At 36.1% G+C, this 60,999-nt stretch overlaps 6 protein-coding genes and 1 pseudogene across 8 annotated transcripts; 2 read left to right on the plus strand and 5 right to left on the minus strand.

Annotated features, from left to right (window-relative positions):
• The first annotated feature begins 14,346 nt into the window (after positions 1-14,346).
• Positions 14,347-16,031, plus strand: LOC148199414 (uncharacterized). The gene is made up of 3 exons (XM_088112652.1): positions 14,347-14,976; positions 15,111-15,830; positions 15,939-16,031. The coding sequence occupies exons 1-3, from the start codon at positions 14,347-14,349 to the stop codon at positions 16,029-16,031; spliced, it is 1,443 nt and encodes a 480-aa protein (XP_087968778.1).
• A 1,103-nt stretch (positions 16,032-17,134) lies between these two features.
• LOC148199415 (uncharacterized) lies at positions 17,135-20,165 on the minus strand. Its single transcript, XM_088112653.1, has 5 exons — positions 19,920-20,165; positions 19,729-19,822; positions 19,163-19,518; positions 17,796-17,900; positions 17,135-17,709 (listed from the first exon to the last, which is right to left on the minus strand). Exons 1-5 carry the CDS (start codon positions 20,163-20,165, stop codon positions 17,185-17,187), a joined length of 1,326 nt encoding a protein of 441 aa, XP_087968779.1. The 3' UTR covers positions 17,135-17,184.
• Positions 20,166-20,360: 195 nt separating this feature from the next.
• On the minus strand, positions 20,361-24,111 carry LOC148199416 (uncharacterized). The gene is made up of 3 exons (XM_088111655.1): positions 21,397-24,111; positions 21,240-21,324; positions 20,361-21,164 (listed from the first exon to the last, which is right to left on the minus strand). Exons 1-3 carry the CDS (start codon positions 24,009-24,011, stop codon positions 20,361-20,363), a joined length of 3,504 nt encoding a protein of 1,167 aa, XP_087967781.1. The 5' UTR covers positions 24,012-24,111.
• A 9,107-nt stretch (positions 24,112-33,218) lies between these two features.
• On the minus strand, positions 33,219-34,067 carry LOC148199417 (uncharacterized). Its single transcript, XM_088112655.1, has one exon. The coding sequence runs from the start codon at positions 34,050-34,052 to the stop codon at positions 33,219-33,221; it is 834 nt and encodes a 277-aa protein (XP_087968781.1). The 5' UTR covers positions 34,053-34,067.
• A 99-nt stretch (positions 34,068-34,166) lies between these two features.
• LOC124833331 (cuscuta receptor 1-like) lies at positions 34,167-48,096 on the minus strand (annotated as a pseudogene).
• A 2,460-nt stretch (positions 48,097-50,556) lies between these two features.
• On the minus strand, positions 50,557-53,612 carry LOC148199418 (beta-galactosidase 3-like). 3 transcript variants are annotated; one of them, XM_088112202.1, is made up of 6 exons: positions 52,716-53,612; positions 52,162-52,605; positions 51,672-51,850; positions 51,321-51,478; positions 51,137-51,246; positions 50,557-51,035 (listed from the first exon to the last, which is right to left on the minus strand). In XM_088112202.1, exons 2-6 carry the CDS (start codon positions 52,351-52,353, stop codon positions 51,015-51,017), a joined length of 660 nt encoding a protein of 219 aa, XP_087968328.1. In that variant the 5' UTR covers positions 52,354-52,605; positions 52,716-53,612; the 3' UTR covers positions 50,557-51,014. The 3 variants fall into 3 exon arrangements, with proteins under 3 accessions (XP_087968328.1, XP_087968330.1, XP_087968329.1); XM_088112204.1 differs by having other exon boundaries at positions 51,321-51,418; positions 51,684-51,850; positions 52,162-53,612; XM_088112203.1 differs by having other exon boundaries at positions 51,321-51,418; positions 52,162-53,610.
• Positions 53,613-56,235: 2,623 nt separating this feature from the next.
• On the plus strand, positions 56,236-60,723 carry LOC148199419 (receptor-like protein EIX2). Its single transcript, XM_088111667.1, has 2 exons — positions 56,236-59,700; positions 60,103-60,723. Exon 1 carries the CDS (start codon positions 56,323-56,325, stop codon positions 59,695-59,697), a length of 3,375 nt encoding a protein of 1,124 aa, XP_087967793.1. The 5' UTR covers positions 56,236-56,322; the 3' UTR covers positions 59,698-59,700; positions 60,103-60,723.
• The last annotated feature ends 276 nt before the right edge of the window (positions 60,724-60,999 follow it).

The raw sequence follows: 60,999 nt of genomic DNA on the forward strand, positions 1-60,999 counted from the left end.
CCCGTTACCACACATTGATACTCTGGTTGATAATACGGCCAAATTTTCGTTATTTTCGTTCATGGATGGATTCTCGGGATATAATCAAATTAAAATGGCACCGGAAGATATGGAGAAAACGACCTTTATCACGTTGTGGGGAACATTCTGTTATAAGGTGATGTCTTTCGGACTCAAGAATGCTGGGGCAACATACCAAAGGGCAATGGTGACACTTTTTCATGATATGATGCATAAGGAAATTGAAGTTTATGTGGATGACATGATTGCAAAGTCTGAATCAGAAGAGGAGCATATTTTCAATCTAAGGAAATTATTTGAGAGGCTGAGAAAGTACAAACTCAGGTTAAATCCTGCCAAATGCACGTTTGGAGTAAAGTCTGGAAAATTGTTGGGCTTTATTGTCAGCCAAAGAGGGATAGAAGTTGATCCGGACAAAGTAAGAGCGATAACGGAAATGCCTGCGCCCAGAACAGAAAAGGAGGTTCGAGGTTTTTTGGGAAGATTGAACTACATTGCTAGGTTCATCTCCCAATTAACTGCTACTTGTGAACCAATGTTCAAGTTACTACGGAAAAATCAGGCCGTAGTCTGGAATGAAGATTGTCAAGTTGCTTTTGAAAAGGTCAAACAATACCTGCAAGACCCTCCTGTATTGCGTCCACCTATGCCAGGAAGGCCGCTCATTTTGTATTGGACCGTATTGGATAATTCAATGGGTTGTGTATTGGGTCAGCATGATGAAGACGGGAAAAGAGAGCATGCTATATATTACTTGAGCAAAAGATTCACAGATTGCGAACAACGATATTCGTCGTTAGAGCGAACTTGTTGTGCATTGGCGTGGGCTACCCATCGTCTAAGGCAATACATGTTGAGCCACTCTACTTGATTGATATCCAAGATGGATCCTATCAAGTATATTTTTGAAAAGCCTGCTCTCACTGGAAGGATAGCTCGATGGCAGATGCTATTGTCAGAGTATGACATTGTATATGTTACTCAGAAATCTATCAAGGGTAGCGCTTTAGCGGAATATTTAGCCCATCAACCCATTAGTGATTATCAGCCGATGCAACCTGAATTTCCTGATGAAGATATCATGGTTTTATTTGCTGAGAACAAAGAGGACAAAGATGAAAAAGCATGGACGATATTATTCGATGGGGCTTCGAATGTAATGGGGCATGGAATAGGGGCAGTGCTTATCTCTCCTAAGAATCAATACATTCCCATGACGGCAAGGTTGTGTTTTAATTGCACAAATAATATCGCAGAATATGAAGCTTGTGCTATGGGTATTCGAGCAGCAATGGAGTCTAAAGCAAAAATTCTGGATGTATATGGAGATTCAGCTTTGGTCATCCATCAATTGAAGGGAGAATGGGAGACTAGGGATACTAAATTAATTCCATACCAAGCTTACATCAGGGGATTAATTGAGTATTTCGATTCCATCACGTTTAATCATATACCGCGAGAAGATAATCAATTAGCAGACGCATTGGCTACCTTGTCATCGATGTTTGAAGTTGATCAAGATGCAGAATTGCCAATGATTGAAATGAAGAGTCATGCGAAGCCAGCGTATTGTCATTTTATCGAAGAGGAGGTAGATGGTAAACCTTGGTACTTTGATATCAAGCATTATCTTAGGACCCGAGAATATCCAGAGAAGGCATCAGAAAACGATAAAAGGGCATTAAGGAGGTTGGTTGGCAGTTTCATTTTGAGTGGGGATATTCTATATAAGAGGAATCATGATATGGTTCTCCTTAGATGCGTAGATGCAAAAGAAGCCGAGCTGATACTAAAAGAAGTACACGAGGGTACATTTGGCACGCACATGAATGGGCACTCAATGGCCAGGAAGATACTGAGAGCGGGGTATTTTTGGTTGACTATGGAAAATGATTGTTGTACACATGTGAGAAAGTGTGAGAAATGCCAGGTATACGCAAGTAATATCAATGTTCCACCCACGACTTTGAACGTGTTGTCTGCACCATGGCCCTTTTCGATGTGGGGAATAGATGTCATAGGAGCTATAGAGCCAAAGGCGTCAAATGGACACCGTTTCATATTAGTTGCAATCGATTACTTCACCAAATGGGTTGAGGCCGCTTCTTATGCTAATGTGACTAGAAAGGTGGTGACCAAGTTCATAAAAAGGGAGTTGATTTGCAGATACGGGCTCCCTAACAGGATCATCACTGATAATGCCACTAACTTGAACAACCAGATGATGACAGAGTTATGTGAGGAGTTCAAAATTCATCATCTTAATTCTTCTCCTTATCGTCCAAAGATGAATGGGGCAGTAGAGGCTGCTAACAAAAATATCAAGAAGATTGTGCAGAAGATGGTGGTCACATATAAGGATTGGCATGAAATGCTTCCTTTTGCTTTACATGGTTATCGCACTTCGGTACGAACATCGACTGGGGCAACGCCTTTCTCGCTTGTATATGGAATGGAGGCAGTACTTCCGTTTGAAGTGGAAATTTCGTCCTTACGAGTTTTAATGGAAACCCAGTTAGAAGAGGCTGAGTGGGTTCAAGCTCGTTTCGACCAGCTCAATCTCATCGATGAAAAAAGACTAACAGCAGTATGCCATGGACAATTGTACCAAAGAAGAATGAAGAAGGCATTTGACAAAAAGGTACACCCAAGAGAATTTCATGAAGGTGAGCTGGTGTTGAAGAAGATTCTACCCATACAGAAGGATCATAGAGGCAAATGGACTCCAAATTATGAAGGGCCATTTGTAGTGAAGAAAGCATTTTCTGGTGGGGCACTAATTCTCACGAGAATGGACGGAGAGGAGTTACCATTGCCAGTTAATTCTGATGCAGTAAAAAAGTTTTACGCATGATGATTCCGTGATAGTGGTTGCTATTAAGGGGATGTTGATATTATCTTTAACGCTTATTGTACTTTGTGTTTTATTCAATAAATAAATTTCACGTGAGTTCATTCATATTTTGGTTGTTTGCATTCCATCTGAAATATTGCATGTCACGCTGAGCTGTTAAGTAGTTAAGGGGAAATGAAAACGAAAATAAGTAAATGCGTGTTGATAAAAGCATCACAGGTATATCAGGTTGGCAAGCTCGGTCCTGGAGGATGTCGAAAAGGAAAAACGAAAAAAGAAAAAAAAAAAAAAGAAAAAAAAAAGGTTACATGTTGAGTTTGTTGTTAATAAAGTTGTCAAGGACATAGTATTTTCGAAAAAAAGTTTTGAAAAATACCGTTGGTGAGTACTTCCCTGATTCAAGGTTTTGGGAGTAACCGGTGTTCTTTTCTTGATAAAGCATCTGCATTCACATTACTTGAACCCTAATTTTTTCGTTTCCCTTAAGATGAAGGATTTCGCCATACGCCTAATATTGGGGCAGTTTTCATTATGTTACATATCACCGATGATCCGTTGATCAGGGAGATATATATATATATATATAAAAAAAAAAGAGAGAAAACAAAGGAAACAAAGCAAAGGAAAAATGAAGTGGATGTGTCAAACACTACATAGTTTTGTTTCAGGTTTAAATTCAAGAGAAAGCCAGACAAACAAGATTCAGAGTGACGTGTGGCCATTTTTCGTTATCCAATCGTCAAAAGCAGTTCATCCAATTGCACCCCTTTTGAGCCAAAATTCATAATTGTTTTCATCACCCTAGACAAGAATCATTAGCATATCGACGTCAACTTAAAAAGATACATCATAAGCATCCAAAGTTGAGGAAGAAATCTCTAAAAGGAAAAAAGAAAAACAAAACAAAAATGAAAAGGAAAGTATCATAAAGGACCACAGCAGGGCAACAAAAAGAATGATCCAAAAGGAAGGAAAAAAAAACAACAATAAAGGATGCCTGAAGTTCAAATCTCTAAAGACAGTTGATTGGGCACCTTGCAAATGATTCTTGTTTAAAAACTTTAACCGTTAAACACTTATTTGGGCCTTCATTATCCTTTCTTTCAAAACCTTTTGACCTTTAACCACGGTACAAGCTAATAAAAGTCCACGCTGACTGAAAACTGTTTGTCCTAATCTTTCTCACGAATTTAACTTGGAAACAGAATGATGTGGTAAACGACGCATTCAGTTAAAAAAAAAAAAAAGGGGTCTCCCTGTCAATCGAAGATCATCCAATTTGGGGGGAATCCTTCATACACAAATCTTTTCACTTTTCCAAAGCATACTTATTGTGCAAAATTGGAGCAATATGGGAACCCAACATGTTAATAGCACTTTCCCCCAAATAAGGGACACGCATACGTTAATATTTGCTCACAGAAAATCATTATTCATCTGCTTTTCATAACCATTCTTCCACATCCTACAGGGTTCAAGTTAATTTGGATTGCAAAAAGCGATAAAAAGAATTTTAACTCAGGGTTACGCTTTCTTCCTGCTCATCAAAGGGTTTTATACATATCAACGTTGTTTTTAAGGAATGTGTTTTGAACGTACATCGTGTTTGATGACAATATTAACAATGGATTCCAAGCATAGAACTTTCAAAAAAAATAAAAAATAAAAAATAAAAAAAATAAAAAAATTGATGATGATGAAAAGCGAGAGTAAAAGAAAAGAACAAAATGAAAGTCTCATGTGTCTATGCATTCATGCACCATCATGACATAACATCATCTCAGAGGAAGCGAGGAGAATTGTTTGCAAAATCTTCATGTTTAACTCGGCATTTATCAACTTTTCAAAGCTACAAATCCAGGTTTTAGTTTTCTGTTATCGGCCCTCTGCATGGCAATGGTCGGATTTAAATTTATGTTCTGCGAGTTTGGCCCTCTGTGAGGCAATGGTCAAATCCAGGTTTTAGCTTTTGTTACTGATACTTTACTTGACATTGGTCGTTTGGCATCGTGACTTGAATCATTTTGTTCGTTTTTTTTCATGATTGAAACCCAGACAAAATTAGTGTTTTTATCTTTACTTAGCTTTACTTAAATAATACGAAAAGATTAAATTTTCATATTATTTAGTAATATCTAAGTAAAGAGGGGCAGCTGTCAACACTCAATTTTGTCCGGGTTGTAAAAAATTCTATTTTTATTGGTTATTTATTATTTTCCTTTTATTTTATTTTACCTTTTTGTTTTATTCTATTTTTATGCTTTTAATTCAATTTCTATTTTATTTCTTATTTTCAATTTGTTTTAATAGAGTTAATTAATCAAAATAATTAAAAAAAAATTAAAAAAATTGAAAAATAATATTAAAAATAATTGAAAAATAAAATAAAATTGAGATAAAAAATAAAAAAAATAGAAAACGTGGAAAAGGGGATATGTGGGACGTGTCTGAAGGAGGGAGACAAGGTGGTTAAGGGAGGATTTTCTAAGATTTTTTTGAAAGAAAAAAAGGGGAGGAGACCAGGTGGTTAGCAAGGGATTTTTCCAAGATTTTGGGCAGAGAGGGGAGGTTGGATCAGAGAGAGAAAAAGAGGAAAAGGGGGGCACACGAGGGACGTTCATCTTGAGCGATCATCCAGTCACAGAAGGGTATCCACCATTGGCACCGGAAAAGAAAGACAAAGGCCAGAGGAGGAAGGAGAGGAAGTCACCGGATACTCGCAGCTAGCAGCAGCCTTAGAGCTCCGAGAGGTAAGCCTCTTGCTCCCCTGTGTGATCATGTATGTTTACTGTATAACTGCCTTTTATGTTTATGCCATTTTGCTTATGCTATGGTGAGGCTGCCACATTCCCCATTTTAGAATCTTATAGCATTCGTTTATCCTCTTCCTCTAAGCATCCATCTTCATCCTTTCTTGACACTGAACCTCCAACTCCTTTCATCCATATTCACCCACTGCCACAAGACATATTAACACCCACGGCCAGTACTAACACCTCACGGTCACCACCTATCTTCACTGACTACACCATTAACTAAAAAAATCAAAATCTGTCTTCATTGCTCTGGCAACAAACAACACCAAAACAGATTCAAATCACCAAATGAGAAAACCTAAACACAGAGATAAGAGAAATTGGTAGAACAATCATCTGCCACGCCGGCAACGGTGGTTGGGAGTTCCGCCGGCGTGAGTTAGGGTCGAGCAAAGGGGGGTGCCGGTGACAGCGTTTCTATCCCAGGCGTAAAAGGGAGACCCGTGAGGATACCTGTGAGCAGCGAAGGCGTTTCCAACATTAGCGTTTGCCGCCGGTGATGTCTCTGGTCCAGCTATAGGGCGCGGCGGTGTGGCATCGGAGGCAGCGGTGGCCGCGAACGGAGTGTAGCGTCGGTGTGTAACGCGGAGGAAGACCCTCCCTGAGAATCGCTGTTTTTTTTGAAAAGAGAAAGGTGGAGACGGTAGCGTCGTGGCTGGTGGTGGTTCTGGTGGCGCGAGTTGCCGCCGGCGAGGCCAAGGCGTGTTCTGGTTGAGGTGACGGTGGCCGGTTATGGCAGAGACGACGGTGAGTTCGTGGTGCAGAGTAGAAGACCTTGGGTCTCTATAGAAGGCGCGAGCTGGAGAGTGAGGAATGGGGATGAACCTCCTGAACCCCTAGGAAATTCTAGGTTAGAAATCATTCCACTGGGCTAGGCCCAGAAATGAGCGCACGTCCGGGAACCTTAGGCCCTTTTGGAACGCTCGTTATTTAGTCTCGTATTCAAACGTTCGTTCGGACATTTCTTGGACGGACTATTTGTTAGCCATCTCTCCAACGAACGTCCGTTCGTCATTTCCGATAACGAACGTTCGTCATTAGGCTACACTGTTTAAACGTTCGTTCATTAACGAACGTTCGTCCTTGAGCTTCATTGTCCAAACGTCCGCTTGTCATTTCAACAACGAGCGTTCGTTATTAGGCTTCCTTGTCTAAACGTCCGTTCGTCATTCCAATAACGAACGTTCGTCATTAGGTTTCCCTGTCTAAACGTCCGTTTGTCATTTCAATAACGAACGTTCGTTCTTTAGCTTACATTTTTGAATGTTCGTTCGTCGTGTCAATAATGAACGTTCGTCCTTAAGCTTACATTTTTGAACGACCGTTCGTCGTGTCAATAACGAACGTTCGTTCTTTAGCTTACATTTTTGAACGTCCGTTCGTCAATAACGAACGTTCGTCCTTAAGCTTACCTGTCTAAACGTCCGTTCGTCATTCCAATATCGAACGTTCGTCATTAGGTTTCCCTGTCTAAACGTCCGTTCGTCATTTCAATAACGAACGTTCGTCCTTAAGCTTCCATTTTCGAACGTCCGTTCGTTATTTCAATAACGAACGTTCGTCATTAGGTCACTGTTTAAACGTCCGTTCAATAACGAGTGTTCGTCATTAGGCTTCCATTTATGAATGTCCATTCGTCATCTCCCCAATGAACGCTCGTCTCTCAGCCTCAATTTCTCAACGTCCGTTCGTCATGTCTTCAACGAGCGTTCGTCATTAAGCTTCCTGACCAAACGTTCGTTCATTATCTCCCCAACGAACGCTCGTCTCTCAACCTCAATTTCTCAACGTCCGTTCGTCATGTCTTCAATGAGCGTTCGTCATTCAGCCTTCGTTCCCAACGTCCGTGCATTATCTCTCTCGACGAACGCTCGTCATTCATCCCACATTTTTAAACGTCCGTTCGTTAGCTCTCTCGACGAACACTCGTCATTTAGTGTCCTTTACCAGTGAACGTTCGTCCTATCCCCAACGAACGCTCGTTCGGCCACTTTGATTTCTTTTGCTTATTTATTTTATTTTATTTTTATATTTTTTTTTATATATATTTATTATTCTCTTATCTTATTTTGTTCTATCTAATTATTTTAGACATGTACTTATCCTAAAATATATAATATTTATAGGTTAAATAAAAGAATTTACAAGAATATTTTTAAAGGTTTAAGCACACGTGTGACCGCTCGCGTCGTCCTTGTTCTAAAAACCTCTTCTTCTTTTTTATAAAAATTATTACAAAAATATTTAAAGGTTTAAGCGCACGTGTGACCGCTTGCGTCGTCCTTGTGCTAAAAACCTTTTTCTTCTTCCTTAAATAAATTTACATAAAAAATACGTTTTGAAGGTTAAGTACACGTGTGACCGCTCGCGTCGTCCTTGTGCTAAAAACCTCTTCTTCTTTCTTATAAAAAAATTATTACAAAAATATTTAAAGGTTTAAGCGCACGTGTGACCGCTCGCGTCGTCCTTGTGCTAAAAACCTTTTTCTTCTTTTCTTAAATAAAATTTCAAAAATACGTTTAAAGGTTGAACACTTGTGTGATCGTTCGCATCGTTCTAGTGTTCAATACTTTTCTCTCTTATTTACGTAATATTAAACGAGGGTATGAGTGCTCGTGCGATCGTCCGCATCAGCCTAGCGCTCAATACTCTCAAGTTTTCCTAAATAAGTAAATAACGGTATGAGTGCTCGTGTGATCGTCCGCATCGTCCTAGTGCTTAATATCGTTATTTCTCTTTTTAAAAATAATTAAACATATTTAAATATCGTTTTAAAGGTATGAGTACTCGTGCGACCGTTCGCGTTGGCCTAGTACTCATTACCTTCTTTTTCTCGAAAATATTAAAAACATAAAATCTTCAAAAATTAAGAACATCTGGTTTTTTTTTCAAACAACAAACAGTCTTTTAAACTAGAACTACGTAACCCTGATTTCTCATTTTGAATGAGAATACGTAGGAGCAAGGTCAATCCTTGTCGGGCCCAAAAAACTAAAAAATATGTTTTGTTTATTTAGAATTTTATTTTAGGGGATAATTAAACATTTTGAAAACCACATCATATTCGTGCATTTAGTTAAAGGTACTGCCTTAGGGCAGGCGTTGTGGGGTGCTAACACCTTCCCCACGCGTAACCGACTCCTGAACCCAATCTTTGGTTTTCGTGGACCGTGCTTTATCATTTTATGGTTTTTCCGTAGTTTTCCAAAATAAACTATGGTGGCGACTCCAAATCTCTTTTCGAAACCCGTTTCTTATTTGGATCGTCGTCCCGTCGCGATTCCGGTTGCGACATTTAGTTATTATTTTTGTGCTAAGAAAGAAGAGAAAAATGTTCTAAAATATATGTGAATAAAACAAGTGATCGTTTTTAGTAAAGTAAAAAATAAAAAAGGAAAATGTAATAGTCAACAAAGTCTAAGTCTTTTAGGAATAGGAGACTTGTGCTTCTCCCCATTTTCAGGCTATGCAAGCACGAATTAAGCTTTATGCATCATACCACAGCATGCTTAACATACTGCAACAACATGCACAGTAATGCTTACAGTGTACAAGCCAAAAAGTTCCTATACAATAATAATTACATCAAAGGAGAAATTGTGTCTGAATAAGGATGGCTTTGACCAACAAGGAATGACACAAAAGAGGAAAGACAAATTGAAATCCCAAGTTAGAGGCTTTTGGCTCCCCCTGAATTTGTCCAAGCTTGTTTTTGGAAAAAGGAAGAATCATTTGGAACCCCTTAATCACCATCGAGTCTTTTTTTTTCTTTTCATTACAAACCTCATTACAGGAGCCAAAAAGAAAAAAAAAACTCGGGAGAACTCTCTTCACCTTCGGTATCAGCTACCAACCATTCGCGGTCACCACAACTCTCTTGCACCCACAACAACGCCTACAACAGGAAAGCAAAAACACAAAGTCACGTTGAGAGAGCAGGGAAAGAAAGAAATGTTGGCTACAGGAGAAACATTTTTGAATCAGGGGGGAGAGCCATTTTGAATGACATCATCACGATTCATTTTCTTGCTTCCACCTATCGCGCACCTCATTACCACAGCCTAACCCCAAACTCTTAGAGGCCCCTCACTTCCTACACCATCATCATTAACCTTTTACGGTCTTTCACCTACAACAAAAGAAACAATACAAGACCATAGAGAAGAAGCAAGGAGCATTGACCGGCGATTACAAGCATAGCACAAAAGCGAAAGCAGTACATAGAGGTAAGTCTTACAACTCCAGCTTATTGCCATTGTTCTTTGTTCGCTCTTATATGTATGAGTCTTTGTTTCATTATAAGAGCTAGCATTTTTGTTCCTGCTTGCTAGTCCAGATTGTTGTTGTTGTGTATCCGAATCCATGTTTCTCCATGATATTATACTTTTATTTTGACTCGGCTGCTTGGGTACCGTAATGTCCTCATAACCCTATCATGATTAGCCACTGTCCCTATGGGCTTGACCTTTCATTCTTCCTTCTAACACCGACACACAACCCTAAACCCCTAAACATTGTCTTGGCAAGCCTTTGTGGTTGTATTCTCTGATAACTAAACTATGGGACCCCTAGAGGTGGTAGGCGCGATGGCGGTTTCATGAGTGGCTACGACGGTGACGGTTTTAGGGGTAGAGGTGGATTTGGTCGTGGCGGTGGAAGATGTCGACACGATGACTGGTGGTGACCTTGGTCGTGACCTATGGCGCTGGTGGTGCCCTGGTTCGAGGCAGTCGGGATTGCTCAAGCAGCAATTGACGGAGGAGCAAGAGAGCTTCTCTAACGCGAGAAGAAGAGAAGGAAAGGAGGGCCTGGCATTGTGGCCGGTGATGATCCCGGCGGTGAGCAACGGTGCTTGCGACACCTTGGGCCGCGACTCTCAGCGGTCGGTTTCGACAGAGGTGGCGGCGCGTGTGCGTGAGTGGGCGGAGGAGACAAATCCCTCCTTTGGTTGCCTCGTTCGGAACAGACACTCTAGGTCTCTAGGTTTTCTGAATGACACTAGTACAGTAAGGGGAAATTGCATCGGTTAATTTTGCTTATAGGCATCGGTTCTGAAATCGAGGCATATACGGACGAGGTAAAAAGAGGTAGGCTTTATGCCTCGGTTCTGAACCAGGTTAAAACGAGATAGGATTATGCCTCGGTTCCTTGATAACCGAGGCAATAGCGTTTTTTTTTTCAATATGCATTTGGATGGTCCAACGTGATTCAATCCCTTTCACAGTCCAGCCTTGTCATCCATCAACAACATCAGCACTAATCAAAATCAGACTTTTACTGTTGGGGACATGGGGATGCACAACATGAATGTTCCATGTCTTGTAGGCCAAAACCAACATTTGCAAACTATTCAGACTCAAGTGTATAATGATAGTTTCTTTGATGGAAGGATTTGTTTGGACAAGGATGTCTTTGGCAACAACATGTATGTGTGTTTTGTAGAAAGCAAAAACCAGCAACAGGTGCAAAATGTTGGTGGTACCAGTGGCCACAGTTTGAATGCTGAAGTGTCCAATGTTGTCCATGGCAATTTGTCAACATCGATAACATTGGATTCCCCCTTTGCATGGTATTCAAACAATTCCCAAGCTGAATTTTTGGACTCTCCTCTGTTGACAACACCAGAACAGGATCTCCTTTGGCCATAGAGTTAAGGAAAAAAAAGTTAAAAAATAGTAAATTACTTGTCTTAACTTTCAATGTAAATATCCATTTGTGGAGTTAAATAACAAAGCTTTTGTAAGAATCGCTCCCAAAATAACACAAAAAAAAATAACAGAGCTTTTGTAAGAATCACCATGCGCCTCTGCCAATCCATTCCACACAGCCTACTCCACTGGCGCAACCATCAACAACCCTCACCGGATCCCCAAAAAGAAATTCCCCACACTAAAAACCCTAACTTTCTCAATCGTTGTGTCCCGCCGCTCCTCCAGCACACTTTTGTCGTGCTCTCGTCGCCTCTGCCTCTGAGACGCCTACTCCGTCGATTTCGCATCCTCTTCCCTACAACCAGAATATAACCAAAAAGAGAAGAGGGAAGAAGAAGAATGCCAATCGCACCGCCACGAGCCACCACGAGCGCCGCTGTGAGCCACCACGAACGCCGCCTGTCGCGCCATCTCAACACCGTCGCTGTAGATCATCCTTGCTCCAACGTGGTCGTCTGCGGTGAAGAGAAATGGAAGAAGGAGAGGAATTCTCCCTGGCTTGTGCGGGATGAGGATAAAGAGAGAAAAGTATTTTTAGGGTTGGATGTGCGAGAAGGAGAGAAATTCTCCTGGTGGACGCGACCCATGGGCTGGTCTATGAAGAAATGAGAAGTCCAGTGTTATGGAATTCAAAATGCTTTTTTAGGGTGTTAAGCCTCGGTTAGAAGATTAACTGAGGTCATATGATGTGTATATGTCTCGGGTCCCCAATAAACCGAGGTAGTAGATCAAGATTAAAAAAGTTGTCAGGGCAAAAGTTAAATCAGCAGGAATTTTGCACGATATTATGCATCGATTGAATATTTAACCGAGATCATATAATGTATATGCCTCGGTTCTCCTTGAATCGAGGCAGAAAAGTTTGACTAAATTACAAAATTGCCACCGCGTATTGATATGCTTCGGTTGCTCCTAAACCGAAGCATATTGTGCGATTTTAAATCCTCTTTTTTTACTAGTGTGGTGGAATGAGGGGAAGAATGTGAGAACCCCTAAAGTTTCTGGAGGGGGCTTACGTTTCTAGGCTAGCCTTTTTTTTAAAAAAATAATAAATAAAGAGAGAAAAATTCTCTTCTGATCCGCACACCCCATTTCTCATCTTGGTACCCTCATTCCGTTTGGGCTTAAACCCATATCTATTCATATGAAAAATACATAAAATTACAAAATAAAAATAACAAAAGTATGTTTCAAAAGGCTAAACACTCGTGTGATCGCTCGCGTCGTCCTAGTGTTTATACCTTTTATCTTTCTCTTTAAAATAATAAAAATTAAATAATAATATGAGTAGTTGTGCGATTGTCTGCATTAGCCTAATACTTAATATCCTCAATCTTAAAAGATTTTAAGTAATGGTATGAGTGCTTGTGCAATCGTCTGCATCAGCCTACCACTCAATACTCTCAAGTCTTCCTAAAAAATTAAATAACGGTATGAGTACTCGTGTGATCGTTTGCATCGTCCTAGTGCTCAATACCTTTTCTTTCTTTTAAAAATAAAATAATTAAAAAATATATATTAAATACTCTTTCAAAGGTACAAGCACTCGTGTGATCGTTTGTCCTAGTGCTTAATACCTTTCTTTCTCTTTTTAAAAATAATCAAAAATATATTTAAATATCGGTTTAAAGATTGAGCGCTCGTGTGATCGTCCGCATCGTCCTAGTGCTCAACACCCTTCTTTCTTCTTAAAAATAATTAAAAAAATAAATATTTAAATATCATTATAAAGGTATGAATATTCGTGTGACCGTCTGCATCGACCTAGTACTCATTACCTTTTTTTTCTCAAAAATACAAAAAAAAAATCTAAAATCTTTAAAAACTAAAAACATGCACATTTTCAAACTAAGAAACAATCTTCTAGTGAGAACTACATGATCCTTGATTCTCCATCAAGAATGGAGATATGTAGGAGCAACTTATAATTGACTAAATCATCTTATTAGTATTTAAGATTAAACAAAGGTGACATTAGTATAATACTAATACAAATGTTATTAAGTCCTAAATCCTACACTCAAAAATACAATTTAGACTTAAATTTGTTCTCAAACGTTACAACTTAATGACAACATAGCGTCACAATTCAATGTAATTTCTTGTTGATTTGATTTTAAGTTTCTTTATGGATCAAGTGTGGTGATGCCTCCTCCATTTTATTTGATGTACTACAACCTGTTTGATAAAATTTCAAATTAGTTGTTTACTTTTACTCTATGAATATAGTAACTGTATTTTTATCAAAATAAACAGTCATACTAATCTGAATTCTTTTAATACTGTGTCTCAAAATCTCATCCACCATTATTTATGAATGTTTATCACATTAACCTATGCATTCCGCCACCCGACTCTTCGGTTCCCCTTCCCAGGAAGTTGAAAAGAGTGAATTAAGGGAGATCATAAAAATGGCACCAAATACGCAATCGAAAAGCCAACGGGCACAGCATGCAAAATTGAAAATAATGTCACCGTCTAATTCCATCAATCTCTGTTAATTCTCTTTGTCACACTTCCTTTCATTGAATCTCTCTTGACAAAGCCTATCCCAATACGACAACCTTTTTAATAAATTTTCAAATTAAGTGTTTACTTTTACTTTATCAATGTAGTAGCTGTAATGTTATTAAATAAGCATTAATAATGTGTCTCTCAAAATCTCATCAATCATTATTTATGAATGTTACCCTTCCCAGGAGTTATTGAAACGATCTGTATGCACCATCTTCACCAACTGCTTCATTAGGAAGGACTCATATCTGCTAATTCTCTTTGTTACTTTTCTTTCCCTTGAATCTCTCTTCACAAAGCCAATCCCAACACAAAACAACTCATCAATGGGAGTCACATTTCTATAGAAATATTTCCAACACAAGAAAGATATTTTCAAAAGAAAGAAAATAAACTATTCTCCTAGAAACTTCATTCTTGGTTGATCACAATGGCCACAACCGAACCTGAACAGCAGATTTCCTTGAAGCTTGTGGTAATCAAAGAAAGGAACAAAGTAGTATTTGCAGAGGCCGAGAAGGACTTTGTGGATGTTCTCATTAGCTTGCTCACATTGCCTTTGGGAACTATTGTAAGACTTGTGCGTGAGGAGTCAAATATGCAACCAATTGAAGTTGGATCACTTACCTCACTCTATCGGAGTGTGGAAAATCCAGACAAAGAATTTCTTAGTACAGATTCGTGTAAACAAATGATACTGCGACCCAAGAATTCAATGGAACGTTATTGTAAGAGTCTTAAACTGAAAATGGACGACACAGAGCCCACAGAGTATTTCGTTTGTAACAACCTAGTCAATTGTCGATGTCAAAGCCCGATCTTAATAAGCATGTTCAAGAATAGAAGATGCAGATGTGGGAAAATGTTGGACAAACCCATTTCTCATGAAAGTAGCTCTTTCTTTGATGGTTTTGTTAAGGATGATGATACTTTTTTTATCACGGACGATTTGAAAGTTGTGCCAAACTCATTGAATGTATTTTTTGATCTGTTCAAAAGTTGTGGAATAGAAAGCCCGTCTTCGGTGAATAAAATGACGGTTACTATAACCAAAAATCAGGTTTCTTTTATTTACAAATGTTATACTGCTTTTGGTTTTCGTCGTTTCCTATATGATTATGGTAAAGGCTTATGACCTAGGTGGACTGATTTGGATTTGTGACGATTACCATTTGTTGTTTATAATTTTTACAGGTAATAGATCTGCTAAAAAGTTGTTTGAACTCAACAATAACTCTTACAGGTTTGTTTTTAGAAAAACTGTGTATTGAGAAATATAGAAAGGTTGAATTTCCTCCCTTCGATGTGAATGAAAATGATAGTTTCAAAATCAACGTGAAGATAGTGCAGAGAAAATCAAACGGGAAGATAGTGTTTGCTAATGGAAAAGAAGATTTTGCAGACTTTCTTCTTAGTTTGCTGACAATTCCTTTAGGAGGAGTGGTGCATTTGATGGAGGGCTTTTCTTGTATGTACAAGAGCATTCTTAATTTAGATCAAAATTATTGGACAGCAGATAATGTAAAGAATAAGCTTGTTGATCCTGGTCTTGTCCCACAGTTCCTAGCAAGCAACAAGCTGTTCCCAATTTTCGGCTCCAAATATTTTTGTCGCACCGAGATCAATTATTGCACCTTTAAATATGGAGCAGGTACCGATCCACGTTTAGCGGCCTGTTATCTAACACTGAGACATGGAAATAGTGTCCGAGAATTTACAGAAGTGGATTTTGTTGATCCTATATTAAATAGAAAAAATAGTAAAAATATTGTGAAAGGGCCCACAATGTACATGGCAACAGATGATTTAGTTGTGACGGCAATGACGGCAACTTCTGTTATATCTTTACTTGCAAGTATGAGCATTCCCTTCAGTGACTTGGAAGAGAAAGAGTTTAGCATTGGCATTAAGGAGGTATAGGAAAGTAAAAAAAGTTAATTATATACATATAAATTTTTGTTCAATATTTATATTATCACATTATCTCTGAATATAATGTTATGTGTTCGATTGTTGGTGCAGGGTGTTGGAATACTACAAGCATCATTGACATCAAAATCAGCCCTTACAACTGCTCTCAGTCACCTGTTAACCCAAATTAAGCCGGAGAACTAATTAGTAATATTGTCGGAGTTGAATTCCTTTTAATTTTAGTTTTGTTTTCTCTTTTACATATATAATACTCTCAATTTAGCTTTGTTTATTAATATTTTCAAATTCATTTACTTGCCTTAATGATAAATTGTTTCATTTTGCCCTTAACAGATTAGAGTTGGATCCACTATGTTTTCTGAATTTATTTCATCATTTACTCATAATTAAACTCTATCTTTGGTTTTATCTTTTAACCATATAAGACGCTCCGTGTATGTTCTTTTGAATGTCAAGTTCACATGTGTATATTAATCCGTTGAAAAAATCAAAAGATGTTTCTTTGTTAAGTTGTTTTAAAGTAACTATTTTTTTTAAGGTAAGTTTTTCCCACACATTATACAATTTAGTTTAATATATATATATATATATATATATATATATATATATATATATATATATATATATTTCCTCAACATAATTTTTTATATTTAATTATTTTTAATCGAATTTAAATTATAAATGTTAAATAATGATCTATCCCGACATATTGATAAACGTAGAAATTATTTCTCAAATAAGTTAGGTTCATATTTTATTTGTTAGTAATTAAGATTGTAAATGCACTTATGGAGAGAAAATTGACTCACTTATTATTAACACTACAGTAATAAAGGGCATTACCGAAGGCCAGATTCCTTCGGAAAACGTCAAAAGCCGTCGCTAAAGGCCCATTACCGAAGGCCTGCCGACGGTCAAAAAGCCCTCAGTAAACCCCGTGTCGGTAACCATTACCGAAGGATTTTGGCCTTCGGTAATTACCGAAGGCCACAAGCCTTCGGTAATTACCGAAGGCTTATGGCCTTCGGTAATTACCGAAGGCTTACGGCCCTCGGTAAAGCCTTCGGTACGGTGCAGAGAAATATCTGTTTTAATTGTTTTGCTGTTCTACCACACATACCTGCATATCATATTCACAACACACAGACCTGTATAACAGTTTCAATTTACAAACAAACAGACCTGCATATATATATTGTCCATCCCAAAATTTTATATTCATTGATGGAAAAGCATAAAGTACTATAACATTATTATCATAATGTACTAACATCAATTATATTCTAACAATATCATAATAACATTTAAATGTACTATGATCAATAACAAAATGAAACTAAAAATCTACATAGTCTTCAAAAAGATGTTCATCCTCCTGGTCATCTGTAGATGGCTGGACTGGTGTGGGCTGGACTGGTGTGGGCTGATGAGGGACGGCGGGTGACGGGGAGGGTCGTGGCTGGGTCGGAGGGACAATGGAAGGAGTGTCTGAAGTTTGAGGCAGCGCTCTCATGACCAGGGCCTTGAAGCTTGAGAACTCATCTCTCAAGTCACTGTATTCTTCTCTCAATGCACGGTTTTCCTGGTCACGTTGGTCCAGTAGCTGTGTCAAGCGCTGGATGGCCTCGTCAGCAGAAGAGGTGGAAGAAGAAGGTTGATGCTGAAGTGTACCTCCTTTCGATGCTGTATAGTTTGCAGCAAGTTGTCCTGCACCGTAGACTCGTCCCTTTTTCTTCCCACCAACGACATCGACCCAGCACTGTGTCCTACGGATGTCGTCATCTGTATTACTCGTACCATCCGGTGTAGGACCTGACCCATGTTCGGATCTAACCTGTGAAAGTCTCGTAGAAAAATCTTCCTGTTCAAACAATAAAAGCAATGTCAGAGAATGATACAATAACATAATCATGTGGATTACTAATACTAGGAGTGCTATTTGCTTACATGAGTCTTGCGAGACCTTTCATCAACGAATTCATTAGTGCCCTTCCGAACATGGGTCTGTGCAAAGACCTCGTCAACATGGACCGCTCGTCCAAGAGCTTGTGCCTGTAACATAATTTAGACTTAACATGGAATCCAATAATGTGGAAACCAAAGGAGATAAACCCAGCTTTTTCCAATCCAAATTCCAAATTTAACTGTGACTAAAAACCAAACAGCAACTAAAATGTACACTGCAGCAGCAAAATGAGTAGAAAAATGATGGTTTCAGTGGTAAAAATGAGTGGCAGTGGTTTTAGGGATCAAATGACACCTAAAGGAAGTTTATATCATCATATTGAACATGTAGAAGCAGTGAAACAAGCAAGAAAAAATCTACTGCAGAATTTCAGTTGTGCACTTGCTAAAAGTGACTAAAATTTGGTGATGTAGCAAGTATATTTCGGTTTGGCTCAAAATTGACCATATGAACAATAGAAAACAACTTTCAATTCACCAAAAATGACTCCATAAGCAATGAAACACAACCAAAACAGTCAAGCTCTCAATATGAGGTGTGCACTTGCAAATTTAAGGCAAAAGTGATGGTTCAAAAGGTGATTTGGTACATTGGCTGGAGAAAGACCAAATGAACAGTGCTAACAACTTTAAACCATCAAATTGAAAATGTTTAAGCACTAAGACAGTCAAGGGACACAATGCAGCAGAAAATCACAAGTTCACTTCCACATTTAGGCAAAATTTGGTGGTTTAATGGGTCATTCTGCATAAACACGTTTGGAAACATTATTTGATGGTTGGGGCAACTTTTATCATCAATTTGAACATGTTTAGACACTAAGACAACAAAGAATCACACTGCACTAGAAAATCACTACTTCACTTCCAAAATAAGGCAAAATTGATGGTTTAGGAAGTGATTTTGCATATGAGCTCAAATTTGACCAAATGAACAGTGCATACATGTTTCAAATGGTAAAATACACTTGCACAAATGTGTAAAATGCACTGAAATGGACAGATTCAACAAAACACCCCTGCTGTAGCCAATTATGCAGCACTTTTTACTAAAAAAATTGCACTAGAATTCAAGGAAACACTGCAATCATGTTTATCATCATCAAATAAATTTGTTCAAAGTTGTAGATGCAAAAAAAATCTGAACAAAACAGATTGCACATGTCAAACCAGAGAAGTATTTTTATGCAGATTTTTAAATAAGTTTATGATGAACTCAACCACTCATTTTGCAATTAAGTGATTAATATGAGTTGCTACACCTTTAGCAATGCTTATCAACATCAAACAAACTTGCACAATGCTTAAGAGACAAGAAAATCTGGACAGAAACAGCTTGAAGAGATTACCATACGAATGGCATGCTCGTGAATCGTGATCGACCCACCAGTATGCAAGGCACCACCCCTTTCAGACGATCTGTTCTTCTGGGCTGTAGCAGACTTCTTACGAAACTCTACTGTGTTCCAATGTGCAAGCAAAGAGTTCCAAATAATTTCGCCCATCCAGTCAGGGCGCTCCCCTGCAATCCTGGCATCCCTAAACATCTCTGAGAGCCGATGAGATGCTTTCATGTGAAAATTTCTATGAATTTGACTTTCATGCTCAGCTTTCCACTGCACCTTCTTCTGTAATGATGAACAAAACAAACATTGATTAAGACATGGTAAGATATGAATGATAATTAATTTAAAGTGTTCTTGACCTTAAAACGCTCCCAGAATGGCTTTCTGTCGTCTTTAGGTATGGCTCCCCAAGTAGGCCATGGAGTCAAATACTGTTGCTTAATTGAACGTGTTATGGCCTGGGAAGCAACTCTGGAGGGAATAAACCTTCATATAAATAAATAAAAGTCATTTCAGTAAAGAAAGTTTAAAACATCAATCAAAGTTAAAACTGGGATTAAAGTATTTACCCTTTTCCATATGGCTCAATCCATGGTCGATCATGGAAAGGCGGGTCAACATCTTCAGCATCACCAGCTGAAGGCGGTGTAGAAGATGAGGAAGCTATAGAAGTAGGGTCAGGGGGAGGAGTGGGGGTAATAACCTCAGGGGGAGGAGTGGGGGTAATAATGACAGGGGGAGGAGTGGGAATAATAATCACAGGGGGAGGCAGAGGCTCTTCTGCATGGGTAGGAGCAGGAGGGTGTACAACAGGGGTAGGAGGAGGAGGATGTACTGCAGGGGTAGGAGAAGGAGGGTGTACTGCAGGAGTAGAGGGAGGTTGTACTGTAGGGGTAGGTAGTGTACTAGGCACCCTAAGTACATACTTTGGGGCCTTCCGTTGCCTTTTTTTAGGCCTGGCTACCCCTTTTCCTTTATCAGGTTTATCTGAACCTTGTCCTGTCATTGCTGCATTTGAAATGTTTACACATAAAGTGAAACAATAGAAAACAATAAGAAAGGATCACTATAAATTAAAGTGAATTTAAAATTACTACATGCATGACAATAACGAAGGATGACTACAAATGAAATATTCTATTTTACATAACTCTATTGAAATGATAGTTCAATTTGCTACAATATTTAAGATAGTCGAAATTCAATCATCGTCATCATGATCTTCATCTTCATCTTCATCTTCTTCAGCATCATCTTCATCTTCTTCATCATCTTCATCATCATCATCATCTTCTTCTTCTTCTTCTTCTTCTGCTTCATCATCATCATCATCATCTTCTTCTTCTTCTCCTTCATCATCATCATCATCATCACCACCACCTTGTGCAGGTGCTTCTAATTCATCTCCATCACCATCAGGGTCGCGCAATGCGGTTATAGGTTCAACTTCAATAATTTGTTGTGGTTGTGACATTTGGTCAAGTTGGTAGGCAACATCCTCCTCAACCTCATCTGAGTCAATGCGACCTCTAGGCTTGGTTTGTACTGCTACAGCCCAACCACGCTTGTCTATACTGCGGAATGGTGGATATGGCACGTAATAAGCCTGTCTGACATTAGTTGGAAGAATGAAAGGATCAAACGGTCTATATTTGTTTCTCAAGTGGAGTTCGACAATGTTAAACCTAGGATCCACTCTAGTACCAGCTCTAGAAGGATCAAACCATTCACAATAAAAAAGTACAACTCTGTTTGGAGAAGTAGTGCTGTTGTACTCTAGCTCATATATTTTTTGAATGATGCCATAGAAATCATCATAACAACCCTCTGTAAGGCCCTTGACGTACACACCACAATTTATTGTTTTCTTTCCTTTAGACCATTCATGTGTATGGAATTTGTAACCATTGATGAAGTAAGTGTGCCATTCTTTCACACATCTCATTGGCCAATTGGAGAGATGTCTTAACTCTTGAACCGTTGGAGTCAATGCCTGATTAAAAACCTACAAAGATACCAAATTCATTTTTAAAGCAAGCGTCAAATTAACCTTGCTCAAAACATAGGAAAAAGTATGGACCTGATTTCTAAACCATTGGGGAAACTCTGAGTGTATTCTAGCAGAAGCATTTCCTTCTACGACTTCCTCAGCCACAAGAAATGAGCTGGTACAAATGAAATGAATTAGTGTATAACAATGTAAGCATTGCAAAGGTAAGAGTTGAATGATAACATACTCAAGGTACGGTTTAACTTCACTGCAATTGATTAAGACATGGACATGAGCAGAGTTGAATTCAGCATCACTTAACCAATGAGTGAATTCTTTCCCGGCATGACGGCCTAATTGTCGAAAAACTGATAATGAACCTTGACGTTGTTCAGCTTGCCATTGCATTTCGTTTCTGACATTAGTGGGGGACAACAAGAAGTTTTTGAAATAATGTGAACAAAAATAAGTTGTCTCTCTGTGCAAGTAAGCTGCACAAATTGAGCCTTCTACTCTAGCTTTATTTTTAACCGAACGTTTGGATTCTCCCATAAACCTTTCAAAGGGATACATCCACCTGTATTGCACAGGTCCCCCAAGCCAAGCTTCATATGAAAGATGGATTGGAAGATGCTCCATTGAATCAAAGAATGCAGGAGGGAATACTCTTTCTAATTTGCAGAGGATAATTGGAATATTTTCGTCCATCTTTCTTAAGCAGTTTTCCTGTAGTGTCGTGCAGCACAGATTTTTAAAGAAGTTACTGATTTCTATCAGTGGATGTATCACGTGCTGTGGCAAACAACTAAAGGCAAGAGGGATTAAAGTCTCCATGAATACATGACAATCATGACTCTTCAACCCTTGAATAGTACCATTTTGAACATTGGCACATCTGGACAAGTTAGAAGAATATCCATCTGGCATTCTAAGCTCTTTGACCCATCCACACACTATTCTTGCCTCATCTTTTGACATGACGTAGCTTGCCTTTGGTTTCAAGAATCGACCGTTACCTTGCGCCTTCAACTCTAAGTCTTTTCGTGCACAATACAGAGGTAAATCTTTTCTGGCTTTGTCATTATCTTTTGTCTTACCAATAACATTCATAATTGTGTTGAAGATGTTGTCAAAGAAATTTTTTTCTATGTGCATGACATCCAGGTTATGTCTTAGCAAGTTGTCTTTCCAATAGGGAAGATCCCAAAATATGCTTCTTTTAGTCCAATTATGCCATTCTCCAAACCCTTCTATCCTATTGTGTCCAGATTCAGTGACTTTTGGATAGTCTTTCACTCTTCTCCAAACATGTGATCCACTCAACTTTGGCGGGGGCATATCCGTTTCAACTTGCCCTTTGCGAAATGCCTTTTTGTTTCTTCTAAAGGGGTGATCAATGGGCAAGAACCGCCGATGACAATCAAACCAACAACTTTTTCGACCATTAGTCAATTGGAATGACTTTGTATGTTCCATGCATTGTGGACAAGCTAATCGACCATGGGTGCTCCAACCAGATAACATGCCATAGGCTGGAAAGTCATTAATAGTCCACATCAAAGCTGCCCTCATAAGGAAATTTTGCTTCCTTGAAACATCATACGTCCAAACACCATTCCATAGCTTTTTCAGATCATCAATCAAAGGCTCCAAATAAACATCAATCCCTGATTTGGGATTAGATGGACCTGGTATTATGCACATTAAAAACATATAAGGCTTTGTCATACACATCTCAGGTGGCAGATTGTATGGGGTAACTATGACGGGCCAACATGAATAAGGTGATGCAGACGCCTGAATGTACGGCGTAAATCCATCAGAGCATAGACCAAGTCTGACGTTACGCGGTTCACTAGAAAAGGACCGATGTTTACGATTGAAGTGCTTCCAAGCTTCACCGTCAGAAGGATGACGCAAAACTCCTTCAGTTTTCTTACCATCATGCCATGTCATGTGTTGTGATGTTTGCATTGAAGTGAACATTCTTTGTAATCTTGGAATAATGGGCAAGTAGAACATTGTCTTTAAGGGAATTGCTTTTTTCTGCCTCCGTCCTGCATGCATCGTATGATATCGAGGAGAGCCACAAAACTTGCATTCAACCAACAAAGCATCATTTTTGCCACTATCATTGTCATAGAATAACATACATCCATTAACACAACAATCAATCTTCTTGGCTTCCAATCCCAACATTGAAACACATCTTTTGGCTTGATAACAATTCTTCGGAATAGAATTGTTTGGTGGTGTCAGATCTAAAATCAATTTTGTATAGTGATCCACTGCTTGATTGGGAACGTTCCAATTAGATTTACCAGCCAACAGTCTGATGGACACTGACAATTTTGACTCAGATGAACCTTCAAATACAGGTAGATTTGCCTCTGTCAGTAATTTGTAAAACCTCTGAGTGGCTTCATTTGGAGACTCTTCATCATGACTACCGTTTGCTTCTTGTTCGTCATGTCGATGAAGAGCATTGTTGACCATCTCTTGCATATAGGCAAATTGATCTATCTCAGATGTATGTACAACAGTATTCGAACCTGATGCAAGCCGATTTTGAACTCTATTGGAGGTCGAAGGATTTTCTTCACCATGAAATGTCCAAACCGTGTAATTAGGCATGAACCCTTTTTGGTATAGGTGAACTTTAATCTCTTCATCTTTCAAAATCCTTGTACATTCGCACTTCATGCATGGGCATCGAATCCCTCCATCAATGGCATAATAATGACTGCGTCGAGCCGTCTCCACAAACTCTTGAACTCCGATGACAAAAGATTCCTTCAAACCTCTCCTTCCGCTATAACAACGGTCGTACATCCATGCACGATGGTTGAGAAAATGGGCCATGTTCTGTGACAAGCCAAAAAAAAAAAATCATTGTCAAAACAGCAACACTCCATGCGACATAAGTAATAAACCTATTACTATTCAAGTCGAACATGGAAGGCAATTTGAACACTTCGGTTACTTTAGGTGAATTCCCAATTTCTCACCTATTAGTACACTTTTTTAGGTTTTACTTTAGAATAGTTTAAGACTAATTCTACTTAGTGTAGTTTAGTGTAGTTAGTGGAGTTTAGCCTAACTCATTCTTCAAAGTTTGTTTATGCTATTTTAGTTTAATTCAATTGGTGTGAAGTGATTTTCTTTAGTTCACTTTGGTGGAAGTTGATTGGTTAAAGTGATTTTCCTTTCAGCTATAAAATGGTCCCTATGTGGGCACATTCCTACACCTCTTACAAAGAGTGTGATGGGTGTGAGGGTTTTGGGTTTCTCTTCTTCGAAGTGGAAGAGAAGGTGGAATGAGTGAGGGTTGTGGGTTTTGTCTTATTTGGTTTGATCACATTTAGGGTAAAAAAAGTCAACCTGAGCAATCAAGCATGATCAATTTGAAAAATATTCTAACTCTAAAACAATGATATCATTAGCTTGGGAACTTAGAATGTCAATAATTGATACAAGTAAGAAATAACAGTTATGAAACACATAGGGAGTCAAAAGGAACGTAAGATATGTGCTAGAATAGATTTCAAAATGCAAGAACTGGTTATCACTGAATTTTCACATTAAAATTGGCGTAGTGCAATGCCTTTGATGCAGCAATCAAAATAAGCTTTCTATATCACAAATCTGCAACTATACCACAAAAAATGCTGAAATATTGGTGGTTTGAATGGTCATTTTGCACAAAAGTGTTTATAATCATAATTTTATGGTTTTAGCAACTTTTCTTTATGAAATATGACTTGTACAAGCTGCCAGCACATGCTAAATATGATTAAATCAAAATATCACTGTTTCAATTGCTCTTTAACACCAACTTTAACCATTTTCACCAACCAAATTCAAGCATAAGAATGCATTGGATTGTAATCATGTAATCTGACTCTAGGACAACAATTGAGATGTGAATAACACTCTAGGAGTGAATTCAAAGATGTCCAGAGGTGAGTTCTAAGCTGGATACATGAAAAAGAGACAAGATTGGCAAAATTACTTTTAAGCACGAGAATAGGGGACAAGAAAGTAGAAACCAAGAAACCTATCACATGCTACCTAGGCCTCAGAACAATGAGGTTATGGACTTCTAATACTTTAGCAAGTCATGAATAAGATTAAGTTATCATGACAAATTCAGTAAACCATTGTTCTTGCAGCAACAGCCCAAGTTTATGGCTATTGGTGTCAAATTTGCTTGAAATATAAGCACAAAACAGTTCTGCTTAGTCTCTATCTTGACACTTTGATTTTGATAACAAAAAAATACTCATTATGGAGGAAAGTTCCGACAGGTTGAAGAGATGGGGTAGTCTCTATCTTGGAGGAAGCCAGAAATAACATTCCTGCTCCATTTGACAACATCACCACCCTGCAAACATTGTTTGCCAACCAAGGACTTGATTTGAAGGACTTGATTCTGCATCTGCAGTCACTGTACTCTATTTTATACTTTTATTTCAAAAGTTCAGACATTTCAAAGTTTGCTTCCATATCCTCAACACCATTATTATTTTAATAGACATCCATGTACTTAGAAACTTGATATAGTTTGACTTATAAATAGATTGTTGTTGGGTACTGTGGAAGACAAGAGGATGAAGTGTTTCTATGGTGTTGAACAACTATAAGCTACTGCTAATAGGGCAACTTGGTTTAGAAAATTTAAACAAGGAAACTGATGAAATCTACTTGAGATTCCAGGTCAGTGTTTGACTATACCAACCCTCCAAGTGGTGAAATCTACTTGAGATTCCAGGTCAGTGGCAGTGTAGGGATTTATTGGGTTCAGTCCAGGAATGCTATCTCTAGTGATTGGACGGCCAGAGCAACATATGACACTATGGTGCAGCTTAATTAGGAACAAAAAACCACTTCAAGATTCCAGGAACATATTCAAATTCATCTGGCATTCTAGTATTCAATTTGTTGGGGACTAAAATAATGGGAATTCATGTACTTTTCCATCTTAGATAACATGAATTTGGATAAAATAAATGTATCATCTCCTTTCTCCTTTATTGGTATCTCATATCTCATCTTTAATTTTCTCTGTTATCTCTTTTTTATTTTGCTCAATTACCAAGAGAAATGAAACAGGCGAGATTAGAATGGAAAAGTAGAAACTCTACTCTTCTTTTGTATAGTGTGCAGCAAGTTATCTCTTTTTTATTTTGCTCAATTACCAAGAGAAATGAAACAGGCGAGATTAGAATGGAAAAGTAGAAACTCTACTCTTCTAGGTTCTAGGTCTAAAAACTCTTACATATTTGACAATCAAATTCAAACAATTCAAAACAAAGTTAGACAAAACTCAATGTATACAGTATCATAAACTCCATTCAACATACTTAACATTCAAAGTGGACATTCACAACATTTTATAACAACATCAAATTCATGAAACAAGAATGAAAATAACATATCACATATAATCATGCAATTTTAGTTTAGGTGACCATACCTTCGCCTTTGTTATCCTTTCCTGCTCAAGTCTTCTTTGTAGACTTTCTTCCTCCCCTTTTGACCACAATTGCTTTAAAAACTCACCTAAGACATCAATAGCATTCACGGTTTAAAATGAAACCAAAATATTTTGCAGTTTGATAGGAAAAGAATGTCAGCAGAACCTGACATCATAATTTAAGAGGGCAGAGTGTCCATATCCAAGCACGATTAGTAAGCAGAGTTCTAATGTTAGTTGATGAATCAATTGCTTAAAGTAGATGGTATAATGGTTGAAGGGGATGTCAAATTAAAGAGGAAAATTCAGGTCATGGCACATACTGAGATGTATTTTACAGAGCAATTGTAGTTCTAATGTTAGTGAAATATTTTGTGGCAACTTAAGAAGAGTTCAAAACTATGTTCAAACTCTGGATTAGCTCAACATTAACAATTCAGGGGAATTTAATCCTTCTACATCAATACATCCTTCTACATCAAGTAGTAAGATTAAAGATAAATCAATCCTAAGTTCAGTAATGAATTTGGGCATCATACTTTGCTTGAGCATGTGAAGAACAATATGGAATTTTGTAACACTACATACTAAAACAGAACTTACAAAAACAATGATTGAGTTCAGCCATTACCTTGAGATCAGAGAGACCAATCACAGCAGCACAGTCCAGTACTTTAGCAACACCAACTTCTACAATTGAAAGCAAACTTAACCATTTTAGACAGTTACATGTATGAAACTTTTATTTAAAGTGAACCATGGTCTACAATCATGACAAATCAAAGCTGAATGCATCTTTACTTACTCACCACAGAAATACATTCACTTAATAAGACATTTATTCTTACAAAAGATAATTTAGGACAAATGAGTACCTTCAATCGTAAAAGGCTGCAAGAGGATATCACCTACAGCTCTAATTGCTGCTAATACAGTTCCACCTGTGGCCACCAAATAATAAATAATTATAACATGTTTGTTGGACTGAACAACACCAACATTCAACTCCAAACAATGATTTCATTTCTAGATCATATTTTACAGAAATTACTTCCCCTAAACAAAGATTAGGCATCACTTTCCAAACCAAATCAAAGCAGTGGAACAATTACCAGTTTAAATTGACAGACACAGCTGAAACATTATAACAGTCTTGTTCATGTGAGTATTACTTTCAACTTACTGTTGAACCTAAGTCTAGTACAACAAGATTCATGACCAACACATGCAACTACCTATATTCAAATTATGCAGTTATTATTGTTTCAATGCAACTCACACCATACAATTAAACTCAAGAGCAATCCCAATTTTCTCCTATAATTTTTCAAGTAAAACACTCTGCCTCATTATGCAGATTGGCAAAACAGTGTCACATTCTTGCTTTGTTGTAGGTACCTCATGCATAAGGCATTGCCTAGGAAAGGGATTGTTCTTTTTAATATTGCAATATTAATATCATACATTCCATGTAAACATTGATTTCATATTAGAATAATACAAAGGCTGAAGCATCTTTCCCATTAGGAGTACATATGCACGCTGGTGCTGTCTCCATCTGAAACAATAACGAGGAGATATGTTGGTGGGGTCCACATCACGGGAATCTGCAGAACAAGTAACAGAATGACACCCCTTATGGTCATTTGGCTCACTCACACCATTCCATGTATGGTATCTGCTCAGTACACTTGAAAAAGCCTTCACAGTCTGTGTAACCTCAAAACCACCAAGAGAATTACACCTCTCCCACACAGCCACTCTTATAGAAAAACTTCTATCAATTGTATGAAATTTTGTGAAACATTTGGAAGATTACAAATCAGTAATTTATTGACCCTTTTGTTTTCTATAAGCTGCATTAGTTCCTATGTTATATTAATTAGACCTTTTCTTTGTAGAGGCAAACATCAAAATCAGTGGGGGTCCAAACATGTACGAAGAAAGTTGTTGGTTTGATCTGAATGGGATGGTGGCAGAAGACTATTTTTCCTAGATGGTTTCAAAATCAGAGGCAGTTATGTCTCTGACTAGCATGCAGCCCCAAAACACCCTTGGGATGGAAAACTTAGCCTACACATCTTCCAGTGGAGAAGATGCTTCTGCTGTTGTTATGTCTTTTTCCTAGGAAAGGTTGTTTTAAACGTAAAGAAAATGTCAACTTTCAGAAAAATATCTTATTTTTATACCCAGCAGTGATTAAAGCTAATGTCTTTGGGTATAAAGAAAGTAGAACTCAGTGTTTGATTTTGTTCTGTATTGTTAATTGAAAAGGATAATATTCGTTTGGTAATAATATATTGTAAAGATCCAATATTAGATTTAGATAAAGAAGGTTGAAAAACAGATTTAAAAACCTTTGGTAGTGAGCTTTAAACCTCAAATCATACGACTGGGTTCAGGCTTAGAATTATCCATCTTTGCTCAATGGAGGATATCCTAAATATACTATTTTTAAGAGAGAATAAGTCCTCCATCAAGGATGGAGAATATGTCTACCATCAATCCTTGTTTTGATTGATCTACATTTTAATTAACTGACACTAAAAAAAGGTTGTGACTGAAATCAAGTTTTAATGCACTATATGCAGTGCAACTTACTTATAAGGTTATAGGTATTAGCTACAGGACAGAGATATCAGTGTCCATGTAGGACATGCTTACCTTCCTTAGGTCTATACATTAACCTTGACAGGAATATAACACCTTCTATAGTTATGGGACAGAGATATCTTGAGTATTTCGGTACTTATGCTATATCAAATTGGCTTTTTAGGTGTACCAGTACCTTTTTACTCTCAGTGAGTAACTCTTTTCAGTTTTCATAATCTACTCATATTAGCTTGCTTTAGTTTTAAAATGCCTAATTCTAAAAAATGCATTACCAATCAAAATGCCAACTATGAACAATTTTTCTATACCAAATCATATTGCACAAAATAATTCAGACCATACATTTAACAAAGTCAGAAGAAATGCTTCTTAGCTTTCATAGTTCATCAATGCAAATAACAACTTACCTCGACGGTAGCCCCTTCGATAGCCTCTGAAGCAGTAGTGGAAGACCTTGTCACCCAGCGACACTGCCCTGGTTACGCCGCCTCGTCCATGCCGCGTCGTCCGATATCCTCCGTCGACAATGGTAGCCTTCAACTCAGCCACCCACCACCTTCCTCAGCTCAGAACACTGCAAAACGCTACAAGGAAAAAGGTTACACCATTCACGCGTAATCCAAAACAGTAACAGGAACACAAAATGAGATGGGAGAATGGGACACTTCACCTATAAGTTCGGAGTGGAGAAGAACCGTACCAAGATTGTGCTTAGGGTGGGAAGCAGTCTGCACAAGCCACCCACTGAGTTCGTCGATGAAGTTAGGGCAGAGAATGTGAAGATTGGAGGGAAAACGGAGTTTTCGCGAAATGCTTCCCAAATATCTGACTTACTAATTTTATGAACGTTACCCACTTACCGACGGTCGTTTGCCTTTGATAATCACTCAGGGCCATTACAGACGGCCAAAAGCCCTCGGTAAAGTGATGTAACACAAGCCCTCGGAAAAGCCTTCGGTAAATTACATTTACCGAAGGCCAAAAGGCCTTCGGTAATTAACCGTCGGTATTAATTGATTTTCCTGTAGTGTAATGGGAAATGTAGCTTTAAATAGCCAAATGACAGTTTCTAAACAATTAACAACCACCCACCGAAAATAAAGCTAGTAGTGGTTACAGGAATGAGAAAAATTAGCAAATATCCCTAAAGACTTGGTAAACCAAGATATTATTCAAAACAGAAATAAAAACTGCTGCAAACTCCTTCATTTCCTCCCTTAAACTAAATGTTATAAAACAATTAGTTTATATCAGAAATTATATCAGACAGATCACACACTCCCAGCAACCTCCGAAGCTTCTGGAAAACTTCCATCTTCAATGGCTTGGTCATTATATCAGCCAATTGATCTTGACTCTTGCAATGAACTAATTCAATTGCACCTTCCTTAGTAAGATTTCTCAAGAAATGGAACCTTACATCAATGTGCTTGCTGCGGCCGTGCATAACAAGATTCTTTGACAATTTAATGGTTGAGTTGTTATCACACATCATAGTTATACAATTTTGGAACACCATGACCTGACCCCATTAAAAATACATACCCAGATGTACTCTTCCTATCTTCCATATCCCCTGCATAGTCACTGTCTGTGAAAGCTAATAGCTCACCACTTTCTGCTGTCTTATAAAAAATCCCATAATTTACAGTTCCTTTCAAGTATCGTAAGGCTCTTTTAGCTGCTTGCAGGTGAATATCTAGTGGTTTTGCCATATATCTACTTATGAGACATGTAACAAACATCATATGGTCTTGTGGCAGTGAGATACAACAAACTTCCAACCAACTGCTTATAATAAGTTTCATCAACAAAATTCTTGGTTCCATCTTTGCTCATTTTGAAACCTGGGACAATTGGCGTGCCTACATGATTACTTTCCATCATACCAAACCTGCTCAAAACTTCTAATGCATATTTTCTTTGACATATATAAATACCATCAGGTCTTTGTAGCACCTCAATCCCAAGGAAAAATCTCATCTTTCCCAAGTCAGACATATCAAATTCTCTTAACATAGAGCTTTTAAACTCAGACATCATGACTTCATCATTACCAGTAAAAATTAAATCATCAACGTAAATACTTACAATGATAATTTTTCCTTCTTTGTTTCTCTTGGTGAATAATGTTTGTTCGCTGTCACACCGCTCAAATCCTTCACTAATGAAATGAGCTTCAATTCGACTGAACCAAGCCCGTGGGGCTTGTTTTAAGCCATACAAAGCTTTATGCAACTTATAAACCAAATGCTCACTACCCTTTATTTCATACCCTTTTGGTTGCTCCACATAAACATCCTCATTAAGGTCACCATGAAGGAAAGCCGACTTAACATCTAGCTGGAAAATTTGCCAATTTTTATGTGCAGCTAGAGCAATAATCATTCTTACTGTATCCATCCTTGCCACTGGTGCATAAACTTTTGTGTAGTTAATTCCATGTTTTTGAGAATACCCCTTGGCCACTAATCTAGCCTTGTACTTATCAATCTTGCCATGTTCATTGTATTTGATTTTGTAGACCCATTTCACTCCAATTATTTTAGCTCCAATAGGTAGTGTAGTGAGTGTCCATGTTTGATTCCTTTTTATGGATTTGATTTCTTCATCCATAGCCCATCGCCAATTTGGATTTTTCACAGCTTCCTCAAAACATGTGGGGTCATTTGACACCATTAATGCCATATGGGTCTCATCCTCCGATAGACCTTCTCTAGGAACATAATCATCCATCCATGTAGGAGGTTGCCTATTTCTTGATACTCGTACTCGATCTTCAGTATTGTTTTCTGCATTTATTTTTGTAACATCATTTCTTGCATTCTCACCTGCATCTAATTCTGCATCATCTACTTCTGAATCATCATTCCATTCTAAATCTGGTACAGGTTGTGTTCCATCCTAATCTCATTGTTTGTCTTCCTCAAAAATCACATCTTTACTTATGAGAATTCTTTTAGCTATGGGATCAAATAACCTATAGCCTTTAGATTCCTCACTGATTCCCAACAGCACACAAGTGATGCTTCTATTATCGAGTTTTGTTCTTCTTGCTTCTGGAACGTGCATATGGGCTACACATCCAAAGACCCGAAAGTGAGCAACCGAGGGTTTCATTCCACTCCATGATTCTTGCGGTGTAACATCTTTCACAACTAATGTAGGAGATCTATTTAGGACATAAATGGTCCAGTTCACTGCCTCTGGCCAAAAAGACTTGGGAATATTTTTATCAGATAGCATGGAACGAACCATGTTCATCACTGTTCTGTTTTTCCTTTCGGCGACTCCGTTCTGTTGTGGAGTATAAGCAGTAGTCAATTGCCTTTTGATCCCATTTTGTTTGCAGAAATCATGGAACTCTGTTGAATGAAATTCTCCCCCTCTGTCTGTGCGTAAACACTTAATAGACATGTCAATCTCTTTCTCAACCATAATCTTAAAACATTTGAAGGAATGTAACGCTTCTGATTTTTCTGCCAAAAAATATACCCATGCTTTTCTACTATAATCATCAATGAATAGTAGAAGATACCTTTTATTACTATTAGATGTTGGAGAGATGGGACCACATATATCTGCATGGATAAGTTCTAGCTTTTGACTTGCTCTCCAATTACTTTGTTTTGGAATGCAGTCACGATGTTGCTTTCCATTAAGACAGTCACTGCAGATTACTGTTGACATAGAGAGTTGAGGAAGTCCTTGTACCATGTTCTTGCTCAATAATGTCCGTAAGCCACTATAGCTTAAATGCCCATACCTTCGGTGCCAAAGATGAGATAGATTTTGAGTGAGTGTATGAAGGCACTGGTCAGAATTTGTTTGATGGAAAGTACAAGATTGGGGCAGCAAGAAAAACATCCTGTTGGCACTCATGTTGGTCTGAATTATCAAGCCTTTCTCTGGATGAAATATTTTGCACATTCCTCCCTTGATCAAAATGGTCAAGCCTTTCTCTTGTAATTGCCCTATGCTTAAGAGATTTTTCGCAATTCTGGAATATAGTAAACTTCAATGTCAACAAAGTTTACTCCATCTACCAGTAACTTGATGCTTCCTTTTCCCATCACTGTCATCTTCGTGTTGTTTCCCAATTTTACCGAGTGTCGAAAGTTTGCATCAAACTCATGGAACATAGCAGAATCACCACACATGTGATTAGAACATCCAGAATCAAGAAACCAAACATCTTTTCCTTTAGTATCAGGAAACTCCACATAAGACATCAAAAGTAGCTCTTCTTCTTCATCATAAACCTCTGCATAATTTGCTTCTTTGTTCCGAGGACATTCATAACGAAAATGTCCAAGTTGATGGCATTGGTAGCACTCTACAGCCGCCTTGTTGAAGGTTGTTCTACCTCTTCCTCTTCCCCGTCCTCTTCCTCTTCCTCTGTAGCTACCTCGACTATGACTTCTTTCCTCTTCAAAGGTCACTTTTAAGGCTTGTTCCTCATCTTTGTGTCTACGAAACTTCTGTTCATGTACTATTAGTGAGCTTTGTAACTCATGTACTATTAGTGAGCTTTGTAACTCATCAACAGAAAGATTATCTATGTCTTTGGACTCCTCAATGGAACATACAATGTAATCAAACTTCTCAGTTAAAGAACAGAGAATTTTTTCAACCACTTTAACGTCTGACATAACTTCACCATAAGTTCGCATTTTGTTGGCCACTGTCATGACCCTAGAGAAATACTCTGTCACTACTTCACCAGATTTCATCTCAAGAACTTCAAATTCTCTGCGGAGAGCTTGAAGATGAGATCTTTTTACCCTTGCATTGCCTTCAAACTTTTTCTTCATAGCATCCCATATCTCTTTAGAAGTGTCTTTCTTGAGTATGGTGTTGAGAACAGTTCGGTCAATAGCTTGAAAGAGATAGTTTTTGACTTTCAAATCTTTCAGTCGCATCTCATCTTACTTCTTTTGTTGTGCTTCAGTTTGTACGGTTCCGCTTGCTGGAATTACATAACCAGGTTCGATGAGATCCCAATACTCTTTAGATCGAAGGAAATTTTCCATTAACATGCTCCAATGGTCATAGTGACCATCAAAACGTGGGATGGCTGGCTGGACAAAGCTCCCTTCGGTAGTCATTTTTTTTGTGCTAGTGCAAAACTTCAAAGACTGCTGCTTTGATGTATCAGGCCTAGTGGGGGCTCTGATACCAGATGTTAGTAATTAAGATTGTAAATGCACTGATGCAGAGAAAATTGACTCACTTATTATTAATGGTAAATGTAGCTTTAAATAGCCAAATGACAGTTTCTAAACAATTAAAAACCACCCACCGAAAATAAAGCTAGTAGTGGTTACAGGAATGAGAAAAATTAGCTAATATCCCTAAAGACTTGGTAAACCAAGATATTATTCAAAACAGAAATAAAAACTGCTGCAAACTCCTTCATTATTATCGTTATACTTTATTATTTTTTAAGAAAGACTAATAATCATGTTCATATAACACTTGAAACACATACAAATTTTATATTCAAAATTAGATAATAATAGTGGTCAAGCCAATACAAAAAATAAATATAAGAAATTATTAAAAGTTTGTGCGAACTAAGTCGACAAAATAAGAATATTTTTTTTTTCAGGATAAGTAAAAGTAAATTAGCGTTGGCTTAACCGATTAATTTATCAATGAGAACGAGTTCATTTCCAAGTTTTCATTTGTTTCCCCTTTTCCTTTTCTTCTCAGAAATTTCATTTTCTCCCTTGTTCCTTTTTCTCATAAATCTCAAGCTCTGTGATTGAACTCTTCTCTCCCATTTCTCAAATTTTGGAAGTCTTTGCTCTCTTGCTTGTAGTGAAATAATCTGAAACTCCTATAAGAAATCTTCCAAACACTGTGTTGTTGTCATTCACTAGTAAAGCGTCCGAAGCTTAAAGTGGATTCTTGTGAGGTGGTGAATGGTGATTAGAATGATCCAACCTCTATCATGAAAGTTGAGGAGATCCAACACCTCGTAAGGTTTTAAGATTTATATTTCAAATTTTGTCATCATGAAATTCTTTTTTTTCTCTCACAGGATTGCTTCAAGCATGATTGAGGATGCAGAAAAAAAAAGGCGAGGAGTGGAGATTCTTTTGTCTTTCATTGTAACAATACAACCATTCTGTTTCGTATTTTATTTAAACGATACTGTGTATAGTTTTCTGTTATAAAACTTTAGTTAATCTGTTTCTTCCCTGGAAATAGTGATGATTACATTGTTGTACCCAAAAACAGTAATTGCATTGTTAGAGTTTTTTTATTTGTTATTTATTTCTTTTATATCGGGGCATAACCATTAGAGTGAAAACAGAAACTTATATAATAACAAAAAAACAATAACGGATAGAAACTAACTTTCAACAACTCTTTAAACATTTATCAAGGAAACAATAATTAAATAATATATTTGGAGTAGAAAATGTCGATAATAGAAGACCAGAATAACTTAGCTCACCCTTGTTATTTGCTGACTGAAGTTTGTTACACATCAGATGTCAATATGGTTCAGGAACCTAAAATATACGTAAATGTTAATGTTTACGTATAAATATAAATACTGGAGGAAGATTCTAAGAAAAATATAAATAAGAAAAAATCACCAAAAAGTACAAAATCAAGATTCCTTTACAACTTTGGAGCAGAAAAACCATTGGTTTCAAGAATACCTAGATCACATTAAAATTAAACAAAATAACAATCAAAGTTACCTCCTCCATCGAAGGAGCATGCCAGAGTCTTTTCATAAACTGCTCATGATCAGATAATCAACCATGCCAGGAGTTGTTGGAGGTGTTCTTGGAAACTTCAAGATAGACACTGATTACAAAAGGCATTCGCCATCGAACCAGCCAAAGCATTAGCATTAACAGTTGTTGCGGCAGGGGGAAAGGGCTATATAAACAAATTGGAAACAAAATATTGATTCATTGATAAATATGATAAGTTATATTGTAATTAATTAAAAATATGAGAAACCAAAATTATGAAATGAAAGGTATCATACACCACGAGCTTAGTTCTTCACAAAAACTCCATCCTTCTATTGTATCACGAGTGTTAATCAAGATTCCAGAATATCGACATTTAACTGAAATCACTTTAAAAGGTTCCAAAAAGCATGATGTATATATATTAGTCTGTGTTCAAGATAAGATAATACTTGAAATTACTAGGACTTAAAAGCTGGGTGATCTCTTCGTATAGTTTCTCATTGAAAGTGGAGTAAACTTTTAAATCACCCACTAATATCTACACAGCTTTTTCCTTGTCTTGCCTAATTTAACCGCACCAAAGGGAAAACATGTGAAGTACCACCATCATCAGAAAATCCTTAAGTAATTCCAATTAATAGCTACCTATCAAGGGCTTCCAGATAGTTTTCCTTCCTGATTTCAAAGATATATTTTCATGGAGTATCTATTCTCGTCAACGTTAGTAAACCCATTTAAGTAATTCTCAACTTCTTCTCACTCACCAGCCTGTACTTTTTCCTCAAAGTACTTCATATTGAAGAAAAACCAAGATTCTTTCTCAAGCCTGGACCAAAAACAAACATATAAATAATCAGAAAAAAAAATATGAAGATACATTTAGCAAAGGAAGAGAAAGAGTTTTCGATTAATTTTATTATCATCTAAATTCCAATTTAAGTGATTGTGCATCTCAACCTTTCTACACAAAAAAGAAACCTCGTAATACTTACAAGTTCAGCTTTCATATTCAAGTAATTCATTGTTTTTCAACTTCAGAAAATCACCTATACCAACTACCAGAAAAAGAAGTGCAATATATTTTGTTCTTCCCAAAGTACTTCACAAACAAAAATTGCAGCTCCAATGTTAACATTTTAGGGACTTCATCGGTGACATTGGCTGCATTTGTCCACAATTTTTCACAAAATCAAGGATTGCGATAAACAGGGACAACAATTTAAATCCTCGGCTCAAAGGTAGATTTCAGTGCTAGCATCGATTGAAACTCCAGGAGGGAAATAGAAAACAAATCCTAGATTATAAACACAAAAAGGAAACGTAACGAAATAAAACAATATAACCGAATTTTCAAACAAATTAACCAAAACAAAAGCAAAACCCTAAATTACATAATTTAATATACTAACCTTTGATCAAAATGCAAGAACAAGACCTTTGTTGAGACGAAAACAACAACGCGCTGTTTCAAAAAGCAATCCATTCTTGAGATTCAAATATGTAGAGTGAGAGTAGGTGCGAGAGAAGGAGGCCAAACAATGTTGAGAGGAGATGCAACAAGACCGAACAGTGCAAACGATGTCGAGATAGAGGTCAAGTCTTAACAAGTTTTACGGGATATGAATTTTTTTTCTTTTTCCCGCAAATGGGTGAGGAGGGGTTGCGAAACCTTAATATTTTTAGTTTAGTTTTGGTCACGTTTTTTAAGTGAATAAGCCACATTGTAAAGACAACACTTTCATACCTGAGACCTAGTTTAACGTTGTCTAAAGTAAAAAATTTTGACGATGTTGATTTCTGTAAGATAAATCTTTCTATCATTAATGCTATGTTGCATAAAGTTTAGTTGAACATATTTTCATCTGTTACCCACAATCATGCTCCAAATACACTCCAAAAAGCATATATATATATCCTACCGCGATATGCTACCTTTGTTAACAGCCATGAGCTCTGTTATCCGACAGCCTTCCAAACCACCTCTACCAAAATCTAGCGACATATAGACTTTATGCACGTAAATTGGCTTAAAACACCAAGAAAAAAGAAAATTTTGCTATTGAAACTTTTAATTTTATATTATTCATACGAGTTCATATGACTGGGATCCACGTATTTTTTTCACATAATTTTACCTTTATTACTTAAATTAAGTAATCTAAATTAGTAAAAGTGATTCCTTGAAAGCTTGTGATGGGCTGTGTAAACTCTAGCTCATTCATCACACATCTTCCAAATATTTTCGGTAATCATCCAAGTGAAAAGTAAGTTATATAACATGGATACTAACAAATAAGTTAACCCTTTAAATTTTTACTTCATTGGGTTGATGTAGTGATTTTAAATTTGTGCCATAAGAATCTGATTTGGTTTACCCCGTGTTGGAATAAGAAATTTTAAAAATTCCAAAAAATTGAAATACATTATATTTAAATTATTTATAGTTGAATTCTCTTTATTTATTAAATAGTTATATTTAAATTATTTATAGTTGAATTCTCTTTATTTATTAAATAATTTGGTTTGGATGGAGTAATTCAAATATTTAGAAGTTTAACTTTCTTATTTATCCATAAAGTAAATTAATTTTTCTTTTAAGGTAAAATTCTATTTTAAAAATATTTCGTTTCATCATTGAATTGGACTTATTTGGTTCGACCTTCGATCTGCACCAACTCGTCTTGACCTGATCCAAACTCACTTGTATAGATAGACCTTTAATTATAGTCGACACTGTTCACTTTCGTCTTAGATTAAATTGGTTCAACCTTTAACTTTGAAAGTTTAGCTAAATTAGTAAGTCAAAAAGTTTAATCAAGTCAACTAGGACAAAATATTGAGCTAAGTCTTGGCATAAGGTCTGGGTGAATCCTAGACAAAGGTTAGGACTAATTAGTGTTGATCCAAGGTGGAAATTAATCAATCTTAATCGAAGATTGAGAAGAATTGATCATAACCGAGAGATAACTTTTGTTATTTTAGATTCTAAAATAGATCTACATATTCTAAAATAGATACAAAAAATGGTTTTAAAGTCTAAACTGAAAGTATCATGATTTTATATAGACTACAAATTTGATAACATTTTCAACTCAACTAAGTTAACTCTGTTTTATAAAAATACTAAAAATATCCTAAACATTATCAATGATGAAAAAAAATAATTATCTTGATTCTATCATGACATTATAATGAAAATTTAAAAAAGTTATTAAAATAAAACGTAATTAGATATTGAAGAACAATTTTTTGAATATAGAAATTTAGATTTCATCCTATTACATCAAGCCACTCATGTGTGACATTTTTTTATGAAGTCACTCTTCAAAGGAAACATCGAAATGGATACAACAAAGCTCACACAAAAGACATAGTACATGTCCACAAAACTACCATTATCTTTGGCAGTATTTTGAGTCATTTGAAATCATTGTTGAAGCTAGATTGCAACTCTTTTGTAGTAAAGGTCCACAAAGGAATGGGTTACCTTCATAGCTGCTTTCATCAAATGTGGCAAATTGGTTTGTCCCTTCAGGTATTGAGTCTGATAAGTTGTTGTTGTGGATCTATCGAGGAGAAGGTTCCCTATGGGTTACACAAACACCAATAACATCTGAGCCAACTATATAAGGGATCGACACCACTCTTTACCCAAAACCTTAAGGCAATGGGTTGATGGGTCTTTCATCTTTATATACTGCTCTACTTTCTCATTTATATCCAATGTGAGACTTGGACTCACACTTGGATTCCTAACAGTTGTGTGCCACACTTAACACTTCAAGTGAGGTTAGGATGTTGAGCTTAGGAGGAATTTGACCATCCAACTTGTTAGAAGAAAGATCTAAACTCTCTATTTGCACCAAATTCGAGAATGAATCTGAAATTTGTCCACTCAAATCATTATGAGACAAGTTCAATGCTTTGATTCTTGTCAATTTTCCAAGATCGTATGGGATATTTCCCTTTAGTTTATTCTTTGATAAGTCAATTCCAGACATATCAGTAAGGATGTTTCCCAAGTAAGTATCAATTCTTTTCTTTGAAGTGAAACTTGCTTTCTGTTTCTTTTGCTCGTTGAATGATGAATTTCCTCTAATTCCTCCACCAAAGAAGCTTCCATCAAATACTTTTAATGATGAATCAAGGTTCTCAATATCAAAAGGCATTTTGCTCAAGCAATGGGGAATTCCTCCAAAAAAATTATTGTCTGAAAGTATTAAAGTATAATGCAAATTGTAGAAGAATATAGAAAGTCCTAAAAGTACTAAAATGTAATACAAGTTCTAAAATATTGAAGAAAAGCCTAAGATAGGAAGAAAAATCAAGAATATTCCACATAAGTAAAAATCTAGAACATTCCACATAAGTTGTGGCTAGTATGTTCTAGAATAATCTATGGGTCTATTAATACCCATGAACTCTACCATTTGATGCATGTAGACAACATCTACCATTTGAAAGAAGCCAACATCTACTGCAACTAAAGACAACTACAACACTTCTTCCAACTACTACTTTCACATTCTACTATTTCCATATTTTCTCTACATTCAACTATCTCTACATTTTCTCTATCCCATCAACTATTCCTTTCACAACCTTAAAATACTAATAGTGGTACCAGAGCTTCGTTCGGTCATTTATTGGGCGTAGATAAAAATTTTCAACTACATTAAACAAAACTATAACTCCATTTTATACTACCTTCAAGATATTTTCTCACTTGATGGCTACTACCAATCAAACATCATCAATTCCAGTACCTATTTTCACAGGAGAAAATTATGATTTTTGGAGTGTCAAAATGAAGACATTCTTCCGCTCTCAATATTTATGGGACATCATAGAAGAAGGATTCACTATTCCAAAAGACACCTCCACTCTTACTATAGCTCAAAAGAAAGAGTTGAAGGAAAACAAGCAGAAGGATTCAAGGACTTTATTTGTTCTTCAACAAGCACTCGATGACACAATTTTTCCAAGGATAATTGGTGCCACAATTGCAAAACAAGCTTGGAACATAATAGAAGAGGAGTTTCAAGGAAGTGATGAGGTACGAAATGTTAAACTTCATTCTCTAAGACGAGAGTTTGAATTAATAAGAATGAAAGAATCTGAGACCATCAAAGAGTACTATTCTAGAATAAAAGAAATAGTTAGTCAGGTGAGAGCCTATGGGGAGAATATTATTGACAAAAAGATTTTTGAGAAAATTGTAATTTCTATTCCCCAAAAGTATGATGCAATTGCAACAGCGATTGAACAAACAAAAGATTTGGCTACATTGTCAGTAATACAACTAATGGGCTCTCTTGAAGCTTATGAACAAAGATTGAAAAGGCATAAAGAAGATTCAGTTGAAAATGCCTTTCAATCAAAACTAAAATTGTGGTCTCAGAATAAAGAATATGAAGTAAACAAAAGTAGAGGAGAAATTTCTAGAAATAAAGAAAATTCTAGAAAGTTCTCTATGACTCGTCAAGGAAAATATCCTCCATGTGGCATCTGTAAAAAGACAAGTCACTTGGAAAAAGATTGTTGGATCGTGGAAAACCACAATGCCAGCTTTGTAAGAAATTTGGTCACGTAGAGAAGTATTGTCGTAATAAAAGTAAACATCAAGCAAACTTTGTGGAAGAAGATAATCAGGAGAAACTCTCATTCTTTGCCAATCAAGAACTCCTAATGGAGAAGGGAGTTGGTACTTGGATAGTGGATGCAGTAATCACATGGCGAAAGATCAAAGTATCTTCAAAGACATTGATAAATCTGTTAATGTCAAAGTTCGGCTAGGAAATGGCACCATAGTGGAGTCTCGAGACAAAGGATCTGTCATGGTGGAGACAAAGAAAGGTATGAAATTCATCAAGGATGTTTTACTAGTTCCCAATCTTAAAGAGAATCTTTTAATTATTGGCCAAATGATGTAGAATGGATATTCTATTCATTTTGAGAAAGATACATGCAAAATTTATGACAGTAAAATGATAGAAATTGACCAAGTAAAAATGGAGAAGAGAAATCAAAGCTTTCCTATAAGCTTCAAACCTGGAACTAATATTGCCATGAAGGTAGAAGTTGATGACTCATGGCTTTGGCATAGGAGATTTGGCCACTTCAACACACATGCCTTAAAAAATTTATATTAGAAAAACATGATGAGAGATATTCCATGCTTTAAGAATATTGAATCATGTGAAGGATGTCTCCTCGGAATATTACACCGATTACCATTCTCGACAAACAAAGCATGGAGAGCAAAAGACTTATTGGAGTTTATTCATACCGATGTTTATGGATCAATGAGAACTCCTTCACATCACAACAACAGGTATTTCATCTTCTTCATTGATGACTTCTCTAGAATGACATGGGTCTACTTCTTAAAAGTAAAGTCAGAAGTCTTCGGAGTATTCAAGAAATTCAAGGCCCTTGTTGAGAAGCAAAGTGGAAAACAGATAAAAGTACTTAGAAGTGATCGTGGCAAGGAGTACACATCTCGCGAGTTTGACAAATTCTGTGAAGATTAAGGCATAGAGCGACAACTTACAGTCGCATATACTCCACAATAAAATATAGTGTTAGAGAGAAAGAATCGCACAGTTATGGAGATGGCAAGATCAATGCTGAAAGAGAAAAGTATGTCTAACACTTTTTGGGCTGAAGCAGTCTACACTGTAGTTGACATTCTAAACAGATGTCCAACTAAGGCAGTCCAAGACAAGACTCCTATTGAAGCTAGGAGTGGAAGAAATCCATCAACTAAACACCACGAGTATTTCGATCTATCTGCTACATACATGCTCTTGATCAAAAGAGGCACAAGCTTGAAGAGAAGAATATACGAGAAATATTTGTGGGATATAACACACAATCAAAAGGCTATCGAGAATACAACTTAGAAACAAAACAACTCATCATCAGTCGAGATGTTGAAGTTGATGAAAATGCTTCTTGGAATTGGGAAGAAGAAAAAGTTGTTAAAAGCAACATTTTACTTCTAGTGCAACAATCTCAAGAAGAAACTCAAGAAGAGGAAGAAAACTCAAGTACGCTTTCTCCACCTCCACAACAACAAGATTCTTCACCTGAATCTAGTCCAAGAAGAGTAAGATCTTTGGTAGACATATATGAAACTTGAAATATGGTCATGATTGAGCCTAACTATTATAAAGAAGCATCGAAGCAAGAAGTATGGGTCAAGGCTATGGAAGAAGAGATTAAAATGATTGAGAAAAATAACACTTGAGAACTCGTAAATTGACCTCATGGAAAAGACAAAGCTCAATCCTGATGGAACTATACAAAAGCATAAGGCAATATTGGTTGCCAAAGGCTACACACAGCAACTAGGAATCGACTACAATGAGACATTTTCTCTAGTTGCTCGCTTAGATACAATTAGAATTTTAATAGCTATTGCAACACAAAAAGGATGGAACATCTATCAATTAGATGTCAAATCAGCCTTTCTAAATGGAGTGCTAGAAGAAGAGATTTATGTTGAACAACCACAAGGCTTCATCAACAAAGGCAATGAAGGCAAAGTACTAAGACTTAAAAAAGCATTATATGGCCTAAAGCAAGTTCATCGAGCATGGTATAACAAGATTGATCAATACTTTATCAATCAAGGATTCAGGAGAAGCAAGAGTGAGCCAACACTATATATTAAGGCCCAAGGTCAATACCATCTCATTGTCTCTATATATGTCGATGACTTATCTATATAGGAAACAATATAGAGATGATGAAAGAATTTAAATAAGACATGATGAAGACATCTGAAATGACTGACCTTGGCTTGATAAACTATTTCCTCGGTATAGAGGTGAAACAAGAAAAGGAAGGTATATTTATCTCTCAAAAGAAATATATTGAAGCTCTACTAAAGAAGTTCAAGATGAATGGTTGTAAACCTGTCCCTACTCGGTTGGTGGTAAACGAGAAGCTACAGAAAGATGATGGAGCACAAGAGGCAGATGCATCATGCTACAAAAGCTTTTTTTGAAGTCTTCTCTATCTCACAGCCACAAGACCAGACATTATGTATGCTACAAGTCTTCTATCAAGATTCATGCAAAAGCCAAGTCAGATTCATTTTGGAGTAGGAAAAAGAATTTTAAGATATCTACAAGGCACAAAGGAGTTTGTTATATGGTACCAAACCATGACTAACTTAAGGATGATTGGCTACACATATAATGATTGGGCAGGATCAATGGATGACATGAAGAATACTTCAGGATATGCTTTCTCACTAGGATCTTGGGTTTTTTTTATCTTGGGCATCAAGCAAGCAACCGTGGCACAACAACAATAGAAGCAGAGTATGTAGCAGTTGCTGAAACCACAAGTCAAGCAACATGGCTACGAAGAATACTTGAAGAAATGGGTGAATCACAAGATGGACTGACTATTATCTCTTGCGAAACAAATCAATAATAGCAATAGCAAAAAGTCCAGTCCATCATCAAAGAACAAAACACATAGCCATTAAATATCACTTCATTCGAGATGAAGAGACAACTAATCAAATTCGACTCGAGTACTGCTCAACAGAAGACCAAATTGCAGATATTTTTACAAAGACATTACCACGATCAAGATTTGAACTGCTACACACTATAGAAAGTATAATGTAAATTCTAGAAGAATATAGAAAGTCCTAAGATAAAAGTACTAAAATGTAATACAAGTTCTAGAATATTGTAGAAAAGCCTAAGATAGGAAGAAAAATCAAGAATATTCCACATAGGTAAAAATCTAGAACATTCCACATAAGTTTTGGCTAGTATGTTCTAGAATAATCTATGAGTCTATAAATACCCATGAACTCTACATTTGATGCATGTAGACAACATCTACCATTTGAAAGAAGCCAACATCTACTACAACTAAAGACAACTACAAAACTTCTTCCAACTACTACTTCTACATTCCACTATCTCCATATTTTCTCTACATGCAACTATCTCTACATTTTCTCTATCACATCAACTATTCCTTTCACAACCTTAAAATACTAACATAAAGGTCTAACATGGTTAAATGGGTCAACTGACATAATTGCTTGGTATATCTCCAGTAATGTAATTACTTTTTACAAGAAGAAAATTCAATTTAAAATGACCCAAGTCTTGTATCATATCTTGAATATTGCTAGATATTTCATTGTGGCTAAGGGCTAGCATCACTAAACGGGCGTTCTTGAACATTTTTTTGGATAATCCTATGAAATGATTATTACTCAAATAGATAAATTTTATAGAAGAATTTAGAAATGATGGTACAAGACCACTTAAATTATTTTGAGAGAGATCTAAATGACTTAGATATTCAAGTTGTGTGAATTCTGATGGAATGTATCCTTCAAAGTTGTTACTGGACATAAAGATGTTCTTCTAATGTTGAAATTTTTGTCGGAAGGCTTGGAATTTTTCCTACTAAAGGATTATTACTTACATCCAATGATTGATGTGTTAAAAATGTTACTCGGAAGTCTGCCACTAAAATAATTATCATTCAATGATAACAACCCTAAATGAGTGGGTATTGTAAAAATGGGTCCCTCAAGCTTATTATTTGAAAGTTTCAAGAGATCGACTTAGTTTTCAGCTCCAAATATTTCCTGTGATATTTTTCCAGACAATTGATTGCTTGAAAGATCTAACTTATATAATAACTTCATTCGACCTAACTCACTAGGATTGAACCTTGGATGTGGTTTCCAGAAATATTTAGATATTTCAAATTTGGTAAAATTGAACTAATATTATTGCTGGGGAATTCACCAATTATGGTATTGTCAGACACATCAAGAATATGTAAATTAGGAAGGGGATGCAATCGTAGTTGCCTAACACCGCTGAAAGAACAATTTCTAACATGAAGCTCAACCAATTTTGTGTTGTTTTGTTTTGATGTAGAAGAAACTTGGGGAGTGGAAGAGAATTATTTTCAGTTGTTGAAGGCAAACAAAGCACTTGCAATTGAAATTTAGGAATCCAAGTTTGCATACTAGCTTGTAAGTCCAATATGATTTTGTTGCCTTCACTTGAGGTTTGAATGATTGGCAAATGGTGTAAAAGAAATTGGAACTTCAAATTGATTGTCTGTAAAACAAAAGGATTCAAGTGACGTAAAGCTAGCAATGTTAAAATCAAATTGTCCATTGAATTGATTTCGTGAAAGTTCCAAGAGATGTCATGTTTAAGAAGGATGTGGGAAGCGATCCCAAAAATAAATTTTGGTTTAGATATAACTCTTCAAGATTCTTCAGCCTAAACCAATCTGAAATATGAAATTTTGAAAAAAAAAAAACATCGAAATCATCTTGTAAGGATTATAAGAAAAGATATATAGATTTCAACAAAACTAAAAGTACCATGTTATGAATAACTTAAAAAACAAGCTAATAATATAATTTTCGGCCGGAGGAAGGATGTCATCTATATCACAATTTGAAACAGAAAGAATTTTTAAGGACGTCAATTTTCCAATACTTTTGAAGAATTCATTCTCAATACTACTTCCCGTCCAATCTCAAATCTTCCAAGTTACTTAAATCATGAAAATCTTCACACCAGAAAAAAATGACATGAATTTTAAATGTAACAAGTACGAAATCATTAATTTACCTTGGGAAAATCATAAATATCTACCTCCAGCAACAATTGTTCCGTATATTATTGTAAGACATAGAAAGCTCTCTAATAGATGATGATAAAGCTCGTAATGATTCTTTTAGCTTGTTTCCATCTATCATATTCTCATCCAAATCAAGGACATCTAGTTTACTTAGACTTTTCGAACCTGAAAGATATATAATTTGAATTTATAAAAAAATGTAAATAAATTTTAATTAGGCTAAATGAGAAAGTGAAGATATATGTTCGTAGGAAGGAGACAAAAATATTTTGTAAAAGATGTAAATATATGAATTTGGATGAAATAATGGGATCAGCGATGTGTTAGTATCATTAATTATCTAATAAATGTTATGTTGCCCCTGAACAACGAATAAATTTTTTTAATTTGATTTTCTAAAATACCTTCATGGCCTACTAAATTTTGGATACCATTATAGCTTACATCAAGATTCCTCCAGTTAGTCAAAGTCCATAATCCTGCAAGAGAAAAATAAAGAACCAATGAAAAATGAACTATCCCTGAATTTCTTCACACTTAAAATACATGGAATAGCATTACAAAACTAGTAGAATAAAAATATTATAAAAATTAATTTACTTTCAAATAAATAAAAGTATTCTTTTTCCAAAAACTAGTGTAAGTGTAACCTCTAAAAGTTGACTTTATTTTAATGGAATAAATTACGTAAATTCAACTCTCAATATAGACAAAAAGAACGATAATCAGAAATCACTTTCAGTAATTACTCTCAAATTTATAATTTTTTCATTGATAGTTATTATTCATTTCATGTATCATGGATGTGGAAAGGTGAGGAATACAACTTCAAACGTCCAGAATTAACTCTTCTAAGCATTGATCTCTCGTGTAATAATTTAATTGGTGAAATTCCGAAAGAGATTACATACATATTCGGGTTGGTTTCTTTGAATTAATCAAGAAACAATTTGAGTGGAGAAATTGTTTCCGATATTGGAAATTTAAGTTTACTTGAATCCCTTGACTTGTGAAGAAATCAATTGTATGGGAGAATTCCTTCTTCTCTTTCCCAAATGGATTTTCTCCAAAAATTGGACTTGTCACACAATTCTCTTTCTGGAAGAATCCCATTAGCAAGGCACATGGATACATTTGATGCCTCTTGTTTTGAAGGAAATGCTGATCTTTGTGGTGAACAACTTAACAAGAGTTGTGCAGGAGATCAGACTCTAGTAAAGCCTCAAAAAGCAACAGTCCATGGAGAATATTGTGTTTTCTATGAAGCATTATACATGAGCTTGGGCATAGGATTCTTCACAGGCTTTTGGGGCTTATTAGGTCCATTACTACTTTGGCAACCATGGAGAATGACTTATCTGAGGTTCTTGAACAAACTAATAGACTATCTATTTGTAATGGTTGAAGTTAACTTAGCAAAGCGCCAAAGGTAGATCAAAGACTAACAGAGTGCAAAAGGTGGCTCAAAAACTAGCTGGTACATAACTCTAATAACTTCTTTCTTTGAATTTTATTGTACTTATTTCTCCTTCAGATAAGAATATCAGTAAGTAGGTTTTATATTGAAATCGATAATACCTTTCTAAAAAGAAATGTACCAGGCTTGCTATGAATGTAAGTGTTAGAATTTGATTCTTGCTTACAATATAGCACTAAACGGTACTTTAATTAATTGTATGTCTCTCTCCGCTACATACTGATTTTCATTAATTTTATTAAACATTGATTATACCCTACGCTTCTATTCATGACTTTACTATTGGTAGTTCCATTTTTCCAGAAATAATTGTTTTTGTTGGTGTAAAGAATTATTGATAGTGTGCTCTGTTATGAGAAGTTTTCATTTTCAAATGAATTATGCTAAGGCGATTTTAAAAATGCTTACATGTTCTACACTTTTTTTTGTAATCTAATGAGTTTAAATAATTTTGTTTTCATTTAGTTTACCACTAAATTTGTTCTCCAAATTATTTTTCCATGATTACTAATAATGTTTGTCATCGTAAGAATCTTAGCACAAGTTTATAGCAATTAATTTCATTTAGTTTATCATTAATATTTGGTTTCCAATTTTTTTTTCCTTCACTACTAACGTTTGTCATGTAAAATTTAGCACAAAATTTGCAGTTTATAGTGATTTGCTTTAAATTCCATTCTAAGATGAAAGCATTACAGATTGTTGGCGGTGAAGATTTGAAGGTTGAAGTTTCATGAAGCTTAATGATTTGATTGTTTGTAATAGGATAATCTATTTTGTTTTTAAATTTTAAGTCAACAATGTGAGATTTCCTAATAAAGCATAAAAAGATACAGTAACACTTTTACAATTTTCACAAACTTATAGTTCTTCGTTATAAAAAAATCAAAGTCATATACTTCTTTTGATATCGATTAATAAATAACAATACTGAAATCTAAAAATGGATCACAAACAAAAATTTAAATTTTTTAACTCAGTATACACTGCTCAAGATCTATGACTTCGATTATTTTCAAAATTGATGTCATAGGATCTTGACATTCTCCCTGTAAAGATATATGATAGACTTTTCAGATTCTGAACAGGTTAATGACCTCGGTTTTTTGCAGAACCGCTGCCATAGGATCCTGACTTTACACCCTACAAAAGGAACTTCAAACTATTCAGATTCTGAAGGGATCCTATGGCCTTAGTTGTTCAAAGAACTAGTGCCATAGACCCTTTTGCTTTGGTTACAAAGGACTGAGGCTACAGGTGTGAGCCAAAAGTTAGAAATAATTCCAAAACTTTATTTTTTAAATATTTTGTGGTGTTTCTGGCATCAATTCTTAGTAGAACCGAGACCATAGACTACATATTGCTTCAGTATTTAAAATAACCGAGACAATATGTCTTTGCAGTGGTAAAAAAGTGCAAATTCACATAACTCTTTACAGTTTCTTTTCGCATTTCTTCATTTATCTCAAACCCCTCCTTTCTACTAATATTGCTCCATTGACTCCAAGCGTTGTGGTCATTCACTAGTACAGTTAAGGGAAACGACAGCGGTTATTTTCGTTCATAGACAGCGGTTCTGGAACCGAAGCATATACAGGCGAGGAAAAAAGTCTATCATTTTTAACTCGGTTGTGGACCGAGACAAAAGGGATAGGATTTTGCCTCGGTTCAAAAGTAACCTAGGCAGTCGGATTTTGCCCTTTTTTTTTAAATGACTTTTCGCCTCGGTTCTCTTTTGAACCGAGGCAGTATGTTGAAAAATTCAACAAAAAAAAAATCTAGCCAATTTCTTAACATTATTTGCAGCAGAATTATTAAAACATAAAAAATCTTGTAAAATTAGTAATTTCTTAACATTATTTGCACCTATATACTTATTTCATCATAACATCAAATTATATATATATATATATATATATATATATATATATATATATATATATATATATATATATATATATATATATATATATATATATCAAATTTCTAAGAATTCATATAAGCAACTATAAAATGTATCCCAATCAGCAGAAAACTGTAATCACTTCAAGCAAATTAAATCTTAAAAAGAAAAAATTAATGAAAATAAAATCATAAAAAAAGAAATTACATCATAAGGTGCTGCATTTCAACAATGAACAATGGTTGGTTCAGTAACAACCAGGATTGATTCATTCTCATAGTAATGTTTACACAAATAAAGAAAAATAAATAAATAAAAGAAAACAAAGCACACACAAAAAATATATGACGGTGAGTGCTTGAACATTATATTTGTTTGGCTTCCATATTTATGCGAGCCAAGACAAAGATGAAGAAAAAGAGTTGAAGAAACGATGTCTCAGAAAGGCTTCTTTGCTTATGTCATAAACTTATCTCAATATTTTTAGATTTCAATAAATTTTAATCAATAAAAAAACTTATTAAAAGCAACGTGTTAGTAATTCTCTCCACAATAGTATGACATCATCCACCGAATACGCAGGAAATTCATTCCAGAGAAGATATTGATCATCATCATCATCATATCTAGTACAACATTGTTGTTCCACTGGTATTGTTCCATTTCACATTAAAACTATACAAACTATATACGTAAGCAAGCACCAAGAAAATCAGTGCTACAGGTATACAAATCTGCCTCCAAAACAAAAGATTAACACAATACCATTTCATTTTCCATGTACTGATATGGAAAGAGATGGAACACAATAGAGTGAAATGAATAGATGGAAGGAAAGAAAAAGGGGGTACTTCATGTAATGGAATGGAATCAATTCCTTTCAGTTCCATTTCGTACTGTTTTAGGTAATCCAAACAATGGAACCAAGTATTATCATCCCATTTCATTTCACACTATTTTGCTCCTGTCTATCAATCCATACACACATAGTCTTAGAGCATTTTCACAACCCCTTTTCTTCTTAACAATGGAATCCAACATTCTGGGGTAAAAAGAAGAACAAAAGTTATCAATATATGAGCAAACTGCTAAGTATAAAGGAATGATCAAGTCCAAATTGGAGTTCAAAAGCAATTTACATACGGGTAATCCAACAGCTACACTGAGAAGGGCTATTTTATTGGTTCCAACACATAGGTTGACAGGGCCATTGAATGTGCAACTTTTGTCTTCACTTGTCCCAAAAGCTGAGCCTGTAAAAGGAATTAGCAATCATCACATGTTGGTTGGATTCCAATCATAAGAGTTATCGAGTTAAACTACAAACCTAAAAATTGACCGTTAATGAACACGTGGACAGCATGGCCTGCTGAATGCACACTGATGTTGGGCTTATTCCCCCCTCTAAGAAAGGATTCTGATGAACTAATGTCAATGTTGTGTGGCATGCAAACCAGAAAACAATAAGATTTCAACTGCTGAGAACTAAAAAGTGAAACAAAGAATTTCATTGATTTGAGATGGACAGGAAGACTTCAAAGCTGAAAGATTGAAGAAACCACAGAATTCAAGAATTTCTTCAGAAAAGAAAGCTTTTATGCATGACTCAAAAATACTTTGAATTCACTGACTACTGTTGAAAAAATCTAGAAAAAAATTTGTATACCAACTAATTCACCTGGTTATATACCATAGATAGTCACTAGTGTCTCTGGTGGCATTTAGTTGTTCTAATAGTCCAGAAGCTGTGATCTTTGAACTTTCTGATAGTGAAGATACATCTTCATCATACGTCTCCCATGAGAACAACTTAGAGTTGCTAGGCAACATTTGTATCTTCGTAGTTTGAAACCTCACCTTGATGAAGGCAGAACAATCCAATCAATAACTTGATGCAAAAGGGGAAAGCAGATAGCAATGTGAAGCACAAATGACAAGAACAATGTCACAAAGATCTCCATCAGCTAACTAGAACAACTGAGTGATGCAAACTAGAAAATGTGAATAACAAGCTCATTAACATCATCTAAGTTAAGGGAACCAAATGATAAGTAACCATCACAGTGAATCGTCCAACTAAGACTTTACTCAATACTATATTCAATGTTTCAAACAAGAGCTAACTAACTATCCAACAAAGTGAAAAAAATCGAATATCAACTGCTTACCATCATCTTCCAAGCAAGATACCCGGTTGACCCTCCTTTATGCCCTTCTTTATCCTCCGAAGCATAAGGGATTCCGCGCCTCAGAACCTCTTCCACAAACAAGACAACTCCTTCCTTCTCCCCCATTTCCCAATACAAGGAAATCCCCTTTTCAATCATGCTAAAACTCGACCTCAAACCAACGCAATCCATGTCCACGAGCAAGTCAACCACATCACCCACACCATGATGCTCCTGAATCAATCTCTTCACCCAACCGCATGCTGGTCAGTCTCTGAAAATCGCCAAGGGCAACAGCAGCGCGTTCTCGTCGACGCTGTTGTCCTGCCGTAGCTTTATCCACGGGGGTTGAGGGCTTGGGAGCGGGCTGGACCGGGTGCTAGGCCAGCAGCTCCACCAATGACACGGGTCGCACCAGGCGGTCCACGAACAGCACCAGATGATCTGAGAAACCAAAAAAAAATAGGAGAGAAACAGGATAACAGCTGAAGCAATGTAGATCTGAGAAAGGAGATAACAACACTAAAATTGGGGATGGGGATCTGGATTAGAACCCTAGGAGCTGCTATCGAAAAGCTGCTTCACTCCCAACGGCGACCGCTTTGCTCTTCACTCCAGAGGCGACGCACTCGCAAGCGAGGTGGAAGCCGCACTCGCAGCCGTCGCACACGACGAGGTGGTGGTGGCTCCCGACGGCGGCGAGGCAGGGCTTAGAGTAGGTAGCGCAAGGAGCGAGATTGGAGCGTAGAGACAATGGCAACGATATGGAACCAACAATGTGGAAGAAGAACACCACGAGAAGAGGCAACGCGACAACACTGTAGATGCGGCAACGAAGCGGTGACCTGTAGCGGCGGCGATAACGGAGCGATGGCGATGAAGGAGAGGTTGGATGCAGCAAAGGAGTTCGCGGGAGCAAAGCAAGAAGAAGAGAACAATGCGGAGTCGCGGGAGCAAAGGAAGAAGAAGAGACAGTGCAGAGTAGGGTAATTTCCTTCGTGAGGTGAAGATAAAAAATCGATACTAGCTCAGTTCTTTACTAAACTCGATGCCTATACTCACCCTACTGCTTCGGGTGTACAGGCAACCGCGCTCGAATCTCGCTCTACTGCCTCAGGTCTAATTAGAACCGATGTTGTAGGTCAATTTCAGAAAGTTGTTAGTGGAAGACTTAGAGTTAGGTGGGAAACAGCAGAACATTACGCCTCGGTTTGGCCATTAACCAAGGTAATTTGACTTTTATGCCTCGATTCAAGGGGAATCGAGGCCTATAAATTCGTTTAAATTGCAAAAATGTCACTGCCTTTACATATGTTTCGGTTTTCTGGAAACCGAGACGTATTACTCGCGCTCTTTTTCGCGTTTTGCACTAGTGATTGCCTCCAACATAGTCATCATTGTCTCCATTGACGTGGTCTGAACTTCTTTTTAATGATCTTTCATTCGTTCGTTTGTTTCTACACCATGAGCTTTGGTTCTTTCATTCTTTACCTTGGTCTTTCATTATGAAAGCTAGATTTTGTAAGACAAAATATCAAAAAAAAGTGGGTCATATAGTACTTCATCTATTTGTGGTATCACATTGCATTGTGGTCTGTCAGTAGGAGACCAAATTATATTTTGCAATGATATTTGGTTTCTTGAAAGATAGATGTATCTCTATGCTCACGATTGGGACTTTAATACTTGTACTTGGAATATTTCTCCATCTCTTTGCAATATTCCTAGTTTGCAAAAATTTGGAAAATACTGTTTTCACTGAAATTGCTGATATTCATAGTTTTCTGACCTATATAATTGGACCACTTTCATTTTCTTCTTTGTTTTCTAACATGCTTAATTTTATAATTCATAAAATGTATTCGAATAGGACAATCAATTGTTTAAAGTTTTTGGACCAATTTCATCTTGTTCCCTTCAAGTGTCTTCATCTACTTATTTTTTTTCTAACTCGTTAATTAATGGATTCTGAAACAGTAAGCAATAGCTTAAGTTCTCTATGGACCAGTTTCATATTTTCTTGTTTTCCAATGTCTAACATCTGTCGTTTTCTAACCCATAAAATCAATTCAAATAGCACAATCAACAGCTCTTTGGACCATTTTCACTTTTGTTAAGTGTCTAACATGCTTAACTTTTCTAACCCATAAATTATTCTGAAAGAACAATGTAATGATGCTCCGCAACCGCAATACTAAAGATAACACACACACACACACACACACATATATATATATATATATATATATATATATATATATATATATATATATATATTAAATAGAACTGTTTTATTTAACCGATGATAAATAAAATTCTAACATTTATAAATTATTCTTATTACTATATATAATTTTAAGGGGTTTGCTAACGCGCGGTACGCTATTTTTCAGTTGGTACATTTTAGTAGTGTGTACCGGGCTTTAGTAGACAAAAATACCCTTATATATCATAGATTCTAAGTTTTAAGGTTAAGGGTATTTTAATAATTTTCATTCTCAAAACTAAAAAAAAAGAAACCCCAAAATCCTTACTCACCTCTCTCATTCCTCTCAACCCTTTCTCTCTATCTCTCTCACTTCAACCTTTTCTCTGTCATCCTAGTGTAGCCTCAATTCAAAAAATCAGAAACACTTGCCGTTAAACAATCTTACAAAAAATGATTTTATAATGAGTTTTCATTTTATAATTTTTGTCTTATCTAACTTTATCCAATTTTCACAAGCATAAAGGAATTGGTAATTGACCTGGAAAAAATCAGAAATACTCGCTATTAAACAATTTCTTACAAAAAATGATTTTATAATGAGTTTTCATTTTATAATTTTTGTCTTATCTAATTTTATATAATTTTCACAAGCATAATGACATGAAAGGAATTGGTAATTGACTTGGAAAAAAATCAGAAACAGTCGTTGTTAAACAATTTCTTACAAAAAATAATTTTATAATGAGTTTTCATTTTATAATTTTTGTCGTATATAATTTTATCTAATTTTCACAAGCATAATGACATCCGAAGGAATTGGTAATTGGCTTGGAGGGTTTTTTTAGAGATGATGATTCAACATATGCAGATGATGAAATTAGAGAGGTTAGTGAAGATGGTAAAATTGAAGAGATCTTGAATGAACCTTTGACTGAAGGTGAATATGTAATGACTCAACTCTTTACAAAAGCAAATTGTTTAACGTGTTTCTCATTTTTTTCAATTGGGGCTACAATAGGGATGACAGAGAAAAGGTTGGAGTGAGAGGAATGAGAGAGGTGAATTAGGATTTGAGGGTTTTGTTTTTTTTAGTTTTGAAAATGAAAATTATTAAAATACCCTTAACCTTAAAACTTAAAATCATGATATATAAGGGTATTTTGTCTACTAAAACCCGGTACACATTATATAAGGATATTTTTGTCTACTAAAATCCGGTACAGATTGCTAAAATATACCAACTGAAAAACAGGCATACGCACTTTAGCAAACCCCTAATTTTAATATTTTAATTTAAGTTGTTTTTTAAGTGAAATATATTAAGTCGTTTTCGTTTCGGATAATGAAATACTAAATTATATATTATTACTAATTTTATATTATAAAATTTAGAGAAGCACCTTAGTCGCATTCTTTTTATTACACATTCTTAATATTTTATGCTGCTTCATATGCACACAATATCTTCACAATAGAGAAAAAAAAGTTTTTTTCAAAATTTCAAACTAGTCTTTAATTATCTTTTTCCTTTATATTTTAAAAAATGTCAACTATTTGAAATAAACTTACATGACAATTTTGGATTGTTTGTTGTAAATCAATACAAGTGAGAAATATTTTTAATTGCAAATTTTTCTACACCAAAATAAACACTTATTTTATTAATGCGTATATATAGTTTTAATTTAAAATAATCAAATTATCTAAGTTGGAAGCAGTCTACATTGTATGCTAAAATAACAATTATTTTTAAAATATGTGACTTATGTTTATTTATTATTATTTTTTATTTGATGAAATCAAATTTTTAGAATATAAATGAAGCCATGGAGCATTCTAAAATAAAGATATCAGGAGAAAGAGAAAGAACTGAATCATGGTTTCTTTCTAGCAATATACTACTTTTGTTTATTCTTCTCTCGGTTAAGATTATTTGATATCAGAAAAGCATCATGACTGCTTATTTTCTGAAATGGTTTTATGTTTTTCTGCTGCTTTCTTTGCTCGCCTCAGGATTTAGTGTGAAATTGAAGAATTCAAGTGAAAGTGAGTGCATAGAGAGAGAGAGGCAAGCACTCCTCAGCTTCAAAGAAGGCTTCACAGATAACTTTGGCATGCTCTCCACTTGGACCAATAATACAGATTGTTGCAAATGGAAACGCATTCAATGCAATAGTCATACTGGTCATGTGCAACTATTAGATCTCCATGGAAACTACCCCTATACACCGCCGTATTTGACAGGTGCAATCAATGTCACTTCATTGATTCACTTGCCATATATTCAACATCTTGATCTCAGCCGTAATTATTTTGCGCTAAGTTACATCCCAGATTTAATGGGCTCCATCACCAACTTAAGATATCTCGATCTCTTCCATTCTTATTTTTCGGGGAGGATTCCTTCAACACTTGGAAATCTCTTACAGCTACGCTATCTAGATCTTGGGGAAAATCTTCTTTGGGGAAAAATTCCCATTGAGATAGGGAATATCAAACACTTACAGTATGTCGATCTTGGTCTATTCTTTCTTTCCGGAAAAATCCCATCTCAAATTGGAAATCTCACAAAGCTACAACATCTCAGTCTTGGAAGAAATACTCCTCCACATGGATGGAAAAGGCGAAATTATATTTCAAAATACCTTTATGGAGCAATCCCTTTTCGCATAGGGAATCTTCCATTATTGCATACTCTCCGACTAGTTGGCAATTTTGAGATAAAAGCTGAGGATGCACAGTGGCTGTCTACTCTCCATTCCTTAACCATTCTTGAGCTGAGTTCATTGTACAGTCTTAAATCCTCTCACAAGTGGCTACAAACTATCGGTAAAATCATTCCAAACTTAACAGAGTTGAGACTAGTTGATTGTAATCTTTTGCATAGTGATATTCAATCTTTGTTCCATTCTCACTCTTCAAATAATTCCACCTCTCTTACCATACTAGATCTGTCTTTTAATATGTTGTCACCATCAATTTTTCAATTCTTGTTTAACTTTAGCCTTCATCTTCAAGAGCTTTATCTTTCTCACAATAATATAACCTTGTCATCTTCTCTGTGTCCAAATTTTCCATCTCTTGAGATTCTCGATCTCTCTTACAATAATCTTGCATCATCAATGTTTGGAGCTAATTTCAATATCAGCTCCAAATTGCAAGAGCTTTACCTTGAAAATTGCAGTCTTATGGATGAAAATTTCCTTCTTTCATCTACTTCTACAATGAATTCTTTCTCCTCACTTATCTTCCTTGATCTTTCCAATAACTTGCTAAAATCATCTACAATGTTTTACTGGCTGTTTAACTTCACCACCAATCTGCATTTCATTGACCTTAATGGTAACTTGTTAGTAGGTCCAATTCCAGATGAATTTGGGAAAGTGATGAGCTCTATTGAATATCTTTTTCTCTATGATAACAAACTCCAGGGCCAGATTCCGTCTTTCTTTGGGAGCATGTGCAGATTACAAGTATTGGACCTCTCAAATAACAAGTTAAATGGAGAATTTCCGAGCTTCACTCAAAATTCTTCATGGTGCAGCAGACACATATTTCGGGAATTGAACTTATCTTATAACCAAATTTCTGGTAGGATACCCGAGAGCATCAGACTGCTATCTGAATTGGAAATTTTATCGTTGCAGGGGAATTCATTAGACGGTGATGTAACTGAATCTCATCTTTCTAATTTTTCCAAATTATTTTACTTAGGCTTATCGCATAACTCATTAACGTTAAAATTTGGCTCTAGTTGGGTTCCTCCTTTTCAATTAATGCTCTTGTTTCTCGCATCTTGCAAGTTAGGACCGAGTTTTCCTCGTTGGATCCAGACACAAAATTCCTTAATCGCATTAGATATATCTGATAATGGTCTGAATGATCTCGTACCATACTCGTTTTGGACCAAGTTGCGAATTCTGTACACTTTAGATATGTCTCACAATAATCTCATCGGTTCAATTCCTAATATGAAATTGAAGCTTCCTTCCAGACCAGATATAAATTTAAATTCAAATAGATTTGAGGGAAAAGTTCCATCTTTTTTGCTACAAGCTTCCGAGTTGTTACTTTCTGCAAATAAATTTTCGGATTTATTTTCAGCCTTATGTGGAAACGTCACAGCTACAAACTTGGCCACTTTAGATTTATCAGATAATCAATTAAAGGGACAACTCCCAGATTGTTGGAAATATGTACACCAATTATTGTTTCTTGATTTAAGCAACAATCAATTGTCAGGGAAGATTCCTATCTCCATGGGAACCCTTGTGAAATTGGAAGCTTTGGTTTTACGAAACAATAGTTTAATGGGTGAATTGCCTTCCTCTTTGAAGAATTGCAACAATTTAATTATGCTGGATGTGAGTGAGAATATGCTATCCGGTCCAATACCATCATGGGTTGGAGAAAGCATGCAACAATTGATAATCTTGATCATGCGAGGGAATCACTTCTCCGGAAATATTCCCTTTCATCTATGTTATTTGAAGCGTATTCAATTGTTGGATCTTTCCAGGAATAAGTTTTCAGAAAGCATTCCAACGTGCTTGAACAAGTTTAAAGCATTGTCTGAAGAAAACATCGACAGAACTGAGATTGAGAGTCGTATTCATTGGTACAACACTACTTATTATGAAAATTATAGTGTTTACCCTGGTAGTTCTTATGCGCTTCAAGTAACATGGATGTGGAAAGGTGCGGATCGCAGCTTCATACGTCCCGAATTGATTCTTCAGAGCATTGATCTCTCATGTAACAGTTTAACAGGTGAAATACCAAAAGAGATTACATACATGCACGGTTTAGTTTCTTTGAATTTATCAAGAAACAATTTGAGTGGAGATATTCCTTCGGAGATTGGGAATTTAAGGTCACTGGACTCCCTTGACCTATCAAGAAATCATTTGTCTGGAAAAATTCCTCTCACTCTTTCCAATATTGATCGTCTTGCCATGTTAGACTTATCAAACAACAATATCAGTGGAAGAATTCCATCCGGAAGACAGTTGCAAACCTTTGATGCCTCTAGTTTTGAAGGAAATGTTGATCTTTGTGGGAAACCGCTTGAGAAAAGCTGTCCTGGAGACGAGACAGTGACAAAACCTAATGGAGCAGAAGTGGATGATGATTCAGTTTTGTATGGAGCATTATACATGAGCTTGGGGGTAGGATTCTTCACAGGCTTTTGGGGCTTATTAGGTTCATTACTTCTTTGGCAACCTTGGAGAATTGCTTATCTGAGGTTCTCGAACAGACTTATAGATTATCTACTCTTAATGGTTGCATTGAACATAGTAAAGTGGCAAAGGTGGCCCGAAGACTAGCAGGTACATAGTTATAATATCGTCTCTGAATTTCGTTATATTTACTTCTCTGCTTCAGTTACGAAAATCAATAACTAGTTTTCCTATTGAAAGGGAGAATGTAATTTTAGGAATTTAAGTATTTAATAATTCTTTATCCTAGCTTACAGTAGTTCCAAAAGTACTTTTCATTATATGTGTCTCTCTTAGCTACAGATTGATTTTCATCAATTTTATTGAACATTGATTATATCCTATTCTCCTATTCATGACTTGGTAGTGAGTTCCTTCTACAAGAATTTTATTTTTTCTGTTGGTGTAAAGAAATTATATATAGTATGCTCTGTTTTGAAAATTTGGGTTTTTAATTGAATTCTGCTATTCATTACGACTGTTCCCATATGAATTTTAGCTCAAAATTTGCAGTTCAGAGTTTCGAGACCTCGTTCTGAGATGAAAGCACGATGGATTATTGGGAGTGTAACATTTGAAGCGTTGGTAGTGAGAAGTTGTATTTCAAAGTAATGATTTGAAAAATGAATGTTTGATGAAGCTTAATTACATATTTCTCCTATCGGAGGGCTTTTAATGTGCTCAGGAGCTTCATAACTCGCTCACTGAAATTTGCTTATCTACAGCATAAGTTTTGGAGCAGCTTTCTAAATTTCTGCAATGATAAAAGTTGTTTTTTATAAAGATGTTTATTTATCAAAATCATATGTATACAGTTTTTCGTAGGACTTGTTTCATTTTTTTCCCTTTTTTATGATGAACTAATACAAGATCTTATGATTTTTTTGAAATAGTTTATTGTTCCTAATTATGTCATTAGTTGTTGTTAATTTTCTAACGATGGATTGGAAAATAGGAGACAATAACTATAGTCAATACAAGCTAATCCAAGCACCCGGCATATGATAGATTTTTTCAAATATGCAAACACTAGTGCAGAAAGGGGTTTTAACGTCTCCCAATAGACGTCCGTCCACAAAAGCCCCAACGTATATAATTGACCGGTGGCATATTAGTAAATAAGTGGAACTGTAGACGTCCGTCCTGGGGCTAGCCGGACGTCTATAATGTTATGAACGTCCGTCCTTGGCGACGGACGTTTATAGGCTGAACAAAGTGAACACGTGTCAGCCCTTTGGACGTCCGTCCTTGGTCGAGACGGACGTTTATAATGTTCTGGACGTCTGTCCTGGGTGACGGACGTTTAATAGGCTGAACTAGTAAACACCTATCAGCTCTTTGAACGTCCGTCCTTGCCCGCGACGGACGTTTATACTTGAGTGAACGTCCGTCCTAAGTGACGGACATTTA

This window comes from Vigna umbellata, chromosome 4 (assembly GCF_029865625.1).
Source record: "Vigna umbellata cultivar VRB3 chromosome 4, Vumbellata_1.0, whole genome shotgun sequence".
Taxonomy (NCBI): Eukaryota; Viridiplantae; Streptophyta; class Magnoliopsida; order Fabales; family Fabaceae; genus Vigna; species Vigna umbellata.

Coding starts and splice junctions, on each gene's coding strand:
- LOC148199414 (XM_088112652.1), top strand. CDS start 14,347: ATGGCCACAACCGAACCTGAACAGCAGATTTCCTTGAAGCTTGTGGTA. Junction 14,977..15,110: donor TTACTATAACCAAAAATCAG/GTTTCTTTTATT, acceptor TAATTTTTACAG/GTAATAGATCTGCTAAAAAG. Junction 15,831..15,938: donor TTAGCATTGGCATTAAGGAG/GTATAGGAAAGT, acceptor TTGTTGGTGCAG/GGTGTTGGAATACTACAAGC.
- LOC148199415 (XM_088112653.1), bottom strand. CDS start 20,165: ATGACAGGACAAGGTTCAGATAAACCTGATAAAGGAAAAGGGGTAGCC. Junction 19,519..19,728: donor ATTGAGCCATATGGAAAAGG/GTAAATACTTTA, acceptor GAGCGTTTTAAG/GTCAAGAACACTTTAAATTA. Junction 17,710..17,795: donor AAAGGTCTCGCAAGACTCAT/GTAAGCAAATAG, acceptor TTGTTTGAACAG/GAAGATTTTTCTACGAGACT.
- LOC148199416 (XM_088111655.1), bottom strand. CDS start 24,011: ATGGCCCATTTTCTCAACCATCGTGCATGGATGTACGACCGTTGTTAT. Junction 21,325..21,396: donor GAAGTTAAACCGTACCTTGA/GTATGTTATCAT, acceptor CATTTGTACCAG/CTCATTTCTTGTGGCTGAGG. Junction 21,165..21,239: donor CCCAATGGTTTAGAAATCAG/GTCCATACTTTT, acceptor GTATCTTTGTAG/GTTTTTAATCAGGCATTGAC.
- LOC148199417 (XM_088112655.1), bottom strand. CDS start 34,052: ATGAAGAAAAAGTTTGAAGGCAATGCAAGGGTAAAAAGATCTCATCTT.
- LOC148199418 (XM_088112202.1), bottom strand. CDS start 52,353: ATGGATTGCGTTGGTTTGAGGTCGAGTTTTAGCATGATTGAAAAGGGG. Junction 51,851..52,161: donor ATCTTGCTTGGAAGATGATG/GTAAGCAGTTGA, acceptor GCCTTCATCAAG/GTGAGGTTTCAAACTACGAA. Junction 51,479..51,671: donor TATCTATGGTATATAACCAG/GTGAATTAGTTG, acceptor TTCACTTTTTAG/TTCTCAGCAGTTGAAATCTT.
- LOC148199419 (XM_088111667.1), top strand. CDS start 56,323: ATGACTGCTTATTTTCTGAAATGGTTTTATGTTTTTCTGCTGCTTTCT.